Below are 67807 nucleotides of genomic sequence, written 5' to 3' on the forward strand. Positions count from 1 at the left end.
CGGTCCAGTGTCCACCGATGTCTGAAAACTGCACTTTTCTGACCTCTGACCTCACTGGACGGTCCGCCACACTTTTCTTTACACCTCTCGGGCTTATCCGAGAGTCTGGCGTTGTAGGGGAGGTGTCCCCGCACGCGTGCGTATGTCAGAAGTGTCGGCAGTAACCGCCGGCGCCGGTCCAGTGTCCACCGTTGTCTGAAAACTGCACTTTTCTGACCTCTGACCTCACTGGACGGTCCGCCACACTTTTCTTTACACCTCTCGGGCTTATCCGAGAGTGTGGCGTTGTAGGGGAGGTGTCCCCGCACGCGTGCGTATGTCAGAAGTGTCGGCAGTGTCCACCGGTGCCTGTCCAGTGTCCACTGTTGTCTGAAAACGGCACTTTTCTGACCTCTGACCTCACTGGACGGTCCGCCACACTTTTTTTTACACCTCTCGGGCTTATCCGAGAGTGTGGCGTTGTAGGGGAGGTGTCCCCGCACGCGTGCGTATGTCAGAAGTGTCGGCAGTGTCCGCCGGCGCCGGTCCAGTGTCCACCGTTGTCTGAAAACTGCACTTTTCTGACCTCTGACCTCACTGGACGGTCCGCCACACTTTTTTTTACATCTCTCGGGCTTATCCGAGAGTGTGGCGTTGTAGGGGAGGTATCCCCGCACACGTGCGTATGTCAGAAGTGTCGGCAGTGTCCGCCGGCACCGGTCCAGTGTCCACCGTTGTCTGAAAACTGCACTTTTCTGACCTCTGACCTCACTGGACGGTCCGCCACACTTTTCTTTACACCTCTCGGGCTGATCCGAGAGTCTGGCGTTGTAGGGGAGGTGTCCCCGCACGCGTGCGTATGTCAGAAGTGTCGGCAGTGTCCGCCGGCGCCGGTCCAGTGTCCACCGTTGTCTGAAAACTGCACTTTTCTGACCTCTGACCTCACTGGACGGTCCGCCACACTTTTCTTTACACCTCTCGGGCTTATCCGAGAGTGTGGCGTTGTAGGGGAGGTGTCCCCGCACGCGTGCGTATGTCAGAAGTGTCGGCAGTGTCCACCGGTGCCTGTCCAGTGTCCACTGTTGTCTGAAAACGGCACTTTTCTGACCTCTGACCTCACTGGACGGTCCGCCACACTTTTTTTAACACCTCTCGGGCTTATCCGAGAGTGTGGCGTTGTAGGGGAGGTGTCCCCGCACGCGTGCGTATGTCAGAAGTGTCGGCAGTGTCCGCCGGCGCCGGTCCAGTGTCCACCGTTGTCTGAAAACTGCACTTTTCTGACCTCTGACCTCACTGGACGGTCCGCCACACTTTTTTTTACATCTCTCGGGCTTATCCGAGAGTGTGGCGTTGTAGGGGAGGTGTCCCCGCACGCGTGCGTATGTCAGAAGTGTCGGCAGTGTCCGCCGGCGCCGGTCCAGTGTCCACCGATGTCTGAAAACTGCACTTTTCTGACCTCTGACCTCACTGGACGGTCCGCCACACTTTTTTTTACACCTCTCGGGCTTATCCGAGAGTGTGGCGTTGTAGGGGAGGTGTCCCCGCACGCGTGCGTATGTCAGAAGTGTCGGCAGTGTCCGCCGGCGCCGGTCCAGTGTCCACCGATGTCTGAAAACTGCACTTTTCTGACCTCTGACCTCACTGGACGGTCCGCCACACTTTTTTTTACATCTCTCGGGCTTATCCGAGAGTGTGGCGTTGTAGGGGAGGTGTCCCCGCACGCGTGCGTATGTCAGAAGTGTCGGCAGTGTCCGCCGGCGCCGGTCCAGTGTCCACCGTTGTCTGAAAACTGCACTTTTCTGACATCTGACCTCACTGGACGGTCCGCCACACTTTTTTTTACATCTCTCGGGCTTATCCGAGAGTGTGGCGTTGTAGGGGAGGTGTCCCCGCACGCGTGCGTATGTCAGAAGTGTCGGCAGTGTCCGCCGGCGCCGGTCCAGTGTCCACCGATGTCTGAAAACTGCACTTTTCTGACCTCTGACCTCACTGGACGGTCCGCCACACTTTTCTTTACACCTCTCGGGCTTATCCGAGAGTCTGGCGTTGTAGGGGAGGTGTCCCCGCACGCGTGCGTATGTCAGAAGTGTCGGCAGTAACCGCCGGCGCCGGTCCAGTGTCCACCGTTGTCTGAAAACTGCACTTTTCTGACCTCTGACCTCACTGGACGGTCCGCCACACTTTTCTTTACACCTCTCGGGCTTATCCGAGAGTGTGGCGTTGTAGGGGAGGTGTCCCCGCACGCGTGCGTATGTCAGAAGTGTCGGCAGTGTCCACCGGTGCCTGTCCAGTGTCCACTGTTGTCTGAAAACGGCACTTTTCTGACCTCTGACCTCACTGGACGGTCCGCCACACTTTTTTTTACACCTCTCGGGCTTATCCGAGAGTGTGGCGTTGTAGGGGAGGTGTCCCCGCACGCGTGCGTATGTCAGAAGTGTCGGCAGTGTCCGCCGGCGCCGGTCCAGTGTCCACCGTTGTCTGAAAACTGCACTTTTCTGACCTCTGACCTCACTGGACGGTCCGCCACACTTTTTTTTACATCTCTCGGGCTTATCCGAGAGTGTGGCGTTGTAGGGGAGGTATCCCCGCACACGTGCGTATGTCAGAAGTGTCGGCAGTGTCCGCCGGCACCGGTCCAGTGTCCACCGTTGTCTGAAAACTGCACTTTTCTGACCTCTGACCTCACTGGACGGTCCGCCACACTTTTCTTTACACCTCTCGGGCTGATCCGAGAGTCTGGCGTTGTAGGGGAGGTGTCCCCGCACGCGTGCGTATGTCAGAAGTGTCGGCAGTGTCCGCCGGCGCCGGTCCAGTGTCCACCGTTGTCTGAAAACTGCACTTTTCTGACCTCTGACCTCACTGGACGGTCCGCCACACTTTTCTTTACACCTCTCGGGCTTATCCGAGAGTGTGGCGTTGTAGGGGAGGTGTCCCCGCACGCGTGCGTATGTCAGAAGTGTCGGCAGTGTCCACCGGTGCCTGTCCAGTGTCCACTGTTGTCTGAAAACGGCACTTTTCTGACCTCTGACCTCACTGGACGGTCCGCCACACTTTTTTTAACACCTCTCGGGCTTATCCGAGAGTGTGGCGTTGTAGGGGAGGTGTCCCCGCACGCGTGCGTATGTCAGAAGTGTCGGCAGTGTCCGCCGGCGCCGGTCCAGTGTCCACCGTTGTCTGAAAACTGCACTTTTCTGACCTCTGACCTCACTGGACGGTCCGCCACACTTTTTTTTACATCTCTCGGGCTTATCCGAGAGTGTGGCGTTGTAGGGGAGGTGTCCCCGCACGCGTGCGTATGTCAGAAGTGTCGGCAGTGTCCGCCGGCGCCGGTCCAGTGTCCACCGTTGTCTGAAAACTGCACTTTTCTGACCTCTGACCTCACTGGACGGTCCGCCACACTTTTCTTTACACCTCTCGGGCTTATCCGAGAGTCTGGCGTTGTAGGGGAGGTGTCCCCGCACTCGTGCGTATGTCAGAAGTGTCGGCAGTGTCCGCCGGCGCCGGTCCAGTGTCCACCGTTGTCTGAAAACTGCACTTTTCTGACCTCTGACCTCACTGGACGGTCCGCCACACTTTTCTTTACACCTCTCGGGCTTATCCGAGAGTCTGGCGTTGTAGGGGAGGTGTCCCCGCACGCGTGCGTATGTCAGAAGTGTCGGCAGTGTCCGCCGGCGCCGGTCCAGTGTCCACCGTTGTCTGAAAACTGCACTTTTCTGACCTCTGACCTCACTGGACGGTCCGCCACACTTTTCTTTACACCTCTCAGGCTTATCCGAGAGTGTGGCGTTGTAGGGGAGGTGTCCCCGCACGCGTGCGTATGTCAGAAGTGTCGGCAGTGTCCGCCGGCGCCGGTCCAGTGTCCACCGTTGTCTGAAAACTGCACTTTTCTGACCTCTGATCTCACTGGACGGTCCGCCACACTTTTCTTTACACCTCTCGGGCTTATCCGAGAGTGTGGCGTTGTAGGGGAGGTGTCCCCGCACGCGTGCGTATGTCAGAAGTGTCGGCAGTGTCCGCCGGCGCCGGTCCAGTGTCCACCGTTGTCTGAAAACTGCACTTTTCTGACCTCTGACCTCACTGGACGGTCCGCCACACTTCTTTTTACATCTCTCGGGCTTATCCGAGAGTGTGGCGTTGTAGGGGAGGTGTCCCCGCACGCGTGCGTATGTCAGAAGTGTCGGCAGTGTCCGCCGGCGCCGGTCCAGTGTCCACCGTTGTCTGAAAACTGCACTTTTCTGACCTCTGACCTCACTGGACGGTCCGCCACACTTTTCTTTACACCTCTCGGGCTTATCCGAGAGTGTGGCGTTGTAGGGGAGGTGTCCCCGCACGCGTGCGTATGTCAGAAGTGTAGGCAGTGTCCGCCGGCGCCGGTCCAGTGTCCACCGTTGTCTGAAAACTGCACTTTTCTGACCTCTGACCTCACTGGACGGTCCGCCACACTTTTCTTTACACCTCTCGGGCTTATCCGAGAGTGTGGCGTTGTAGGGGAGGTGTCCCCGCACGCGTGCGTATGTCAGAAGTGTCGGCAGTGTCCACCGGTGCCTGTCCAGTGTCCACTGTTGTCTGAAAACGGCACTTTTCTGACCTCTGACCTCACTGGACGGTCCGCCACACTTTTTTTTACACCTCTCGGGCTTATCCGAGAGTGTGGCGTTGTAGGGGAGGTGTCCCCGCACGCGTGCGTATGTCAGAAGTGTCGGCAGTGTCCGCCGGCGCCGGTCCAGTGTCCACCGTTGTCTGAAAACTGCACTTTTCTGACCTCTGACCTCACTGGACGGTCCGCCACACTTTTTTTTACATCTCTCGGGCTTATCCGAGAGTGTGGCGTTGTAGGGGAGGTGTCCCCGCACGCGTGCGTATGTCAGAAGTGTCGGCAGTGTCCGCCGGCGCCGGTCCAGTGTCCACCGTTGTCTGAAAACTGCACTTTTCTGACCTCTGACCTCACTGGACGGTCCGCCACACTTTTTTTTACATCTCTCGGGCTTATCCGAGAGTGTGGCGTTGTAGGGGAGGTGTCCCCGCACGCGTGCGTATGTCAGAAGTGTCGGCAGTGTCCGCCGGCGCCGGTCCAGTGTCCACCGTTGTCTGAAAACTGCACTTTTCTGACCTCTGACCTCACTGGACGGTCCGCCACACTTTTCTTTACACCTCTCGGGCTTATCCGAGAGTCTGGCGTTGTAGGGGAGGTGTCCCCGCACGCGTGCGTATGTCAGAAGTGTCGGCAGTGTCCGCCGGCGCCGGTCCAGTGTCCACCGTTGTCTGAAAACTGCACTTTTCTGACCTCTGACCTCACTGGACGGTCCGCCACACTTTTTTTTACATCTCTCGGGCTTATCCGAGAGTGTGGCGTTGTAGGGGAGGTGTCCCCGCACGCGTGCGTATGTCAGAAGTGTCGGCAGTGTCCGCCGGCGCCGGTCCAGTGTCCACCGTTGTCTGAAAACTGCACTTTTCTGACCTCTGACCTCACTGGACGGTCCGCCACACTTTTCTTTACACCTCTCGGGCTTATCCGAGAGTCTGGCGTTGTAGGGGAGGTGTCCCCGCACGCGTGCGTATGTCAGAAGTGTCGGCAGTAACCGCCGGCGCCGGTCCAGTGTCCACCGTTGTCTGAAAACTGCACTTTTCTGACCTCTGACCTCACTGGACGGTCCGCCACACTTTTCTTTACACCTCTCGGGCTTATCCGAGAGTGTGGCGTTGTAGGGGAGGTGTCCCCGCACGCGTGCGTATGTCAGAAGTGTCGGCAGTGTCCACCGGTGCCTGTCCAGTGTCCACTGTTGTCTGAAAACGGCACTTTTCTGACCTCTGACCTCACTGGACGGTCCGCCACACTTTTTTTTACACCTCTCGGGCTTATCCGAGAGTGTGGCGTTGTAGGGGAGGTGTCCCCGCACGCGTGCGTATGTCAGAAGTGTCGGCAGTGTCCGCCGGCGCCGGTCCAGTGTCCACCGTTGTCTGAAAACTGCACTTTTCTGACCTCTGACCTCACTGGACGGTCCGCCACACTTTTTTTTACATCTCTCGGGCTTATCCGAGAGTGTGGCGTTGTAGGGGAGGTATCCCCGCACACGTGCGTATGTCAGAAGTGTCGGCAGTGTCCGCCGGCGCCGGTCCAGTGTCCACCGTTGTCTGAAAACTGCACTTTTCTGACCTCTGACCTCACTGGACGGTCCGCCACACTTTTTTTTACATCTCTCGGGCTTATCCGAGAGTGTGGCGTTGTAGGGGAGGTGTCCCCGCACGCGTGCGTATGTCAGAAGTGTCGGCAGTGTCCGCCGGCGCCGGTCCAGTGTCCACCGTTGTCTGAAAACTGCACTTTTCTGACCTCTGACCTCACTGGACGGTCCGCCACACATGTCTTTACACCTCTCGGGCTTATCCGAGAGTGTGGCGTTGTAGGGGAGGTGTCCCCGCACGCGTGCGTATGTCAGAAGTGTAGGCAGTGTCCGCCGGCGCCGGTCCAGTGTCCACCGTTGTCTGAAAACTGCACTTTTCTGACCTCTGACCTCACTGGACGGTCCGCCACACTTTTCTTTACACCTCTCGGGCTTATCCGAGAGTGTGGCGTTGTAGGGGAGGTGTCCCCGCACGCGTGCGTATGTCAGAAGTGTCGGCAGTGTCCACCGGTGCCTGTCCAGTGTCCACTGTTGTCTGAAAACGGCACTTTTCTGACCTCTGACCTCACTGGACGGTCCGCCACACTTTTTTTTACACCTCTCGGGCTTATCCGAGAGTGTGGCGTTGTAGGGGAGGTGTCCCCGCACGCGTGCGTATGTCAGAAGTGTCGGCAGTGTCCGCCGGCGCCGGTCCAGTGTCCACCGATGTCTGAAAACTGCACTTTTCTGACCTCTGACCTCACTGGACGGTCCGCCACACTTTTTTTTACATCTCTCGGGCTTATCCGAGAGTGTGGCGTTGTAGGGGAGGTGTCCCCGCACGCGTGCGTATGTCAGAAGTGTCGGCAGTGTCCGCCGGCGCCGGTCCAGTGTCCACCGTTGTCTGAAAACTGCACTTTTCTGACATCTGACCTCACTGGACGGTCCGCCACACTTTTTTTTACATCTCTCGGGCTTATCCGAGAGTGTGGCGTTGTAGGGGAGGTGTCCCCGCACGCGTGCGTATGTCAGAAGTGTCGGCAGTGTCCGCCGGCGCCGGTCCAGTGTCCACCGTTGTCTGAAAACTGCACTTTTCTGACCTCTGACCTCACTGGACGGTCCGCCACACTTTTCTTTACACCTCTCGGGCTTATCCGAGAGTCTGGCGTTGTAGGGGAGGTGTCCCCGCACGCGTGCGTATGTCAGAAGTGTCGGCAGTAACCGCCGGCGCCGGTCCAGTGTCCACCGTTGTCTGAAAACTGCACTTTTCTGACCTCTGACCTCACTGGACGGTCCGCCACACTTTTCTTTACACCTCTCGGGCTTATCCGAGAGTCTGGCGTTGTAGGGGAGGTGTCCCCGCACTCGTGCGTATGTCAGAAGTGTCGGCAGTGTCCGCCGGCGCCGGTCCAGTGTCCACCGTTGTCTGAAAACTGCACTTTTCTGACCTCTGACCTCACTGGACGGTCCGCCACACTTTTCTTTACACCTCTCGGGCTTATCCGAGAGTGTGGCGTTGTAGGGGAGGTGTCCCCGCACGCGTGCGTATGTCAGAAGTGTCGGCAGTGTCCACCGGTGGACACGCCACACAGGTGTTTCTGACCTCTGACCTCACTGGACGGTCCGCCACACTTTTCTTTACACCTCTCGGGCTTATCCGAGAGTGTGGCGTTGTAGGGGAGGTGTCCCCGCACGCGTGCGTATGTCAGAAGTGTAGGCAGTGTCCGCCGGCGCCGGTCCAGTGTCCACCGTTGTCTGAAAACTGCACTTTTCTGACCTCTGACCTCACTGGACGGTCCGCCACACTTTTCTTTACACCTCTCGGGCTTATCCGAGAGTGTGGCGTTGTAGGGGAGGTGTCCCCGCACGCGTGCGTATGTCAGAAGTGTCGGCAGTGTCCACCGGTGCCTGTCCAGTGTCCACTGTTGTCTGAAAACGGCACTTTTCTGACCTCTGACCTCACTGGACGGTCCGCCACACTTTTTTTTACACCTCTCGGGCTTATCCGAGAGTGTGGCGTTGTAGGGGAGGTGTCCCCGCACGCGTGCGTATGTCAGAAGTGTCGGCAGTGTCCGCCGGCGCCGGTCCAGTGTCCACCGTTGTCTGAAAACTGCACTTTTCTGACCTCTGACCTCACTGGACGGTCCGCCACACTTTTCTTTACACCTCTCGGGCTTATCCGAGAGTCTGGCGTTGTAGGGGAGGTGTCCCCGCACGCGTGCGTATGTCAGAAGTGTCGGCAGTGTCCGCCGGCGCCGGTCCAGTGTCCACCGTTGTCTGAAAACTGCACTTTTCTGACCTCTGACCTCACTGGACGGTCCGCCACACTTTTCTTTACACCTCTCAGGCTTATCCGAGAGTGTGGCGTTGTAGGGGAGGTGTCCCCGCACGCGTGCGTATGTCAGAAGTGTCGGCAGTGTCCGCCGGCGCCGGTCCAGTGTCCACCGTTGTCTGAAAACTGCACTTTTCTGACCTCTGATCTCACTGGACGGTCCGCCACACTTTTCTTTACACCTCTCGGGCTTATCCGAGAGTGTGGCGTTGTAGGGGAGGTGTCCCCGCACGCGTGCGTATGTCAGAAGTGTCGGCAGTGTCCGCCGGCGCCGGTCCAGTGTCCACCGTTGTCTGAAAACTGCACTTTTCTGACCTCTGACCTCACTGGACGGTCCGCCACACTTCTTTTTACATCTCTCGGGCTTATCCGAGAGTGTGGCGTTGTAGGGGAGGTGTCCCCGCACGCGTGCGTATGTCAGAAGTGTCGGCAGTGTCCGCCGGCGCCGGTCCAGTGTCCACCGTTGTCTGAAAACTGCACTTTTCTGACCTCTGACCTCACTGGACGGTCCGCCACACTTTTCTTTACACCTCTCGGGCTTATCCGAGAGTGTGGCGTTGTAGGGGAGGTGTCCCCGCACGCGTGCGTATGTCAGAAATGTAGGCAGTGTCCGCCGGCGCCGGTCCAGTGTCCACCGTTGTCTGAAAACTGCACTTTTCTGACCTCTGACCTCACTGGACGGTCCGCCACACTTTTCTTTACACCTCTCGGGCTTATCCGAGAGTGTGGCGTTGTAGGGGAGGTGTCCCCGCACGCGTGCGTATGTCAGAAGTGTCGGCAGTGTCCACCGGTGCCTGTCCAGTGTCCACTGTTGTCTGAAAACGGCACTTTTCTGACCTCTGACCTCACTGGACGGTCCGCCACACTTTTCTTTACACCTCTCGGGCTTATCCGAGAGTGTGGCGTTGTAGGGGAGGTGTCCCCGCACGCGTGCGTATGTCAGAAGTGTAGGCAGTGTCCGCCGGCGCCGGTCCAGTGTCCACCGTTGTCTGAAAACTGCACTTTTCTGACCTCTGACCTCACTGGACGGTCCGCCACACTTTTCTTTACACCTCTCGGGCTTATCCGAGAGTGTGGCGTTGTAGGGGAGGTGTCCCCGCACGCGTGCGTATGTCAGAAGTGTCGGCAGTGTCCACCGGTGCCTGTCCAGTGTCCACTGTTGTCTGAAAACGGCACTTTTCTGACCTCTGACCTCACTGGACGGTCCGCCACACTTTTTTTTACACCTCTCGGGCTTATCCGAGAGTGTGGCGTTGTAGGGGAGGTGTCCCCGCACGCGTGCGTATGTCAGAAGTGTCGGCAGTGTCCGCCGGCGCCGGTCCAGTGTCCACCGTTGTCTGAAAACTGCACTTTTCTGACCTCTGACCTCACTGGACGGTCCGCCACACTTTTCTTTACACCTCTCGGGCTTATCCGAGAGTCTGGCGTTGTAGGGGAGGTGTCCCCGCACGCGTGCGTATGTCAGAAGTGTCGGCAGTGTCCGCCGGCGCCGGTCCAGTGTCCACCGTTGTCTGAAAACTGCACTTTTCTGACCTCTGACCTCACTGGACGGTCCGCCACACTTTTCTTTACACCTCTCAGGCTTATCCGAGAGTGTGGCGTTGTAGGGGAGGTGTCCCCGCACGCGTGCGTATGTCAGAAGTGTCGGCAGTGTCCGCCGGCGCCGGTCCAGTGTCCACCGTTGTCTGAAAACTGCACTTTTCTGACCTCTGATCTCACTGGACGGTCCGCCACACTTTTCTTTACACCTCTCGGGCTTATCCGAGAGTGTGGCGTTGTAGGGGAGGTGTCCCCGCACGCGTGCGTATGTCAGAAGTGTCGGCAGTGTCCGCCGGCGCCGGTCCAGTGTCCACCGTTGTCTGAAAACTGCACTTTTCTGACCTCTGACCTCACTGGACGGTCCGCCACACTTCTTTTTACATCTCTCGGGCTTATCCGAGAGTGTGGCGTTGTAGGGGAGGTGTCCCCGCATGCGTGCGTATGTCAGAAGTGTCGGCAGTGTCCGCCGGCGCCGGTCCAGTGTCCACCGTTGTCTGAAAACTGCACTTTTCTGACCTCTGACCTCACTGGACGGTCCGCCACACTTTTCTTTACACCTCTCGGGCTTATCCGAGAGTGTGGCGTTGTAGGGGAGGTGTCCCCGCACGCGTGCGTATGTCAGAAGTGTAGAAAGTGTCCGCCGGCGCCGGTCCAGTGTCCACCGTTGTCTGAAAACTGCACTTTTCTGACCTCTGACCTCACTGGACGGTCCGCCACACTTTTCTTTACACCTCTCGGGCTTATCCGAGAGTGTGGCGTTGTAGGGGAGGTGTCCCCGCACGCGTGCGTATGTCAGAAGTGTCGGCAGTGTCCACCGGTGCCTGTCCAGTGTCCACTGTTGTCTGAAAACGGCACTTTTCTGACCTCTGACCTCACTGGACGGTCCGCCACACTTTTTTTTACACCTCTCGGGCTTATCCGAGAGTGTGGCGTTGTAGGGGAGGTGTCCCCGCACGCGTGCGTATGTCAGAAGTGTCGGCAGTGTCCGCCGGCGCCGGTCCAGTGTCCACCGTTGTCTGAAAACTGCACTTTTCTGACCTCTGACCTCACTGGACGGTCCGCCACACTTTTTTTTACATCTCTCGGGCTTATCCGAGAGTGTGGCGTTGTAGGGGAGGTATCCCCGCACGCGTGCGTATGTCAGAAGTGTCGGCAGTGTCCGCCGGCACCGGTCCAGTGTCCACCGTTGTCTGAAAACTGCACTTTTCTGACCTCTGACCTCACTGGACGGTCCGCCACACTTTTCTTTACACCTCTCGGGCTGATCCGAGAGTCTGGCGTTGTAGGGGAGGTGTCCCCGCACGCGTGCGTATGTCAGAAGTGTCGGCAGTGTCCGCCGGCGCCGGTCCAGTGTCCACCGTTGTCTGAAAACTGCACTTTTCTGACCTCTGACCTCACTGGACGGTCCGCCACACTTTTCTTTACACCTCTCGGGCTTATCCGAGAGTGTGGCGTTGTAGGGGAGGTGTCCCCGCACGCGTGCGTATGTCAGAAGTGTCGGCAGTGTCCACCGGTGCCTGTCCAGTGTCCACTGTTGTCTGAAAACGGCACTTTTCTGACCTCTGACCTCACTGGACGGTCCGCCACACTTTTTTTTACACCTCTCGGGCTTATCCGAGAGTGTGGCGTTGTAGGGGAGGTGTCCCCGCACGCGTGCGTATGTCAGAAGTGTCGGCAGTGTCCGCCGGCGCCGGTCCAGTGTCCACCGTTGTCTGAAAACTGCACTTTTCTGACCTCTGACCTCACTGGACGGTCCGCCACACTTTTTTTTACATCTCTCGGGCTTATCCGAGAGTGTGGCGTTGTAGGGGAGGTGTCCCCGCACGCGTGCGTATGTCAGAAGTGTCGGCAGTGTCCGCCGGCGCCGGTCCAGTGTCCACCGTTGTCTGAAAACTGCACTTTTCTGACCTCTGACCTCACTGGACGGTCCGCCACACTTTTTTTTACATCTCTCGGGCTTATCCGAGAGTGTGGCGTTGTAGGGGAGGTGTCCCCGCACGCGTGCGTATGTCAGAAGTGTCGGCAGTGTCCGCCGGCGCCGGTCCAGTGTCCACCGTTGTCTGAAAACTGCACTTTTCTGACCTCTGACCTCACTGGACGGTCCGCCACACTTTTCTTTACACCTCTCGGGTTTATCCGAGAGTCTGGCGTTGTAGGGGAGGTGTCCCCGCACGCGTGCGTATGTCAGAAGTGTCGGCAGTGTCCGCCGGCGCCGGTCCAGTGTCCACCGTTGTCTGAAAACTGCACTTTTCTGACCTCTGACCTCACTGGACGGTCCGCCACACTTTTCTTTACACCTCTCGGGCTTATCCGAGAGTCTGGCGTTGTAGGGGAGGTGTCCCCGCACGCGTGCGTATGTCAGAAGTGTCGGCAGTGTCCGCCGGCGCCGGTCCAGTGTCCACCGTTGTCTGAAAACTGCACTTTTCTGACCTCTGACCTCACTGGACGGTCCGCCACACTTTTTTTTACACCTCTCGGGCTTATCCGAGAGTGTGGCGTTGTAGGGGAGGTGTCCCCGCACGCGTGCGTATGTCAGAAGTGTCGGCAGTGTCCACCGGTGCCTGTCCAGTGTCCACTGTTGTCTGAAAACGGCACTTTTCTGACCTCTGACCTCACTGGACGGTCCGCCACACTTTTTTTTACACCTCTCGGGCTTATCCGAGAGTGTGGCGTTGTAGGGGAGGTGTCCCCGCACGCGTGCGTATGTCAGAAGTGTCGGCAGTGTCCGCCGGCGCCGGTCCAGTGTCCACCGTTGTCTGAAAACTGCACTTTTCTGACCTCTGACCTCACTGGACGGTCCGCCACACTTTTTTTTACATCTTTCGGGCTTATCCGAGAGTGTGGCGTTGTAGGGGAGGTATCCCCGCACGCGTGCGTATGTCAGAAGTGTCGGCAGTGTCCGCCGGCACCGGTCCAGTGTCCACCGTTGTCTGAAAACTGCACTTTTCTGACCTCTGACCTCACTGGACGGTCCGCCACACTTTTCTTTACACCTCTCGGGCTTATCCGAGAGTGTGGCGTTGTAGGGGAGGTGTCCCCGCACGCGTGCGTATGTCAGAAGTGTCGGCAGTGTCCACCGGTGCCTGTCCAGTGTCCACTGTTGTCTGAAAACGGCACTTTTCTGACCTCTGACCTCACTGGACGGTCCGCCACACTTTTTTTTACACCTCTCGGGCTTATCCGAGAGTGTGGCGTTGTAGGGGAGGTGTCCCCGCACGTGTGCGTATGTCAGAAGTGTCGGCAGTGTCCGCCGGCGCCGGTCCAGTGTCCACCGTTGTCTGAAAACTGCACTTTTCTGACCTCTGACCTCACTGGACGGTCCGCCACACTTTTTATTACATCTCTCGGGCTTATCCGAGAGTGTGGCGTTGTAGGGGAGGTATCCCCGCACGCGTGCGTATGTCAGAAGTGTCGGCAGTGTCCGCCGGCACCGGTCCAGTGTCCACCGTTGTCTGAAAACTGCACTTTTCTGACCTCTGACCTCACTGGACGGTCCGCCACACTTTTCTTTACACCTCTCGGGCTGATCCGAGAGTCTGGCGTTGTAGGGGAGGTGTCCCCGCACGCGTGCGTATGTCAGAAGTGTCGGCAGTGTCCGCCGGCGCCGGTCCAGTGTCCACCGTTGTCTGAAAACTGCACTTTTCTGACCTCTGACCTCACTGGACGGTCCGCCACACTTTTCTTTACACCTCTCGGGCTTATCCGAGAGTGTGGCGTTGTAGGGGAGGTGTCCCCGCACGCGTGCGTATGTCAGAAGTGTCGGCAGTGTCCACCGGTGCCTGTCCAGTGTCCACTGTTGTCTGAAAACGGCACTTTTCTGACCTCTGACCTCACTGGACGGTCCGCCACACTTTTTTTTACACCTCTCGGGCTTATCCGAGAGTGTGGCGTTGTAGGGGAGGTGTCCCCGCACGCGTGCGTATGTCAGAAGTGTCGGCAGTGTCCGCCGGCGCCGGTCCAGTGTCCACCGTTGTCTGAAAACTGCACTTTTCTGACCTCTGACCTCACTGGACGGTCCGCCACACTTTTTTTTACATCTCTCGGGCTTATCCGAGAGTGTGGCGTTGTAGGGGAGGTGTCCCCGCACGCGTGCGTATGTCAGAAGTGTCGGCAGTGTCCGCCGGCGCCGGTCCAGTGTCCACCGTTGTCTGAAAACTGCACTTTTCTGACCTCTGACCTCACTGGACGGTCCGCCACACTTTTTTTTACATCTCTCGGGCTTATCCGAGAGTGTGGCGTTGTAGGGGAGGTGTCCCCGCACGCGTGCGTATGTCAGAAGTGTCGGCAGTGTCCGCCGGCGCCGGTCCAGTGTCCACCGTTGTCTGAAAACTGCACTTTTCTGACCTCTGACCTCACTGGACGGTCCGCCACACTTTTCTTTACACCTCTCGGGTTTATCCGAGAGTCTGGCGTTGTAGGGGAGGTGTCCCCGCACGCGTGCGTATGTCAGAAGTGTCGGCAGTGTCCGCCGGCGCCGGTCCAGTGTCCACCGTTGTCTGAAAACTGCACTTTTCTGACCTCTGACCTCACTGGACGGTCCGCCACACTTTTCTTTACACCTCTCGGGCTTATCCGAGAGTCTGGCGTTGTAGGGGAGGTGTCCCCGCACGCGTGCGTATGTCAGAAGTGTCGGCAGTGTCCGCCGGCGCCGGTCCAGTGTCCACCGTTGTCTGAAAACTGCACTTTTCTGACCTCTGACCTCACTGGACGGTCCGCCACACTTTTTTTTACACCTCTCGGGCTTATCCGAGAGTGTGGCGTTGTAGGGGAGGTGTCCCCGCACGCGTGCGTATGTCAGAAGTGTCGGCAGTGTCCACCGGTGCCTGTCCAGTGTCCACTGTTGTCTGAAAACGGCACTTTTCTGACCTCTGACCTCACTGGACGGTCCGCCACACTTTTTTTTACACCTCTCGGGCTTATCCGAGAGTGTGGCGTTGTAGGGGAGGTGTCCCCGCACGCGTGCGTATGTCAGAAGTGTCGGCAGTGTCCGCCGGCGCCGGTCCAGTGTCCACCGTTGTCTGAAAACTGCACTTTTCTGACCTCTGACCTCACTGGACGGTCCGCCACACTTTTTTTTACATCTTTCGGGCTTATCCGAGAGTGTGGCGTTGTAGGGGAGGTATCCCCGCACGCGTGCGTATGTCAGAAGTGTCGGCAGTGTCCGCCGGCACCGGTCCAGTGTCCACCGTTGTCTGAAAACTGCACTTTTCTGACCTCTGACCTCACTGGACGGTCCGCCAAACTTTTCTTTACACCTCTCGGGCTGATCCGAGAGTCTGGCGTTGTAGGGGAGGTGTCCCCGCACGCGTGCGTATGTCAGAAGTGTCGGCAGTGTCCGCCGGCGCCGGTCCAGTGTCCACCGTTGTCTGAAAACTGCACTTTTCTGACCTCTGACCTCACTGGACGGTCCGCCACACTTTTCTTTACACCTCTCGGGCTTATCCGAGAGTGTGGCGTTGTAGGGGAGGTGTCCCCGCACGCGTGCGTATGTCAGAAGTGTCGGCAGTGTCCACCGGTGCCTGTCCAGTGTCCACTGTTGTCTGAAAACGGCACTTTTCTGACCTCTGACCTCACTGGACGGTCCGCCACACTTTTTTTTACACCTCTCGGGCTTATCCGAGAGTGTGGCGTTGTAGGGGAGGTGTCCCCGCACGCGTGCGTATGTCAGAAGTGTCGGCAGTGTCCGCCGGCGCCGGTCCAGTGTCCACCGTTGTCTGAAAACTGCACTTTTCTGACCTCTGACCTCACTGGACGGTCCGCCACACTTTTTTTTTACATCTTTCGGGCTTATCCGAGAGTGTGGCGTTGTAGGGGAGGTATCCCCGCACGCGTGCGTATGTCAGAAGTGTCGGCAGTGTCCGCCGGCACCGGTCCAGTGTCCACCGTTGTCTGAAAACTGCACTTTTCTGACCTCTGACCTCACTGGACGGTCCGCCACACTTTTCTTTACACCTCTCGGGCTGATCCGAGAGTCTGGCGTTGTAGGGGAGGTGTCCCCGCACGCGTGCGTATGTCAGAAGTGTCGGCAGTGTCCGCCGGCGCCGGTCCAGTGTCCACCGTTGTCTGAAAACTGCACTTTTCTGACCTCTGACCTCACTGGACGGTCCGCCACACTTTTCTTTACACCTCTCGGGCTTATCCGAGAGTGTGGCGTTGTAGGGGAGGTGTCCCCGCACGCGTGCGTATGTCAGAAGTGTCGGCAGTGTCCACCGGTGCCTGTCCAGTGTCCACTGTTGTCTGAAAACGGCACTTTTCTGACCTCTGACCTCACTGGACGGTCCGCCACACTTTTTTTTACACCTCTCGGGCTTATCCGAGAGTGTGGCGTTGTAGGGGAGGTGTCCCCGCACGCGTGCGTATGTCAGAAGTGTCGGCAGTGTCCGCCGGCGCCGGTCCAGTGTCCACCGTTGTCTGAAAACTGCACTTTTCTGACCTCTGACCTCACTGGACGGTCCGCCACACTTTTTTTTACATCTCTCGGGCTTATCCGAGAGTGTGGCGTTGTAGGGGAGGTGTCCCCGCACGCGTGCGTATGTCAGAAGTGTCGGCAGTGTCCGCCGGCGCCGGTCCAGTGTCCACCGTTGTCTGAAAACTGCACTTTTCTGACCTCTGACCTCACTGGACGGTCCCCCACACTTTTTTTTACATCTCTCGGGCTTATCCGAGAGTGTGGCGTTGTAGGGGAGGTGTCCCCGCACGCGTGCGTATGTCAGAAGTGTCGGCAGTGTCCGCCGGCGCCGGTCCAGTGTCCACCGTTGTCTGAAAACTGCACTTTTCTGACCTCTGACCTCACTGGACGGTCCGCCACACTTTTCTTTACACCTCTCGGGTTTATCCGAGAGTCTGGCGTTGTAGGGGAGGTGTCCCCGCACGCGTGCGTATGTCAGAAGTGTCGGCAGTGTCCGCCGGCGCCGGTCCAGTGTCCACCGTTGTCTGAAAACTGCACTTTTCTGACCTCTGACCTCACTGGACGGTCCGCCACACTTTTCTTTACACCTCTCGGGCTTATCCGAGAGTGTGGCGTTGTAGGGGAGGTGTCCCCGCACGCGTGCGTATGTCAGAAGTGTCGGCAGTGTCCACCGGTGCCTGTCCAGTGTCCACTGTTGTCTGAAAACGGCACTTTTCTGACCTCTGACCTCACTGGACGGTCCGCCACACTTTTTTTTACACCTCTCGGGCTTATCCGAGAGTGTGGCGTTGTAGGGGAGGTGTCCCCGCACACGTGCGTATGTCAGAAGTGTCGGCAGTGTCCACCGGTGCCTGTCCAGTGTCCACTGTTGTCTGAAAACGGCACTTTTCTGACCTCTGACCTCACTGGACGGTCCGCCACACTTTTTTTTACACCTCTCGGGCTTATCCGAGAGTGTGGCGTTGTAGGGGAGGTGTCCCCGCACGCGTGCGTATGTCAGAAGTGTCGGCAGTGTCCGCCGGCGCCGGTCCAGTGTCCACCGTTGTCTGAAAACTGCACTTTTCTGACCTCTGACCTCACTGGACGGTCCGCCACACTTTTCTTTACACCTCTCGGGCTTATCCGAGAGTGTGGCGTTGTAGGGGAGGTGTCCCCGCACGCGTGCGTATGTCAGAAGTGTCGGCAGTGTCCGCCGGCGCCGGTCCAGTGTCCACCGTTGTCTGAAAACTGCACTTTTCTGACCTCTGACCTCACTGGACGGTCCGCCACACTTTTTTTTACATCTCTCGGGCTTATCCGAGAGTGTGGCGTTGTAGGGGAGGTGTCCCCGCACGCGTGCGTATGTCAGAAGTGTCGGCAGTGTCCGCCGGCGCCGGTCCAGTGTCCACCGTTGTCTGAAAACCGCACTTTTCTGACCTCTGACCTCACTGGACGGTCCGCCACACTTTTCTTTACACCTCTCGGGCTTATCCGAGAGTCTGGCGTTGTAGGGGAGGTGTCCCCGCACGCGTGCGTATGTCAGAAGTGTCGGCAGTGTCCGCCGGCGCCGGTCCAGTGTCCACCGTTGTCTGAAAACTGCACTTTTCTGACCTCTGACCTCACTGGACGGTCCGCCACACTTTTTTTTACACCTCTCGGGCTTATCCGAGAGTGTGGCGTTGTAGGGGAGGTGTCCCCGCACGCGTGCGTATGTCAGAAGTGTCGGCAGTGTCCGCCGGCGCCGGTCCAGTGTCCACCGTTGTCTGAAAACTGCACTTTTCTGACCTCTGACCTCACTGGACGGTCCGCCACACTTTTTTTTACATCTCTCGGGCTTATCCGAGAGTTTGGCGTTGTAGGGGAGGTGTCCCCGCACGCGTGCGTATGTCAAAAGTGTCGGCAGTGTCCGCCGGCGCCGGTCCAGTGTCCACCGTTGTCTGAAAACTGCACTTTTCTGACCTCTGACCTCACTGGACGGTCCGCCACACTTTTTTTTACATCTCTCGGGCTTATCCGAGAGTGTGGCGTTGTAGGGGAGGTGTCCCCGCACGCGTGCGTATGTCAGAAGTGTCGGCAGTGTCCGCCGGCGCCGGTCCAGTGTCCACCGTTGTCTGAAAACTGCACTTTTCTGACCTCTGACCTCACTGGACGGTCCGCCACACTTTTCTTTACACCTCTCGGGCTTATCCGAGAGTGTGGCGTTGTAGGGGAGGTGTCCCCGCACGCGTGCGTATGTCAGAAGTGTCGGCAGTGTCCACCGGTGCCTGTCCAGTGTCCACTGTTGTCTGAAAACGGCACTTTTCTGACCTCTGACCTCACTGGACGGTCCGCCACACTTTTTTTCACACCTCTCGGGCTTATCCGAGAGTGTGGCGTTGTAGGGGAGGTGTCCCCGCACGCGTGCGTATGTCAGAAGTGTCGGCAGTGTCCGCCGGCGCCGGTCCAGTGTCCACCGTTGTCTGAAAACTGCACTTTTCTGACCTCTGACCTCACTGGACGGTCCGCCACACTTTTTTTTACACCTCTCGGGCTTATCCGAGAGTGTGGCGTTGTAGGGGAGGTGTCCCCGCACGCGTGCGTATGTCAGAAGTGTCGGCAGTGTCCGCCGGCGCCGGTCCAGTGTCCACCGTTGTCTGAAAACTGCACTTTTCTGACCTCTGACCTCACTGGACGGTCCGCCACACTTTTTTTTACATCTCTCGGGCTTATCCGAGAGTGTGGCGTTGTAGGGGAGGTGTCCCCGCACGCGTGCGTATGTCAGAAGTGTCGGCAGTGTCCGCCGGCGCCGGTCCAGTGTCCACCGTTGTCTGAAAACTGCACTTTTCTGACCTCTGACCTCACTGGACGGTCCGCCACACTTTTTTTTACACCTCTCGGGCTTATCCGAGAGTGTGGTGTTGTAGGGGAGGTGTCCCTGCACGCGTGCGTATGTCAGAAGCGTCGGCAGTGTCCGCCGGCGCCTGTCCAGTGTCCACTGTTGTCTGAAAACGGCACTTTTCTGACCTCTGACCTCACTGGACGGTCCGCCACACTTTTTTTTTACACCTCTCGGGCTTATCCGAGAGTGTGGCGTTGTAGGGGAGGTGTCCCCGCACGCGTGCGTATGTCAGAAGTGTCGGCAGTGTCCGCCGGCGCCTGTCCAGTGTCCACTGTTGTCTGAAAACGGCACTTTTCTGACCTCTGACCTCACACTTTTTTTTACACCTCTCGGGCTTATCCGAGAGTGTGGCGTTGTAGGGGAGGTGTCCCCGCATGCGTGAGTATGTCAGAAGTGTCGGCAGTGTCCGCCGGCGCCTGTCCAGTGTCCACTGTTGTCTGAAAATGTCACTTTTCTGACCTCTGACCTCACTGGACGGTCCGCCACACTTTTTTTTACACCTCTCAGGCTTATCCGAGAGTGTGGCGTTGTAGGGGAGGTGTCCCCGCACGCGTGCGTATGTCAGAAGTGTCGGCAGTGTCCGCCGGCGCCTGTCCAGTGTCCACTGTTGTCTGAAAACGTCACTTTTCTGACCTCTGACCTCACTGGACGGTCCGCCACACTTTTTTTTACACCTCTCGGGCTTATCCGAGAGTGTGGCGTTGTAGGGGAGGTGTCCCCGCACGCGTGCGTATGTCAGAAGTGTCGGCAGTGTCCGCCGGCGCCTGTCCAGTGTCCACTGTTGTCTGAAAACGGCACTTTTCTGACCTCTGACCTCACTGGACGGTCCGCCACACTTTTTTATACACCTCTCGGGCTTATCCGAGAGTGTGGCGTTGTAGGGGAGGTGTCCCCGCACGCGTGCGTATGTCAGAAGTGTCGGCAGTGTCCGCCGGCGCCTGTCCAGTGTCCACTGTTGTCTGAAAACGTCACTTTTCTGACCTCTGACCTCACTGGACGGTCCGCCACACTTTTTTTTACACCTCTCGGGCTTATCCGAGAGTGTGGTGTTGTAGGGGAGGTGTCCCTGCACGCGTGCGTATGTCAGAAGTGTCGGCAGTGTCCGCCGGCGCCTGTCCAGTGTCCACTGTTGTCTGAAAACGGCACTTTTCTGACCTCTGACCTCACTGGACGGTCCGCCACACTTTTTTTTTACACCTCTCGGGCTTATCCGAGAGTGTGGCGTTGTAGGGGAGGTGTCCCCGCACGCGTGCGTATGTCAGAAGTGTCGGCAGTGTCCGCCGGCGCCTGTCCAGTGTCCACTGTTGTCTGAAAACGGCACTTTTCTGACCTCTGACCTCACTGGACGGTCCGCCACACTTTTTTTTACACCTCTCGGGCTTATCCGAGAGTGTGGCGTTGTAGGGGAGGTGTCCCCGCACGTGTGCGTATGTCAGAAGTGTCGGCAGTGTCCGCCGGCGCCTGTCCAGTGTCCACTGTTGTCTGAAAACGGCACTTTTCTGACCTCTGACCTCACTGGACGGTCCGCCACACTTTTTTTTACACCTCTCGGGCTTATCCGAGATTGTGGCGTTGTAGGGGAGGTGTCCCCGCACGCGTGCGTATGTCAGAAGTGTCGGCAGTGTCCGCCGGCGCCTGTCCAGTGTCCACTGTTGTCTGAAAACGGCACTTTTCTGACCTCTGACCTCACTGGACGGTCCGCCACACTTTTTTTTACACCTCTCGGGCTTATCCGAGAGTTTGGCGTTGTAGGGGAGGTGTCCCCGCACGCGTGCGTTTGTCAGAAGTGTCGGCAGTGTCCGCCGGCGCCTGTCCAGTGTCCACTGTTGTCTGAAAACAGCACTTTTCTGACCTTTTTTGACCATTTATCCATTTAGATAAATTATTAATGTTTTAAAAACCGTTTTTGTTACACAGAAACATAATATGTGTTGTATAGAAACATAATATGTCGTTTAAATGCTTAATTTATAGTTTTAATGTGCAAATTAACCGTTTTTCAATGGCTCCTTTTTGCTCTAGAGGGTACTCTTATTCTGAAGAGATCGTCCACCGGAACACTGCTCAATGTCAGAGCAGGCTGAGTTATGAGCAGGCGCACTAGGGTTTCACACGGTAGACGCACGCGCAGTAGCATTTTAAATGCGGAAATGTTGCTATCCCAGATTTGAACACCAGGCGACGGCCTCTTCACTGTTTTACTGTGGTTCTTGGGGTTTGGTCCGCAGCAGCAGCTCTGTGTGTCTACTGTCTGCAAACTGCATTGATTCAGTTTATTTCCTCCTTTCAGGTACAGTATTGTGTACCAGGCTTTATTGGGGTAAATGTGGGAATGTATTGTCAGGTTTTTTGTATTGATGAATACATGTTTTCATGAATACTATAGATTCACAACGTGGCTTTGAGAGTGTAAACAATGAAATGCGGTCATGCTAAGCTAATGAAGCTAACTAACGTCCAGTGAGCTACATCAGTAGTAGTTCATTTACTTAAGAGTTAACGTTAAGCCTACTGGGAGATATTGAGTGTTCCATTCATTCTACAAGGATTATTACTGCTAGCCAAAGAGACATTATCATCATCAACAACAACAACAACAGAACAGTCTCTTCTCTCTGCTTGTTGTGTCAGTTCTATTTCATCCTTTCTGACTGCCCGAGGCAGTGCTTAACACTGGATTATATCCGTCTCACGCACGTGCAGTCGAGTAATTAATATCAACAAAGTCCCTCACAGCTGTGACATAATGACGGTGGGCGTGGAACGCAGTAGTCAGCGTACATAAGCCCACAGCCGTCATTAATGACTTCCCTTTTGATCTTCTCGCAGGCTACCGTTGCAGTTTTGAGGTTCTAAAGAAACAAACTAAACTATCGTTTTTTTTGCAGGGAGCCCTGTAACCTACAGTAGGTTGGAGCTTCGCGTTTCGCGTCCTCCAAGGGCTGCGATTAAGACACACTATTGTGTTTTTCCGAAGACCAACATAGCTCCCTGGCAGAGCAGTGTTTGCGCGGCCACGCTGTGGGAGACGCACAGGTTGACCTCACTGGACGGTCCGCCACACTTTTTTTTTACACCTCTCGGGCTTATCCGAGAGTGTGGCGTTGTAGGGGAGGTGTCCCCGCACGCGTGCGTATGTCAGAAGTGTCGGCAGTGTCCGCCGGCGCCTGTCCAGTGTCCACTGTTGTCTGAAAACTGCACTTTTCTGACCTCTGACCTCACTGGACGGTCCGCCACACTTTTTTTTACACCTCTCGGGCTTATCCGAGAGTGTGGCGTTGTAGGGGAGGTGTCCCCGCACGCGTGCGTATGTCAGAAGTGTCGGCAGTGTCCGCCGGCGCCTGTCCAGTGTCCACTGTTGTCTGAAAACGTCACTTTTCTGACCTCTGACCTCACTGGACGGTCCGCCACACTTTTTTTTACACCTCTCGGGCTTATCCGAGAGTGTGGTGTTGTAGGGGAGGTGTCCCTGCACGCGTGCGTATGTCAGAAGTGTCGGCAGTGTCCGCCGGCGCCTGTCCAGTGTCCACTGTTGTCTGAAAACGGCACTTTTCTGACCTCTGACCTCACTGGACGGTCCGCCACACTTTTTTTTACACCTCTCGGGCTTATCCGAGAGTGTGGCGTTGTAGGGGAGGTGTCCCCGCACGCGTGCGTATGTCAGAAGTGTCGGCAGTGTCCGCCGGCGCCTGTCCAGTGTCCACTGTTGTCTGAAAACGGCACTTTTCTGACCTCTGACCTCACTGGACGGTCCGCCACACTATTTTTTACACCTCTCGGGCTTATCCGAGAGTTTGGCGTTGTAGGGGAGGTGTCCCCGCACGCGTGCGTTTGTCAGAAGTGTCGGCAGTGTCCGCCGGCGCCTGTCCAGTGTCCACTGTTGTCTGAAAACAGCACTTTTCTGACCTTTTTTGACCATTTATCCATTTAGATAAATTATTAATGTTTTAAAAACCGTTTTTGTTACACAGAAACATAATATGTGTTGTATAGAAACATAATATGTCGTTTAAATGCTTAATTTATAGTTTTAATGTGCAAATTAACCGTTTTTCAATGGCTCCTTTTTGCTCTAGAGGGTACTCTTATTCTGAAGAGATCGTCCACCGGAACACTGCTCAATGTCAGAGCAGGCTGAGTTATGAGCAGGCGCACTAGGGTTTCACACGGTAGACGCACGCGCAGTAGCATTTTAAATGCGGAAATGTTGCTATCCCAGATTTGAACACCAGGCGACGGCCTCTTCACTGTTTTACTGTGGTTCTTGGGGTTTGGTCCGCAGCAGCAGCTCTGTGTGTCTACTGTCTGCAAACTGCATTGATTCAGTTTATTTCCTCCTTTCAGGTACAGTATTGTGTACCAGGCTTTATTGGGGTAAATGTGGGAATGTATTGTCAGGTTTTTTGTATTGATGAATACATGTTTTCATGAATACTATAGATTCACAACGTGGCTTTGAGAGTGTAAACAATGAAATGCGGTCATGCTAAGCTAATGAAGCTAACTAACGTCCAGTGAGCTACATCAGTAGTAGTTCATTTACTTAAGAGTTAACGTTAAGCCTACTGGGAGATATTGAGTGTTCCATTCATTCTACAAGGATTATTACTGCTAGCCAAAGAGACATTATCATCATCAACAACAACAACAACAGAACAGTCTCTTCTCTCTGCTTGTTGTGTCAGTTCTATTTCATCCTTTCTGACTGCCCGAGGCAGTGCTTAACACTGGATTATATCCGTCTCACGCACGTGCAGTCGAGTAATTAATATCAACAAAGTCCCTCACAGCTGTGACATAATGACGGTGGGCGTGGAACGCAGTAGTCAGCGTACATAAGCCCACAGCCGTCATTAATGACTTCCCTTTTGATCTTCTCGCAGGCTACCGTTGCAGTTTTGAGGTTCTAAAGAAACAAACTAAACTATCGTTTTTTTTGCAGGGAGCCCTGTAACCTACAGTAGGTTGGAGCTTCGCGTTTCGCGTCCTCCAAGGGCTGCGATTAAGACACACTATTGTGTTTTTCCGAAGACCAACATAGCTCCCTGGCAGAGCAGTGTTTGCGCGGCCACGCTGTGGGAGACGCACAGGTTGACCTCACTGGACGGTCCGCCACACTTTTTTTTTACACCTCTCGGGCTTATCCGAGAGTGTGGCGTTGTAGGGGAGGTGTCCCCGCACGCGTGCGTATGTCAGAAGTGTCGGCAGTGTCCGCCGGCGCCTGTCCAGTGTCCACTGTTGTCTGAAAACTGCACTTTTCTGACCTCTGACCTCACTGGACGGTCCGCCACACTTTTTTTTACACCTCTCGGGCTTATCCGAGAGTGTGGCGTTGTAGGGGAGGTGTCCCCGCACGCGTGCGTATGTCAGAAGTGTCGGCAGTGTCCGCCGGCGCCTGTCCAGTGTCCACTGTTGTCTGAAAACGTCACTTTTCTGACCTCTGACCTCACTGGACGGTCCGCCACACTTTTTTTTACACCTCTCGGGCTTATCCGAGAGTGTGGTGTTGTAGGGGAGGTGTCCCTGCACGCGTGCGTATGTCAGAAGTGTCGGCAGTGTCCGCCGGCGCCTGTCCAGTGTCCACTGTTGTCTGAAAACGGCACTTTTCTGACCTCTGACCTCACTGGACGGTCCGCCACACTTTGTTTTTACACCTCTCGGGCTTATCCGAGAGTGTGGCGTTGTAGGGGAGGTGTCCCCGCACGCGTGCGTATGTCAGAAGTGTCGGCAGTGTCCGCCGGCGCCTGTCCAGTGTCCACTGTTGTCTGAAAACGGCACTTTTCTGACCTCTGACCTCACTGGACGGTCCGCCACACTTTTTTTTACACCTCTCGGGCTTATCCGAGAGTGTGGCGTTGTAGGGGAGGTGTCCCCGCACGCGTGCGTATGTCAGAAGTGTCGGCAGTGTCCGCCGGCGCCTGTCCAGTGTCCACTGTTGTCTGAAAACGGCACTTTTCTGACCTCTGACCTCACTGGACGGTCCGCCACACTTTTTTTTACACCTCTCGGGCTTATCCGAGAGTGTGGCGTTGTAGGGGAGGTGTCCCCGCACGCGTGCGTATGTCAGAAGTGTCGGCAGTGTCCGCCGGCGCCTGTCCAGTGTCCACTGTTGTCTGAAAACGTCACTTTTCTGACCTCTGACCTCACTGGACGGTCCGCCACACTTTTTTTTACACCTCTCGGGCTTATCCGAGAGTGTGGTGTTGTAGGGGAGGTGTCCCTGCACGCGTGCGTATGTCAGAAGTGTCGGCAGTGTCCGCCGGCGCCTGTCCAGTGTCCACTGTTGTCTGAAAACGGCACTTTTCTGACCTCTGACCTCACTGGACGGTCCGCCACACTTTGTTTTTACACCTCTCGGGCTTATCCGAGAGTGTGGCGTTGTAGGGGAGGTGTCCCCGCACGCGTGCGTATGTCAGAAGTGTCGGCAGTGTCCGCCGGCGCCTGTCCAGTGTCCACTGTTGTCTGAAAACGGCACTTTTCTGACCTCTGACCTCACTGGACGGTCCGCCACACTTTTTTTTACACCTCTCGGGCTTATCCGAGAGTGTGGCGTTGTAGGGGAGGTGTCCCCGCACGCGTGCGTATGTCAGAAGTGTCGGCAGTGTCCGCCGGCGCCTGTCCAGTGTCCACTGTTGTCTGAAAACGTCACTTTTCTGACCTCTGACCTCACTGGACGGTCCGCCACACTTTTTTTTACACCTCTCGGGCTTATCCGAGAGTGTGGTGTTGTAGGGGAGGTGTCCCTGCACGCGTGCGTATGTCAGAAGTGTCGGCAGTGTCCGCCGGCGCCTGTCCAGTGTCCACTGTTGTCTGAAAACGGCACTTTTCTGACCTCTGACCTCACTGGACGGTCCGCCACACTTTGTTTTTACACCTCTCGGGCTTATCCGAGAGTGTGGCGTTGTAGGGGAGGTGTCCCCGCACGCGTGCGTATGTCAGAAGTGTCGGCAGTGTCCGCCGGCGCCTGTCCAGTGTCCACTGTTGTCTGAAAACGGCACTTTTCTGACCTCTGACCTCACTGGACGGTCCGCCACACTTTTTTTTACACCTCTCGGGCTTATCCGAGAGTGTGGCGTTGTAGGGGAGGTGTCCCCGCACGCGTGCGTATGTCAGAAGTGTCGGCAGTGTCCGCCGGCGCCTGTCCAGTGTCCACTGTTGTCTGAAAACGTCACTTTTCTGACCTCTGACCTCACTGGACGGTCCGCCACACTTTTTTTTACACCTCTCGGGCTTATCCGAGAGTGTGGTGTTGTAGGGGAGGTGTCCCTGCACGCGTGCGTATGTCAGAAGTGTCGGCAGTGTCCGCCGGCGCCTGTCCAGTGTCCACTGTTGTCTGAAAACGGCACTTTTCTGACCTCTGACCTCACTGGACGGTCCGCCACACTTTGTTTTTACACCTCTCGGGCTTATCCGAGAGTGTGGCGTTGTAGGGGAGGTGTCCCCGCACGCGTGCGTATGTCAGAAGTGTCGGCAGTGTCCGCCGGCGCCTGTCCAGTGTCCACTGTTGTCTGAAAACGGCACTTTTCTGACCTCTGACCTCACTGGACGGTCCGCCACACTTTTTTTTACACCTCTCGGGCTTATCCGAGAGTGTGGCGTTGTAGGGGAGGTGTCCCCGCACGCGTGCGTATGTCAGAAGTGTCGGCAGTGTCCGCCGGCGCCTGTCCAGTGTCCACTGTTGTCTGAAAACGTCACTTTTCTGACCTCTGACCTCACTGGACGGTCCGCCACACTTTTTTTTACACCTCTCGGGCTTATCCGAGAGTGTGGTGTTGTAGGGGAGGTGTCCCTGCACGCGTGCGTATGTCAGAAGTGTCGGCAGTGTCCGCCGGCGCCTGTCCAGTGTCCACTGTTGTCTGAAAACGGCACTTTTCTGACCTCTGACCTCACTGGACGGTCCGCCACACTTTGTTTTTACACCTCTCGGGCTTATCCGAGAGTGTGGCGTTGTAGGGGAGGTGTCCCCGCACGCGTGCGTATGTCAGAAGTGTCGGCAGTGTCCGCCGGCGCCTGTCCAGTGTCCACTGTTGTCTGAAAACGGCACTTTTCTGACCTCTGACCTCACTGGACGGTCCGCCACACTTTTTTTTACACCTCTCGGGCTTATCCGAGAGTGTGGCGTTGTAGGGGAGGTGTCCCCGCACGCGTGCGTATGTCAGAAGTGTCGGCAGTGTCCGCCGGCGCCTGTCCAGTGTCCACTGTTGTCTGAAAACGGCACTTTTCTGACCTCTGACCTCACTGGACGGTCCGCCACACTTTTTTTTACACCTCTCGGGCTTATCCGAGAGTGTGGCGTTGTAGGGGAGGTGTCCCCGCACGCGTGCGTATGTCAGAAGTGTCGGCAGTGTCCGCCGGCGCCTGTCCAGTGTCCACTGTTGTCTGAAAATGGTACTTTTCTGACCTCTGACCTCACTGGACGGACGCCACACTTTTTTTTACACATCTCGGGCTTATCCGAGAGTGTGGCGTTGTAGGGGAGGTGTCCCTGCACGCGTGCGTATGTCAGAAGTGTCGGCAGTGTCCGCCGGCGCCTGTCCAGTGTCCACTGTTGTCTGAAAACGGCACTTTTCTGACCTCTGACCTCACTGGACGGTCCGCCACACTTTTTTTTACACCTCTCGGGCTTATCCGAGAGTGTGGCGTTGTAGGGGAGGTGTCCCCGCACGCGTGCGTATGTCAGAAGTGTCGGCAGTGTCCGCCGGCGCCTGTCCAGTGTCCACTGTTGTCTGAAAACGGCACTTTTCTGACCTCTGACCTCACTGGACGGTCCGCCACACTTTTTTTTACACCTCTCGGGCTTATCCGAGAGTTTGGCGTTGTAGGGGAGGTGTCCCCGCACGCGTGCGTTTGTCAGAAGTGTCGGCAGTGTCCGCCGGCGCCTGTCCAGTGTCCACTGTTGTCTGAAAACGGCACTTTTCTGACCTTTTTTGACCATTTATCCATTTAGATAAATTATTAATGTTTTAAAAACCGTTTTTGTTACACAGAAACATAATATGTGTTGTATAGAAACATAATATGTCGTTTAAATGCTTAATTTATAGTTTTGATGTGCAAATTAACCGTTTTTCAATGGCTCCTTTTTGCTCTAGAGGGTACTCTTATTCTGAAGAGATCGTCCACCGGAACACTGCTCAATGTCAGAGCAGGCTGAGTTATGAGCAGGCGCACTAGGGTTTCACACGGTAGACGCACGCGCAGTAGCATTTTAAATGCGGAAATGTTGCTATCCCAGATTTGAACACCAGGCGACGGCCTCTTCACTGTTTTACTGTGGTTCTGGGGGTTTGGTCCGCAGCAGCAGCTCTGTGTGTCTACTGTCTGCAAACTGCATTGATTCAGTTTATTTCCTCCTTTCAGGTACAGTATTGTGTACCAGGCTTTATTGGGGTAAATGTGGGAATGTATTGTCAGGTTTTTTGTATTGATTAATACATGTTTTCATGAATACTATAGATTCACAACGTGGCTTTGAGAGTGTAAACAATGAAATGCGGTCATGCTAAGCTAATGAAGCTAACTAACGTCCAGTGAGCTACATCAGTAGTAGTTCATTTACTTAAGAGTTAACGTTAAGCCTACTGGGAGATATTGAGTGTTCCATTCATTCTACAAGGATTATTACTGCTAGCCAAAGAGACATTATCATCATCAACAACAACAACAACAGAACAGTCTCTTCTCTCTGCTTGTTGTGTCAGTTCTATTTCATCCTTTCTGACTGCCCGAGGCAGTGCTTAACACTGGATTATATCCGTCTCACGCACGTGCAGTCGAGTAATTAATATCAACAAAGTCCCTCACAGCTGTGACATAATGACGGTGGGCGTGGAACGCAGTAGTCAGCGTACATAAGCCCACAGCCGTCATTAATGACTTCCCTTTTGATCTTCTCGCAGGCTACCGTTGCAGTTTTGAGGTTCTAAAGAAACAAACTAAACTATCGTTTTTTTTGCAGGGAGCCCTGTAACCTACAGTAGGTTGGAGCTTCGCGTTTCGCGTCCTCCAAGGGCTGCGATTAAGACACACTATTGTGTTTTTCCGAAGACCAACATAGCTCCCTGGCAGAGCAGTGTTTGCGCGGCCACGCTGTGGGAGACGCACAGGTTGGTGTGGGTTATCAAGAGTCTGTTTTCGGTATCTGTCTCTTTATAAGTTGTGGAAAGACACCATATATATATATTTATTTTGCATTTTTTGTTAAATTGCCTGTTCTCAGTGGCGTCAGTTCAGTAAAAGCTAGGGTATGGCAGGGTTAACTATCTGGGGCGCGCGGCCCCAAATAAACATTTTTGGGGGCCCCTTTTTGGGGGGGCCCTTTTTCGGCCGCACGGCTTGTCTGCTGCGGGGGTTGCTGTGTCAGTCTTTTTACCAAAAAATGCATGCAGAGAGGTCTGCTTCCTTTTCATTTTAACTCACTGTTCACAAGTAAATAAAACAGCCTGTCTGCTATTGAAAAAACGCGCCTCTGCTGCTTGCTAATTAACAATAATGCATTGCACCTGTGTTGAACCTGGGATTCCCAGGCTGGGCCTGGGAATATACCATTTGACAAGATAGGGGAGAATAGGGGAGATACAAGCAGTTGTGAAGAATGAAATACCCTGTGAAAGCAATCATTTTGCATTGGTAGTTATTTTACTGAAATTTAATAACAGAATAATCAACGCAGATAGACAGAGACATTCATGGATTTATTTTGTATTAAAAAAATAAATAAAAAAATTATAATATATATATATATATTTTTTTTCCTGGAGCCAGGGTATGGCAGCTGCCATAGCCTGCCATACCCAATTGACGCTTCTGCCTGTTCTAGTAAACTGAACAACCTAAGTTATCCAATTTTGATTGCCTGCTGAGTGTTTCCGCTCTTTAAGGTGCTTATTTGAGTTGATATTATAACTGTTTCCCAATAGTGGGTGATTTTCTGTTTATCACTGAGGGTGCCTTCACCCCTTAGTTACTGTATTACTGTTCCCCAGTACAGCGTGTACGTTGGTGGGTGATTTTTCTCGTATTATAATACTTATTTTAGCTTTATAGCTGTTTCCCAATTTTGGGCGATTTTCTGTTTGTTACTAGGGGTGCTTTCGCTCCACAGTAACTGTATTGAGTTTCCCAGGTAAAGCGTGCACGCTTAGTGGGTGTTTTGTTTTTTCTTGCGTGCTTTCGCTCCATTACATACTGGCCATGGCACATGCGTGCTGTGCCTGCGCGGTGCCTTTGTTGCCCGACGATGGCCATGATGAATGCCACAGGTGCCTGGGTGTGGCACACCTAAGGCAGGGGCTGACGGAGGAGCAGTGCGCAAACTGCAGTTTCATGCCACATGACCTGAAGCTGGCCAGACTGGCTGAAGTGGAGCAGCAGCCAGAAGACCAGATGCGCCCATCTGGTGTCCCTCCACAGGCAGGCAGGCGGCGGAAAGGGTCGCCGCACCGGGATGCCCGGCACAGCAAGAAAAGGAAGAAGGACCCTCTGGCTGTTAAGGTAGACACCTTGGCATCCCAGTTCGCGGAGTTGAAGGAGCTGCTCCTTAACATCCGACCGGACAGGCCTATTCCCCGGGCCGACAGTCCACCGGCAGCCACCCCTGCCCCAGTATGGGATGTTGATTCTCTGTCGACAATGGCTTCCTGTACCGACTTCCATGATGGTCCAGAGGAGGCAGAAGAGGCCACCCACACGTCATACCCCGGCTCTCAACGGTCGGGAAGTGAGTCCAGAGCGGGCTCGGGGCCTGCCTCGGCTTCAATTAAGCCTGTGATTCGGAAGGCGCTGGCACGCCTGGGCCCAGACAAGGCCCCGGCAGCAGCAAGGCCTACAAACGTATTTTTTAGACGCGCTCAACCTCAGGCTGCTTTCACTGTGCCTCCCGCTGAGCAGTATTACATCCAGGAGCTCCAAAAGTGCTGGAAAGACCCCAAGTCCCAGACCCATCGGGTCTCCGACGCTAGGGCCTTGGCATCTATGCGGGATGCTGACAGGTATGGGTTGGGCAGCATGCCATCGGTGGAGCTATCCATCGCCTCCCTGATCTGCTCACCCGATGAGGTCCTGCGGCCGGTTGCCCCAGGCCCCAGTGCCGTATCACAGATGACCTGCTGGTCAAAAGCTATGACGCAGCGGCCCGTGTCGGCCGCATAGGCAACTCTTTGTCGCATATCCTATTGGCCTTGTCCCAGTCCCTGCAGCCCCTGGGCACGGGGGCTCCCTCAGGTGCGGATGCTGCGTCTGCCGCAGATGTTAACCCAGGCATGGATGCTTCCGTCCAGAGCCTGAGCGATGCTTCTCTGGAAGCTTTTGCGTATATGACAACGGAGCTTGGCAGACTACTGTCGACATTGACTCTCACTCGCCGACAGGTGTGGCTGGCTCAGTCCCCACTGCCGGAGCCATGCCGGAGGGTCCTCTGTGCACTCCCCGTGATTCCGGGGCAGCTGTTTGGCCCTGCAGGACAGCAGGCCTTGGAGCGTGGTCTACAGGCTAATCAGACACGGCAGCAGAACACCAGTCTTCAGGGGCCTTCCCCTGCAGTGAGACAACGGCCTGCGCCAGGTTATGGCACCGGTCGCCCCCGGCCACAGCCGCGGCAGGACAGCTACCCAAGGTCTTCGGCACCTCAAACGCAGAGGGCTCGGGGGTCTGGGTTTCGCCCCTCAAGGGGCCAGAGGGGTAGGCAATGAACGCATGGGGCCGGCGGTGGGACGCTTCTCCCAGCAGCAACTCAGCTACTGGGAAAGCTGCGCTTCAGACCCTTGGGTGGTGGCCACGCTCTCCCAAGGGTACAATATCCAGTTCCGCCGCCGCCCCCCCACTTACAGCGGGATCGAGGATGACCATCGTCAACGATCCCACAAAATCCGAGGCACTCTGGCAGGAGGTGGCCACCCTCCTGGAGAAGAATGCCATCGAGGAACTAGATCTACACACACAGCAAGGTGGGTTCTACTCCATGTATTTTCTGGTTACAAAAAAAGACGGAGGTTCTGGCCTCTCCCACTCCTCAACGGGTGGAAGCCATCCTACAGCTTCTTCTCTGGTTTCGGGGGAACAAGAAGTTGAGGTTCAGCATTTTTCTCAGGCTGTTAAGAATGCTGACATCGGTGACAGCAGTAGTGCCACTGGGTCTCCTTCGCTTGCGGCCATTCCAGGTCTGGGTCAATGGCCTACATCTAGACCCAAAATTCCACAGGTCCAGGAGAGTCAGGGTATCCGGCAGCTGCCTCCTCACACTACAGCCCTGGAGAGACAGGGCATTTCTGTCCAGATGTGTCTCCTTGGGTTCGATCCCCTCGTGTCGCGAGGTGGTGGTGACAGATGCCTCGCCATCCGGGTGGGGAGCAGTATGTTAACACAGGGCTGTGAGGGGGCTCTGGACGAGACAAGAAATGACACAGCACATAAATGTGCTCGAGCTTCATGCTATATTTCTAGCACTACAACACTTTGTACCGCAGTTGGAGGGCCGGCATGTGCTCGTGCGGTCCGACAGCAGGTCAGCTGTCTACCACGTAAACCGGCAAGGGGGCACCAGATCAACCCTGTCGTTACAGGTGGCACGGCGACTCCTCATGTGGGCTTTCCCTCATTTTCCCAGCCTGAGGGCTATGTATCTGCCAGGGCCACAGAATGTGGTGGCGGATTTTCTGTCACGCCAGAAACCTCCTTCGGGGAGTGGAGGCTCCACCCGGAGGTAGTGGAGGATATTTGGCACGCGAACGGCCTTTTTGCATGTAGTTGAAGCGCAAGGGGGCGGGTGGGGAGAGAGTCAGCGCACTGAAGTCAAGGCACAGACTACTGTGTTGTTGACAGACAACGGATGCACGCTTATGAGAAACAACACAAATAAAACCTGGCAAAACAGTTGCGTGCATTAGCGCAAGATGAGGGTAAAGGAAACATTCAGTCTAAATGTCCAGTAATTCGCACGCGAAAAGGAAACATTAATGTCCAGTTTGCTAATCCACAACTACTGTGCCAGATAATCACCAAGAGAGTTAAAAAAGAAAAAAACGTTTCAGTCATTCAGTCCGACTTCACTGTAGCCTATAGTAGCCTTTTCATAAATTATATTTGTATTAGGCTGTCCTGAGAGTTTATAATATTTAGAGAAATGTAAAGTTTCAAATACAAAAGTATTGGTAGTAGTTGCTGGACATTTAGACTGAATGTTTCATTTATCCTCATCTTGCGCTAATGCACGCAACTGTTTTGCCAGGTTTTATTTGTGTTGTTTCTCATAAGCGTGTATCCGTTGTCCGTCAACAACACAGTAGTCTGTGCCTTGACTTCAGTGCGCTGACTATCTCCCCACCCGCCCCCCGCCCCCTTGCGCTTCAACTACATGCAAAAAGGCCGTTTGCATTTGGCACAGATACGGCGCTGCAGAGGTGGACCTGTTTGCCTCAGAGTCCACAACACACTGCCCTCTTTGGTTCTCCCTGATGGAGACATCGAGTCCATTGGGACAGGATGCTCTGGCACACCCATGGCCAGATCACCTCCTCTATGCTTTCCCACCTTTCCCTCTGATAGCATTAACGCTACACAGGGTTCATTAAGACAACCACAGACTCCTGCTGGTTGCTCCGGCATGGCCGGGGAGGACGTGGTTCTCGATGCTGCACAATCTCTGCTGCAGCTCTCCATCGCACCTCCCCAACAGGAAGGATCTCCTGTCCCAATTGGATGGCCGCATTTGGCATCCGTGCCCGGAACGCCTGCAGCTGTGTGTGTGGCCCCTGAGGGGCCGGACCCACTCCTGAGTCTGTGTGACCAGGCTGTGATCCAGACCGTGTTGTACGCAAGAGCACCCTCCACCAGGGAAATGTTGTGTGGTGTTAACAGAGAGGTCCCTGAGAGTTGCTCGGTGCCAATAATATTGCGTTTTTTACAATCGCTATCGGAAAAGAAGCTGTCAGCGTCGACACTCAAGGTCTATGTGGCTGCAATCTCGGCTAGCCATAGCAGGGTAGACAACCAGACTGTGGGGTCTCACACTCTGGTGACCCGGTTTCTTCGTGGAGCCCAGCGGTGGAACCCCCTGCGGGCTGTGAAACACCCCTCATGGGACTTAACCCTGGTCCTCTTCGTCTCCCCCCCTTCGAGCCCCTAGAGCAATCAGGGCTGAAGTGGGCTTCAGCCAAATTGGCCTTTCTTCTGGCAATGGCATCGGCGAAGCGTGTGAGTAAGCTTCATGCCCTATCGACGAGTGACGCGTGTATGCGCTGGAACTCTGATGGCACGGGGGTGGCACTTTGGCCTAACCCCTCATTCTCGCCAAAGAGGTTGGCTTCAGACCACACTAACCAGGTCATAAGACTGGCAGCTTATGACCCCTCAGGTCTGCAGGGTGATGCTGCTTTGGCAAGGCAGCTCTGCCCGGTAAGGGCTTTGAGGCATTACATACAGGTGACTGCTGGGTTCCGTCGCTCTGATAGCCTGTTCGTCTGTTATGGTGGGCATAGAAAGGGGCCTACCCTGTCCAAGCAGAGACTCTAAATGGGTTGTCCTGGCGATAGAGAAGGCATACAGATCAAGAGGCCTGCCACTGCCTCATAATATCAGAGGCCACTCCACCAGAAGCGTTTCCACGTCCTGGGCGGCCCTACGAGGGGTTCCTCTGAGCGAAATTTGTGTGGCAGCCACGTGGGCTGCACCATGCACCTTTGCCCGGTTCTATAGGGTTAATGTAGCTGCAACCAATGCGGTTGCGACTGCTGTTCTGGGGGTTCCTTAGGCCGTTCCCGGCAAGGTAAAATTCCTCGTGACTTTGTTGATACTAGTCATCCAGTGTTAACCACTGCCTCAGGAAGGATGAAATAGAACGTAAGTTACGTATATAACTATGGTTCTATGAATCCCGGATGACTGCCAGAGTTCCCTGTCATTCGGAATCTCGCGAGAAGATTCCGCAGGGAAGTCATTAATGACGGCTGTGGGCTTATGTACGCTGACTACTGTGTTCCACGCCCACCGTCATTATGTCACAGCTGTGACTTTGTTGATATTAGCCTTCAAAGGCTCCAGTATATCCAAAACAGCGCGGCTAGGATCCTGATGAGAGTGCGTAAACATGAACACATCACACCCATCCTCCGTTCACTCCACTGGCTTCCCGTCTCCTTCAGAACCGAATACAAGGCATCCCTTCTGACACATCAGTGCATCCACGGCAACGCTCCTTCCTACCTCAAGGAATTAGTCCCCCTACAACCCTCAACCCGCAACACCCGCTCTTCAAACACATACCTCCTCAAAACCCACAAGGCAAATCTTCGTACCATGGGCGACCGGGCTTTCTGCTCGACCGGCCCCGAACTGTGGAACGCCCTCCCTGTCCACCTGAGAGCTCCACAGTCAGTTGATTGTTTTAAGAGAGGACTAAAGACCTACCTTTTTAGCAAAGCATTTCTTTAGCTGGTTTTACCTGTAGGCTTTATGCCCCCATGTTTTAATAGTTTTCTTCTAGTTTCCTAGTTATTGTTTTCTTTTATTGGTGTGATGCCTCTGTTTTTATGCAATTGCCGCTGTAGCACTTTGAGATTTCTTGTAAATGTAAGGTGCGTTATAAATAAAATCCATTATTATTATTATTATTATTAATTACTCGACTGCACGTGCGTGAGACGGATATCATCCACTGTTAAGCACTGCCTCTGGCAGTCATCCAGGATTCATAGAACCATAGTTACATACGTAACTTACGTATTCCTCTAGCTGTTTTCAATCTACGACAGTTGTAGACACTCCTCCCCATTGTCACCGGGACTTTCAGCTCCTAGCCTGTCCGGGGCTCCAAGCATGTACAAATGCAAAAATAAAGGTGCTTACCCCCAAGCCCCAAATGTTAACTAACTGTCCGGAGTTCTAGTGCAATGTAATAATCCATATCTTTCAATAAAGAAGTGTTTTAATCCCGTCTGTGGCCTATTCTGTCGGAAGTTCCCAATGGGCTGTAGTGACGCGCCGCATCTGGTGAAACCCGGAATTACACTCAATGTAAACAGGAAGTAAATGAGGGTGAAAAAATGGCGTCTTTCTACAGACGGGATTAAAACACTTCTTTATTGAAAGATATGGATTATTACATTGCACTAGAACTCCTGACAGTTAGTTAACATTTGGGGCTTGGGGGTAAGCACCTTAATTTTTTTGCATTTGTACATGTTTGGAGCCCTGGACAGGCTATGAGCTGAAAGTCCCGGTGACAATGGGGAGGAGTGTCTACAACTCTCGTAGATTGAAAACGTCAGAATCATAAATACGTCTACGAGAGTTGTATTCTACAGCTATTATTCCTCCATCACGTAGGAGTAGGACGTCTCTCTGGCTCAAATAAATAGGGAAGCCATCGTATTCAAATGCTAATTCCTCGTCTATGCTCCAACTCGGGTGAATAATCTGACTGAGTGTAAATGTAAATAGTGGTAAATGCTAATGTTTACATAGTGCCAGTGCTAAACCAGTGATCTTCCACCTTTTTTTTAAAGATCCCCAGCTTGATATCGTTGCTGTCGGGCATTCAGCTCTTTGTACTGTTCTGTTTTGTCAACTGTTTGTGTTTTTTCGTAAATTAACGCCCTACTACCTCAGACTATACCCCCCCCCCCCGAAAACTTTGAATAGAGTAGATCAGGGGTCCTCAACGTTTTCAGGCCAAGGACCCCCTAGCTGAGAGAGAGATGAAGCAGGGACCCCCTCCTCTATATTGTGTTTCAGATTAAACTTTTTTTGTTCTCTTAGTCTGCTCTTTTTTCCCTCTACACCTCTTTGCCAAAAATAGCCGATGTACAAGCTCACAAAGTCTCGCAGCGCGAGGCGTTGTGAGCTTGTAGATCTGCTATTTTTGTCTCAAGTTCTCCTCAGAAAAGGGATATTAGGGTTCAAGTGGTTAAGGTAAAAAAAAAAATCATAACACAAATATTTGTAGTAACTCTGAGGATCCCCTAGGGGTCCCGGACCCCCTGTTGAAGACCCCTGGAGTAGATGTTATTTCCAGTATTCTGGTGCATTTTGGGAGTGTGATACTTTTATCAGGCTTTACTAACATGGTATCCATTAAAAAGCTAAACAGAACTTGATTTGATGACTGAAGCAATAAAAGAGCCATATTTAATAATAACCACTTATTACTTAAAATGACTATCTCTTTATGATTGTATTCAATTACAATTCATTACTTAGATACATGGAGTGTGTGTGTACACTGTATGTGGGACTACTGGAGTTTATCCAGACATAATATACATAAAGTGATAGTAAAGGAGTAGCATTCCCGCTCTCTCATTAGAGAGAGACAGAGAGACAACAAAAACAAATCCAATACTGGCATGGGGCTTTGCATATCAAAAAGCCAAGGAACTACGCAAATTAACATTAATGGCCGTGGCTGCATATCAGTGTAGTGTGTACCGGTATACTGAGCGGAGGGGGGGTCTTTACGTGGCCCTTTGACACATGGGTTGCCACGCAAAAAGGCTGGGAGAAAAACAGGAGAAAAAAAAGAGAAATGGCCGTCAAGGAGGAATGTTCAAATAAAAGGAGTCTCCTTGAGGATGCAGGAGAGTTGGCAGATCTGCAAGCTCGAAACACGACACGTTTTGAGCTTGTAGATCTGCTACTTTTGATGCTTTCTGGGGAAAGATCAGAGAGTAAACATAATTTTTTATAAAATGTGTACAGACCAGAGCCTCCTTTTTAAATCCCGGCCAGACATGACATGGTACCAGATAAGACGGCAACAATATGATCTTGACATTTCTGGGTCCATGTCTAATGTCTCTTATCAGTCAGCAGATACTGAGGACCAGGGTGAGAGTGAACTCCTGGTTGAGAAGGTGGAGGGGCCTGCAAGGATGCATCGTGGGGCTGCGGTGACCAGAGAGACTGGCCGGGAGGCCTTCACAGGAGAAGATATTGCCTCCCTGGAGGATCACAGTGACAGTAAAGTGGCTGCTCATGCCAGTGAAACAGAGGTTAGTGGGTTCAATGCTATCTCCTTCCTTTTGAAAATGCCTCTATTGACAGTTTCTGACCTTAAGGTTTTTAAGGCCAAGTATATCTCATATCTACTTGCCCTGTTTGCATTTCTACTTGCCCTGCCTAGGGCTAGGGGGTACCGTTGCCGGCAGTGATTCGTCAGTGATGTCACTGTCAAGCGACAGTGAGCTCGACCATGGACGTAGTGTACGCAATACGCTCGAGGCTGGTTGTAAAGATGCCAAGGATGTGTCAGTGATGTCACTGTCATATTTGTGCAATACATAAACTAGAAATTCCCATCCGCCTTCTCCCAGGGACCCGGGGTTGGGAACCTTTGTATAACACACAGGGGAAGGCGAAGGGGGGGGACGGGAACGTGCATTCGCAGCGCGCACACACGGAGAGACACAGCGAGTGTGTGCAGCAGCCTGCAGAGAGAGAGAGGGAGAGAGCATGCGCGCAGCCGCACACAGGGAAAGATGAACACATCCTGCCGTTTTGATCTTCAATTATCAGTATTTGCAACACCTGGGTGTGATTTGCTTCAAGTGGCGCTGGGAAATGAAGGGACAGGGATTTAGCATTCCAGCAACATTTTCCAGCGGAAGAGAGAGAATGTGTGTGTGTGTGTGTGTGTGTGTGTGTGTGTGTGTGTGTGTGTGTGTGTGTGTGTGTGTGTGTGTGTGTGTGTGTGTGTGTGTGTGTGTGTGTGTGTGTGTGTGTGTGTGTGTGTGTGTGTCTCATGCCTGTGTACAACAAATTCAAAGAATTGAATATATATTCTACTGTATATATTTTTTAACAAACACAATCTTATCTCAACGTAAAATGAGGTTCTTATTTAGACTAAAAGCAAAAATAAATAAATAAGGTTTTCCCATTCAGACACATAGCAGTACATACAGTGGATGTCTGCATTTCATTGGATTCAAGGCAAAAATATTACCTTATGTCACTGCTAGGCTGTCAATGAATATTCCATATTCAAATATAAAAAATAAAGGAATGTCCGACTATAAAAAAAATTAAGGTTCAAATAAAAAATAAAATAACTCTTCCGCCAGACTTAGGCGCATGTAACCTTAAACGGCAGCTGTTCTCGCGCGATCACAGAGCCGTCAGTCTGAGAGGCAGAAGGGAGGCTTTATTTCATCGTACGACGGTGTCACACGCGAACGTGTTCCCGATATACAAGTCTACAATGCGTCGCTGATTCAACTTGTTGTGGGCTTGTAGATTAGCTGTTTGCCACGCGACACCGTCACACGAAGAAGGATAAATCAGCTGCCTCGCTGTATGCTGTAAACAGAGACCAACACACACACAAAGTAACACACGTTTAATCACACAACGTCACTTTAATTCTAAATCGTAACAGGTCAAGCTGAAACAGGCGATTCATTTGGTAGTGAAGTTAGACAGTTTACACAAGACTCGACCGAAAAAGCGATGTATGTAAAAACTGTATGGATTTTCCCTCAATGTAAAGCTCCCTCCATGTCACATTTCTCTACCTTAATTAGATTTTAACCAAAGACAAATAGATTGTTTTGTTTATAATTTCCAATTTCATGTGGAGGTAAAGATTGTTCCAACCCATCACAGCACAATGAGCACAAATCCTTGGAGCGATGTGTGTCCGTTCTCCAGAAAAGTCCTGGCTTGTATCTAAACCATTACAGCTTTATTAAAACGAGTCAAATGATGTATTATGAATCGAGAATTTGAACTTGCAAGAAACCATGTTTCTCAGCACCAACCACGACCGGCGTATATAGAGAAAGAAAGAAACTTCTGCTGTGTTTGAATTAAGCTTTACTGCATGCAATATTTTATATTCAAAATAATAATATACATCCAAAATTTGATAGGTTCGAATGGATGAAATCCACGTGGTGTTTAAAAAGGAATATTCAAAAGTCATTTTTAGCCAGCCATTTTCCAATCTGGGAACCCATCGCCAAATAAAAAGGAAATACAGCGCCCTCTGCTGTTTTTTACTTATTCACTTGGCTCTGGGACAAGCTCAACGGAGCACCTGTGCGCAAGGAAACCGGGGTTTTTGGTCTGCCTTCAGCGCTCCACTTCCAGTGGTGCGACTATGTTTTCATTCCCACTAACAATATTTCTCCACGGAACACTAACACCAATTCTACCAAAGAACATGGATCGTTTTGTTTATAAGCCCACTTGTTTCTATGATGAAAGAGCAATTTAAAATGTTACTAACTTTCCGTGGTCTTGTCGGCTCCGAGGACGCTATTGTTAAATGAGTTTCGGCTTGTTTCTAGTGGGGAAGGAACGACACACACGTAAATCCCGCCCACTACATTTGATTGGGTAAAGCGTGGCCTGCTTCCTGATCTGATAGCACGCCCACTTGTAACCAATGTGCACGGGTTGTCAACACGGCTACCGACAGATTCAAACGCAGAGCAAAATCTGTTCTTGAGAGATTAGCCATTTTCTGACAGCTCTGTGCTTAGTGCCCATGCAGTATCAATTTGACACAAAACCGGCACAAAATAGTGATGGGAAATATCGTTCATTTCAGTGAACCGGATCATTCAGGGTAGTTCAGTAAAAAGATTTGTTCATTTCGTTCGTTTTGTTCGTTCAGTACTTCCGGAAGCTGGGATCTCCCCCTGTGTATGGACCTGGTCGGTCGGCCGTGTCACTCGAGTCTGTTGCCGTTCGTTCACGTTCACAGACTCAACAGCGGAACACCACGTGACGTACCTTGAAATCTATTCGGCCAATTCGGCCAATTCTATTGGCCAACCGTCGCTCCAGGCATGTGGTTGTTGTTGCTGGCCCTCCCAGGCATGGGATGGGATGTTACGATCCTTATTCCATAATGTGAACTATGATAATATCTGCCATGCAGTTGCTCAACATTCCTTCATTTAACATTTATAACGTCTTATTTTATTTTTAATAATGATAAAGAATCAGTAGGACTATTTAAAATGAGGGCCTGTCAGTCAAAGTAGTTCTCCCCCAGGTCCTGTGAAGAAAGAGACAAGTGAAGTCTGGTATCCCAACCATAACTATTATGATCCCGAGATTCCCAACCCTCACCATTCCCTCACAATCCATGTAATTTACAATTATAGTAGGAATAACCAAAAAAAAAAAATCAGGGTTTTAATAGTTTTTATTATTTTTTTGTGGTGAATTAAAAACAAGAATAAAACGTACAAAATGTCAATAACAGACAGTGCAAATGCGTATTAAACATACAAATAAAATAATTGAAATGTGCAATAAAAAAAGATAATAGTAAACATAATGTAAATGTAAAAAGCTTAAATAAAAACGAATATAAGATATTATAAAAATATCTAGAAAATATTAAATGTGCAATAGAAAAAAAATACTCAACTTCAGTGCAAACAAATATGAAATTAAAATATTTAGATAAATGTGCATTGAAAAAATTAAGAATATAGCCTAAATGAAAAACAAATATGAAATATAATTACAAATATCCTGAGAATATGAAATGTGTAATCAAAAAAGAAAATTGTCAACTTCAGTTTTAACAAATTGTGCATTCAAAAATAAAGACTTTAGCCCAAATAAAAACAAAAAAATACAATTACAAATATTAAGAAAATATGAAGTAGTGTAAACAAATATGAAATAAAATATTAAGACAATGTTTACATACATGTGCAAGTAAACAATTAGCCTAAATATAAAACAAATCTGAAATACAAGTACAAATACAAAGTATCAGGAAAATATGAATCATAAGAGAAAATACTCCACATCAGTGCATTGAGTGCAAACCAACTGTAAAGTCAAGACAAGCTATGCAAACTGCATAGCTACAGTTAGCATGCCCGCATATATCCCTTTACTTTACTTTAAGTTACAATTGAGGAACACTGCTGCCTGATTTTGGCTGTACTGAGCCGATTTCTTCTCTCGGATATCAGCTGCCCTGTCTTGTTAAAGACCCCTTCTGATGGAACTGATGTGGCCACAATGCAGAGTCTAGTCTTCATCACTTGACACAGCCTGGGATAGGAGTTATGTTGACAGGCCCACCACGTGAGAGGGTTTGAGGACCTGTGCATCCGAGCCTCCGCCCTAAATGCACGGACCTCCATCATAGCATCGGCTGTTGGGTTCCTACTGCTCTGAAGCCCAGTGTTGTCCTCATCAAACTCTCCCCAGACACTGCTGTCCTGTGTGGAGCTCCCTTGTGCCTGTTCACCCTCTTCTTCCCCAGCCTGCTGGTTGGGGAATGTCACCCTAGCTGCCATATTGCAGAGGTGCCTAAAGGTCCTATCAGCATCCTCTTCCTGCTTGAAGGCCTTCTGTTTGAACCTGGGGTCCAATGCTGCTGCCTGGCAGTGCATTTTTTCAATTTTGTGGAACCTGTAGTCCATTTCCTTGACCATTTTTCTTGTGTCCATCAGTATCTTCACTGGATCTCTTAGGTCCACACCACGGTAGTTTGCAGTGAGCTTCTGCAGACCTCATCAGAAGAAGCACCTTTGACATAGTCACATAACAAAGAGAAAGAAAGATTAGGCCTCTTATTTTTTTTTTAAATAAATAATAATAATAACAATAACACTATTCATAATGTTATTATTAGTAGCAGTAGTTGTTGTTGTTGTTGTTGTTGTACAATAAGCAACTAGTCACTCAGTCAATCTGCCTGTGTATCTTAGCTGTCTATCTACAGTAAAGTATTTGAAGCCCAGATCCCATGGCAAGTAACAAGGGATAGGTCAAGCCAGACAAGCAGGAGCCTAAAGCTTGATTAACAGGCTTTGTTTATGTGCAAGTGAAAATTAGGCCTTCAACATCACAGTATTAGAACATTACAATACAATAATATTTAAAAATGCATACCTTTCAGCACTAAGCTCAACTGTGACTTCTTCAAAGGGCTTCAGGATGTCACAGACTATTTGCATGTCCTCCCACTCCTCTGGTGATGGGATGGGCAGCTCTGCATTCAACAAGGCCATGGTGACGATCACTGGTTCTCTGGTTTTAAGCATCCTTCTCAACATGTGGAAAGTGGAATTCCACGAGTTGGACACCCCTGCTTGAGACACAGTTCTGTAATCCCTGAGCTCTTTTGTTGCTCCTTCAGTTTATTTGTTGCCTTGTTGCTTTTGTGGAAATATTGCACAATGGCTTTGACCTTGTCCACTGTATTTTTTAACATATCAATGCCTTTGCGTACAATGAGGTTCAGTATGTGGGCAAAGCAAATTGCATGGTTCCATCCTGTGCCCCATGGCTTGGACTTGGACTTTCTCAAATGTCCTCCTGTACAAATCAGCAACAGCAGCTGCAGTGGTGCTGGTACTGCTTGCTGGAGCAGCAGAACTGCTGGCTGAAGTAGCAGCAGTGCTGGGACCAGGACCACTACTGCTGCTGGTTTCTCCATCTTCCTCCTGCCTGACCTCTTCCAACCACACATAGTTTGCATTTTGCTTCTGTTTCGGAAAGTTGGTCAAATGGGGTCCAGACAGCACTTCTGTTCCTTGATACATCCATTGTCTTAAGTTGCAACTCTCTAATGACTCATCACTGGGGGCTGGGTGTTAAGGGCCATCAAGGGCCAGGTTAACCAGGGGACAGTGGAACATACCAAGTAAAAAGGGGGCTACCCAAGCTGTTACTATGAGTAGGGACTGACTTGTGTATGTGTATGCTGATGCTCACACACCTCCCTAAATAATAACGGTTGAGTCGTCCTGTCCATGTTACTTCAAGGTAAGAAAACACAACTCAAGAGATAAGTTATAGATGTGTCATTTAATTGTAAACCAAGTATACAATTGCAGTACAGTAAAGAAAGAAACCAATCCACGTAATATAAAATCATCAATCAGCCCATTTATAAAAGCTTCACACACATATATATATCTCTGCTGTCCGGCCAGAACCAGCTAACTCCAAAATGGTAATTGTTCAGGAAATGAAAAACTAAATATAATTTTTTCAGAAAATGAAGAAAACCTTATATTTTTTAAACAAAGCAATACTGCCTCATCAAACTTGGTATTGTGACTTTATATATTATCAGATACTTGCATGTGTCATTATATTATCACCACTTTACCCAAATCCAGCTCAAGTGGAGTTAGGAGGTTTTGTCCATCATCGATAAGAACAGCTGACAATGAATCTCAAAGCTCACAACACATCACAACGCATTGTGAGCTTGGAGATCAGCTATTTATGGTGTGCGCCATCCTCATATACTAAGTATAGATCAAGCTGAATGCTGTACTTAAACAACTTTTATTTTAACATGCATTGGAAAAATCCATGGATCTAACTGTTGAGTGCAACAAACAAAACAATTCTGCCTCAATACTCAATCATGTATATAACAAAAGCAATCATGGCACACCAACAATAAATAAATGGCATATCAATAAAAAATACATTCATGAATAATAGAATCTGTAGCCTATCAAATCTGTAGCCTACTGCACTAACAATAACAACCACAGTTGCATTTACCTATCCATCAACATTTTATTATTACACTGTTGTGTGTTGTGTGTTGTGTGTTGCGTGTGTGTGGTGGGTGTTTCTTAGTGCTTTAGATTGTCATAAAAGCTGTGAAAGTCTTTTGGCATGATCTCCTTGAGCTCTTGGAGATGTTTGTATTTCATCGGCTTGATCTTCTGCCTGTCTGTGTACAGGGGTGTGACTGCTGTCGTGTCTGAGGTGGTGTGTCGGAGGCCCAGCTTTGGAAATGCAGTCCAGTTATCAGAGTGGTGGATCTTGAAGTCCATCGTCCCATCAATGTTGTACCTGATAACATATAAAAAAGAAAAAATATAATTATTTACATTTAACAGCATTTATACGTGCAACATCATGACTTTTGACCTGGACTAGTCAGATAGACACGTGTTAGAGTGATAGTTACCTGATGGCTCTGATGTCATGAACAGTGGGGTCACCAGGTTTGTTCCCTGGACGGATAGACGTGCAGAGCCTCAGTTTCGTGAAGTCTTGGAAGAAGGTATGGTCCACATATTTGACTTCATATGGGTGAGGCTTGGACCGCGCTGTCTTCATCAGGGCAGCGTATTCAGCTGGGACAAATATGTCCTGGTTTCTCAGGCGCCTCTCAATGACACTGTGCACTGAGTCACACTCCATCTGTGTGTGCCCCTTCTCCAGGAATTTCTGGGTGACGACCTTCTTCATTTCTGTGGAAAACTTTAGGAGAGCACAGCCGAGCACTGAATTGCGGTTTTGGTACCCACAACCATCACTCCACAAAATGTACTCTTCATACTCCTTATGCTCAGTGAGGAAATGGGTGACACAGGATGCTCCCTCACCTTCATGCCAGACATAGCAAGTGGCATTGTGTGTAGACATTTCATAAACTGTAAAGTTGTGGATGGCAAGTTTTGTCCTGTAGTACAGAGCCGATGCCTTCAATCTGGGGCAGAGGAGAAGGCCTTGCAGATCCATACAGACAACCATGGTCTTGTCATTTGCATCATTTTTGTCCTGCACTTTTTCTGCGCGGGCCTCTTCCTTTTTAAGAAGGTGGTCTTGCCATTCAATATCTGACAAGTTACCAGCCGTGTAGGAGCAGCAGGTGTTACACTGGACCTTCTTTGGATGGTAAAGACCTATATTCTGCCTCTTAAATTCTCTTGAGAACACCTGCCTTGAAAACGGCCTCAGCATCTTCGCCTCAGCTGCACGATGGTACACTTTATGCAGGGCAGTCATTGTCTGAAAGACAGGCTCCAGGTACTGTTTGGATGTTGATGCCCTACAGTAGTGGGAGGGCATCTTAGGGAGATCCTGTAGAAAATTCCTCATGAACTCACGATCCTCATCTCTGTCGCATGATGCTGCATTCTTCTGTGCATTTTCTGTGTCCATGGTCTGCCCCCAGTTAAAGGACGACCATGCCTTTATTCCAAGCGTTGACAAAAACAAACTCCTGCACACCCTCATTCTCTGTCCATTCACATTTAAAAAGAAAACACGAGCAGATGACCTTTGTGAAGACCCCCTTCTCCTCTTTACTGGGGTGACATCTATCAAACCTTGCACATACATTCTCTTCTCTTCCCAGTTCATGTTCTCCCAAAAGCATTGAAAAATCTTCTCCCTGTCTGCCTCATCAATTTCACTGCAGTGATGCTTGGAGGACTTGACACACGCAGCAGACTGGCATCTCGGTCCCATCACCCGAGGCTCGTTGTTAACCTCTTCTCCCTTCCTCTTGCTAATGTAGGACTGTCCCATCATTCTTCTCCTTTTCCGAACAATCTTCTTCCTTTCTTTCTTGCGCTTTCTTCCTCCAGCTGCGTCTTCCTCAGCCCCATCATGGGAATCTAAAAACACAACAAAAAACAGTGTGTGTGTGTACCAGAGATGGGGACTCGAGTTAGGGACTCGGACTCGAGTCGCACTCGAGTGGCCAAAAACGAGACTCTCGACTCGACTCTGACTCGCCCCTCAAAGACTTGAGACTTGACTCGACTCGAGCCTCAAAGACTTGAGACTTGACTCGACTCGAGCCTCAAAGACTCGTGGACAATCTTTATTTTATGTTTATTTTTTGGACAAATAAATGAATGAAATGCCCAAAAAACTTCCACTCCCCTGTCCCCCCCCCGCAAAGAAACCTCCGCTCCAGTGCGCGCTGCGCGGAGCCGGCTTCAGTCAAGCTGTTTCATGCTGCTCATTAACGTAAACATGGAGAGGCGAGCGCAACAGCTGCTATGTGTGTGGCCGCCGCGGCCTTTCATCATAAAGTTTAAATATAAATATAACTTCGAAATTAAACAAATATTTTTAGCTCAGAATCAGCTATATAACCTCAGTTATCTTGGCATATGCTTACATTTTTTATAAGATGGTCGGATCATCTGTGACAGCACGTTTAGGAAACATCGGATTTTCATTTCGTTAAACCCAGCTGGGTGAATATTCAACACTTCACCACGGTAAACGCTACGCTCATGTAATGTTCACTGCATAAAAGCTGTGGTTCTCAAACCTTTTCAGGCCGTGACCCCCCAAAAGAATCATATTTGAACTGGGGATCCACATTTAGACAGTTTTTTGGTGCGCAACACAGCCCTCGTTTAAGTGAATTGCTTTCACCTGCTCTGCTGTTGGACTGCTGTGCGGAGTCGAGTGTGCGCAACAGGGCATATCTCCGCCAAGCCAGGGTGACCTACCCAGGCCCATGAAATTCATATGCAGGCATAGTAGCCAATTAGAATGAAATCTGCAAAAACTGACTCATATACTGATACAGAACCATATTGGCTATATATTATCGCTGTCGGGTGGAAATCTTGTATGTTCCTTTTTTATTATTATTTAAAAACAATTAAAAATCATGAAAATAGCCAATCTACAAGCTGTAATTATTAATAATTAAGAAATACTATATTTTAAAGAGTGAAAAATCAACTAAAGTCATTATTAGTGCAAGTTCAATCACATTTCATTTGAATGAAAATAAATTGTGGGGAAAATACATAAAATCTCTAATCTGTGAATCTAATGTGATTTATTATGACCTGTCTATACTTTTACATCTATGCCCCCCCCCATTTTTTTTTTTTTTTTAAAAGACTTTAAAAAGACTCGAGACTTGACTCGGACTCGACCCTCAAAGACTTGACTCGGACTCGACTCGACTCAACCCTCAAAGACTTGAGACTCGACTCGACTCGTGCCTCAAAGACTTGAGACTCGACTCGACTCGAGCCTCAAAGACCCGAGACTTGACTCGGACTCGACTCGACTCAACCCTCAAAGACTTGAGACTTGACTCGACTCGTGCCTCAAAGACTTGAGACTTGACTCGGACTCGTGCTCAGAGACTCGTGGACATCTCTGGTGTGTACATCTATTCACTCAACACTCATACATTGTGATGTCAATGTCAATACAACTCATCAATCATGAACACATTATTCAGTATTATACCTGGGACCACTTCAAGTTCCTCTCCCTCTACACTTCTAGAGAGAGACAGTTCTGTCTCCTCCTCCTCTGAGCTTGGCCAGTCCATTCCCCATGCCTTCCCATACACCACCTGGACCATTGCACAGCCACACATTTCCTCCAGCAGGGACATGCTGTAAAAAAAAAAAAAAATACAAACTGCTGATGAACAACTTATTGAATGATAGGCAATAACAGTCTGATAAGTTATTGTTATATAGCTTGTTAACTAGACTTAGAGCTATATTACTATTACAATAATGGTCAACATTTGCATGACTTATTAATTAATGCCCTGATGACACTGCTTATATAGGTCTACAATAATGAGCAGGACTTTAAAATATTACAATAATGTCATCAAAGAGGGGCTCACAGAGTTTAAGTTTCAGTAGAGCTAGCAAGAACAGAGAGAAATGCTCTCCTCAGAAAACAGTACTATAGATTTTAGAAATATAATTAATTGTTTTCATAACATTAGCGTTGGTGCTTAGTTACTTTTAACAGACTTATTTATAAACATTGAGCTTACCTTAGACGGGGGAGAACCCAGCCTCGTTAAAGTTTGTTTATCTTCCGTAGCGCAGCAGACAGAGCAGAGCTTCTCTGGCTAGCTGCGTCATGCAGCAGTGGAGAGTATGAGAGGAGGGGGGAGTTGTTTGTTTTTGACGGACAGTTTGAGGATCCAATGGAGTTAGGAGTTTCCGTCCGAGGCGCTTTTTAATACTTTTCATAGGTTATTATAAAAAAAAAAATTACACAGATGTAAAGGGGGTTCAATAGCATTGATTTATGAAAAAAATTAAAAAAAAGCTGAAAATGGAGTTAGCTGGTCCCTGCTGGACACCGACGATATATATATATCTCTCTCTCTCTAACCCCCACCCACCCCACAGAGCGAGCATGCACAGACACAGTCCCGCCCTGCACACGTTGTTCAGTCCAATCAGGAAAGCTGCCTGTTTCTGAGGGAGAGCGCGCCCCTCAGCTCGCCCAATGAGGAAAGCGGAACGGTGAACCTCTCAGCCAATCCAAAAATAGCATTTGCAACTGAACGGACTGAACAGATCTTTTCGGGAAGAGACCTACTGTAGTTCACCAAAAAGAACTAGTTCATTTGATTTGTTCGTTCATGACCGACACATCACTGGCACAAAACCTGAATCGGCATAAAGGGGGAGACATTTTTTCCCCCCTTTGAATCTCTAAATGCACCGCTTACTTAGTTCACACTGGGTATGATTAGTATAATATTTTGGCACACGACTACTAGGGCTGCAACTAACAATTATTTCCATAATCAAATTATTGGGTGACTATTTAAAGTTTAAGCGTATTATGGCACTTATTTAGCAGTTGCCTTATAATTACAACTTTAGTTTTTTTAAGGCATGTTCTAACTAACAATAACAATAAAGACAAAGATTAATAATTAATTAAAACGTACATTTTTGCTCAGCTGCTGATCAGGCTACTACTCATAAAATACATAGATACAAATCAAAATCAATAAAAGCCACCTATGGTACCTTTTCTCTTCTCCTGACTGCATGATTTGATTTAAAAAGAACACATTTGTCAGGCTAAAGGTTAACAGTATAATCCTGGATGCAGCATGTATATAGTTGTCTTGTGTTTAATGTTAATGTACAGTAGACTAGGTTCAATTGCCGTTTGCAGATCCTGTATAAATACTGTAGTTTAATGCAGTGGTTCTCATTATTTTACTTATGATATAATATAGCTCTTGTTGAAATGGAATAATAACATGATCCTTTATTTGTTTTACTGTGTGTGTGTGTGTGTGTGTGTGTGTGTGTGTGTGTGTGTGTGTGTGTGTGTGTGTGTGTGTGTGTGTGTGTGTGTGTGTGTGTGTGTGTGTGTGTGTGTGTGTGTGCGCGCTGTATAAAGCAGATGCCTACCAGTGATGGTCATCTATCCAGTCACAGCATGTGGCCTCAGCAGCACATGTCCTACAACTCAGCAGACCTGAGTCAGGACCTGAGCTCTGCTGCCCCCTGGAGGACTGCTGCCTGCACGACTTCCATCTCCACCCTTGAGGACAACAACTACTGCACTGACACTGAAACAAGCTGTGAGTAACACACACACACACACACACACACGCTTTTTCAGGGCTCATACATTTTAATCCGGACTTTGTCAAGAGTACATACGAGGGAGATATGCACTCAACTTCAAGTCTGTAAAATATATATATAAAAGTCAAAGATTTTTACTACAGTCAAAGAGTACCCCCAAAGAGTTGACTCTTTTTATAATTCCATTTATAATTTGAGAACAGACATGTTTTTAGGTCAGTTTCTAAATGTGGATAGGGAATCGAGATATTTCGTGACTGTTGGTAGGTTAGGTTGTGTCGAATTTAGGGGGGACAAGGTCAGAGGAGCTCCCTCTGGTGTTGTGCCCATGGGTGTCTCTCACTCTAAAGAAGTGGTTAGACGGTACATGGCCACTGTTCCTCTAATTATCTTAAAGACCAGACCCGTTGCAATTTATTGCACTCTGTCTTCCACCATAAGCCATCCAAGCCTATTAAAGTGAGCTGGGGTTAGGTGAGTCCTGGGGTTGAGGTTTTATAGTTGTCTTATCAGTTTGTTGTGACAGGTTTGTCGTTTTGTTTTTAGTGACATGGAGGGGATCCACTCCAGCTAGAGACCTCATTGCACTCGTGTTGATAAACGAGGAGATCCTGCCCAAAAATGCTGTTTCATGTTCACTTTTGTTGCCATTTCTTTCCACTGGAACGTTTTTATCCCAAAATACAACTCAAATAGGCAACCTCATCTTTACTTGTGATTACGTCACCAACTCGGACCATAAAGCCCGGTGATTTACAGAGGTTGTTTTTGGACCCAAAAAGTATGGATTCTATTTTTCCTAGGTGTAATGACAGTGTTTCTTGTCGAAAAACCAAGTAGTGCAGATATTGTTGAGCTCTATGCGCTGAGATGCAGGTTGGAGACCTCTGTTTAAATCTGGCAGGTGCAGTGCATAAATCAGCCCGAGACAGAAAGCCTCATTCATCACCACACTCCCTTCCAAGATGATCCCTACTCTGGATGGGTTAAACTGAGGATGTTATTTTATCCATGTCTGGATTCCCTTCCCACTGGAGTTTGAATGTACAGGTCCTTGTCAGTTACATGCTAACACAGAAATAAACAATTTGACAAGGAGAGGACAAAGAAACAACAGTTAGATAACGCTGCACATAAAGTACCTCTGACTGTTTATAATGGAAATCATTGTGAAGTATGACTTGCACTGAAAGTAATTGTTTGCAATGTGGCAGCTAACGAGCAGATATATATAAATAAAATAAAAATGGTTAGGCCATAACTGTAGATGTCAAAGGCTTGGGAACACTGAATGCAGATTTAATGATTCTATAAATTGGTGGCAGTTCTAATTAATGGCTTAACATGAACACATACAAATAGAATAACTATGCACCTGCAACATTTACAACAAATAAAGATACTTATGGAGCAGGTATTGAAAAAGGCAGAAGGATCATTCCCCAAGATGACCCCGAAGACAAAGGCACCTGATGTCTGTTGGCTCTGTGGTCTGGAAGATAATGGTATAGCCATTATCCATTATCTTACACTTGAGTAATGGATATCAACATGTATAACTCTGTCAAATACATTTCAGACAAAGCCTTGTTTTTAATGCTCAGTGCTCGCATCCAATCTGTATCTGGTAATATCCACAACACGTATACATGCACGAACACGGATTGTTTCCATATCCATAATAAACCGGATGGCTAGAAAGGGTCCTGCTAGTCATGAGTGTGAAAATAATGAAATGAAATAAGCAACGTTCAAACTTTTTAGTATATATTTTTTTATTTAGATAACCATTAACTCTTTAACCATTATTATTTATTTTTTTTATTTTTTTTATCTCAAAGGAACTAGGAGATAACGCTATCCAAAAAATTGCTGCTCCATTCACTTCAATGTTAAAAAACAAACGGAGGAAAAATGCACTTTTTTCCTGGCACTGGGACGACAGTCTGAAATAAGTGTGGCAATGAAAGAGTTAAAGGGATATTTCACTTTCAAAAAAACTTTTGGTCATTTTATCATCTACTCAGGCCTTTGTGAGCCCCCCAGACAGTTTTTAAGTTGCTCGATTCAGTATTTATATATTTGATATTCATTTTTATCAGACACGCCCCCTTCCTATACAAACCCATTGTAACTTCAAACTCCATATTAACCATGTTTGATTCGTCAAAAAGACCCGTCCTTGGTTCTGGTGACTCACCCTGCCCTCCTAATGCGTGAGGGGGCCGTGTTTTTCCGATATTTTTTTTTAATTTATTTTATTTTATTTTTTTAATTTAAAATAAATAAATATTTAAAATAAATTATAAAATTAATTGAAAAAACACGGCCCCCTCGCGTATTAGGGGGGCAGGGTGAGTCACCAGAACCAAGGACGGGTGTTTTTGATGAATCTAACATGGTTTAAATGGAGTTTGAAGTTACAATGGGTTTGTATAGGAAGGGGGCGTGTCTGATAAAATGAATATCAAATGTCTAAATACTGAATCGAGCAACTTAAAAACTGTCGGGGGGGGCTCACAAAGGCCTGGAGAGACGATAAAACGACCAAAAGTTTTTTTGAAATTGAAATACCCCTTTAAATCTTTTACCTCCTTTTTCCCCCCTATTAGTCGTTACTCCAATTAATTCCTCCCCACACACAATTCTGTGTTGTCATTGCTGTTGTATGCCAGTGAGGAGCCCCCACTGGGAGGACGTAGGGCCTTTGTCCTACTCCTCCCGCCCAACACTCCCTGCTGACAGGTACTGCCCCAGCCCATAGGAGTACATGCAATGACCAATTTTTGGCCTAAATGCATACCAAACTGGATGTTCTTGAAATAAATAAATAAAATGAATCACTGCAATAAACTCTGTATATTTGGAAACATTGGTCACTGATATGTTGGCCAGTACAGTTGAATAGTACATGTAAACACAAATTCATACTTTATTATTCGCATTTTGAAGTGTCGCTGGACAAAAGTTGAAAAAAATATGAAATATAATATTAATTAGAAAACAAATCAGTAAGTAGGAGACTGCATTGTGTCATATCAAAACACATTCAATTACGTCACTCTAGTCTAGTCTGTTGCCTTTCAATTATTTCAAAGGCAAAAATATGACCTTATGTCACTGCTAGGCTGTCAACGAATATTCCATATTCAAACATTAAAAATAAAATAATGTTCGACTATTAAAAAAATCAAGGTTAGAAAAAAACAACAAAGAACTCTTCCATATCAAAACACATTGAATTACTCTCTCTGAAGTTACCTCCTTTCTCCTCCTTCTAGATCTCCAATTCCTTCCTGTGTGTAAAGAGGAGTTTTCCCCTGAACACCAGTCCCAGAGTCTCAGTCTAGTCCAGGTGAAACTAGAACCTCCACAGATTAAAGAGGAGCAGCAGGAGATGGTTCCCAGTCTGGTCCAGGTGAAACTAGAACCGCCACAGATTAAAGAAGAACAGAAGGAGGTACTTCTAAGACCAGAGGAGGCTAGCGGATCAACGTTGACATTACTTGCAGTGAAGAGTGAAGATGATGATGAAAACAGAGACAAAGAGCCTCCAGCCAGCACCTCAACTGAACATATGAAGACACAAGCTTATATAGAGTACTGGGTACCAACTAGAGATGACCAGCTCCTTTCTTCACACTGTTCTGAATCTGACACTGAAGACAGTGATGAGTGGGAGACCAGGGATGATGAATCATTTTCAAACACACTGAAATCACACAGGACAGTACATGTGGAAGGACAAACATTGTCCAACAAGCTGTCTCAGGACATGAAGTCATCAAAACGAACATCGTTGAGTCAAACAGTTAAGAAAGGCTTTAGTTGTACAGAGTGTGGCAAAGTCTTTGAGCGCAAAGGTGTTCTGAACAGACACATGAGGATTCATTTAGGGGAAAAGTCAGTTGCCTGTACCGTTTGTAGTAAAACCTTTTCCCAAACTGTACATCTGAAAACACACATGATGATCCATACAGGGGAAAACCCCTTTGCTTGTACAATTTGTAGCAAAAGCTTTAACCAATCTCAAAATCTGAAAGCACACATGAGGATACATACAGAGGAAAACCCATTTGCTTGTACAATTTGTAGCACAAGCTTTGCTCAGAAAGGAAATCTGACAAAACACATGAGGATTCATACTAAGGAAAAGCCCTTTGCTTGTACAATGTGTAGCAAAAGCTTTGCTCACAATGGAAATCTGACAAAACACATGAGGATTCATACGGGGGAAAAGCCCTTTACTTGCACAATTTGTAGCAAAAGCTTTAACCAAAATCCACATTTGAAAGCACATATGAGGCTTCATACAGGGGAAACCCCATTTGCTTGTACAGTCTGTGAAAAACGTTTCAATCGAAATTCTGCTCTAAAGGTGCACATGGAGACTCACACGGGATAAGCCCATTACTAGTACAGTTTGAGAAAGACGCTTCAATCAAATATGTTTTCTTTGCACATGGTGACTCATACAGGATAATACCTAGTTTGTGGCAAATGCCTTGGTCAAAATACAACTCTTAAAAGGATCCCTGGATAAGAAGCCTTATATGCCTTAATACATTAGAATTCCACCCTATAACTAATTAAAAACACCTTAAATATTTTCTTTATTTTAGAAATAGTTCATTTTTTACTCAAGGGGGGGAAGCCTGTCGTTGAATGTATTAATTTCTTTATTAAGTAGCTGTGTAATAAGCGGGATAATCAATGGGGAGCAGGTCATTGGTAAGAAATAATGAAGACCCCTCCACTACCTGTCAGGGTCTAATCACCCTTTCGGGTTTTATCTCTTACATAATTATGGTTTATTCATGTTTGTTGATAATGTATCTGACCTTTTAATGTCACTGCCAGCTGCTATCCCTGAACTATCCCAGGTGTTTTTTGTGGTTTTAACCTCTATAGGAATCCATAGACTACTTTGGCTGAGCTATTATTTATGTTTTTAATGACGCAAAGTTGCAAGCCCTGTGTAGCCTACAAAGAGGGCACGTCATGTAAAGTAGGATTCACTTTTCATCATCATTATGAAAGTTCTCTCTCTCTCTCTCGCTCTCATTAAATGCTACTTTTTTACTTACGATATGTTAACCCCAGTGCATGGTTTGCACATGTTCTTTTGAGAGTCACTATACCAGAGATCTACCAGTATTGAATGCATTGTCTGTTAGTAACCATTAGCATAATAATACAAAATAAATGTACAATGCTTTGTGTTGTTATAGACCTTTGTGTGACCACCCACTTTTAGAACGATGTAGTTTCAGAAAATGTATTTCCCATCCATTTCCTCAATACACGTTTAAACAAATGTCCATGGTAGCGTGTGCTCCACCAATCAGAGACGTCGATGTGAAATCATAAATTAAACATAGTTTTATTAAAACCAGCTAACTTATTACTATACATGCAGGAGCATAGAGCATCATTATACAACCAGGATCCTAGTGGTATGTCTACATTGGATTGTATGACATAGCTGATAATAAAATCCTCTACGGAGGCAATTTGTTTCGTTTTTTTTACTTCCGGGATCTTGCTGCAAAGCCATATTGCATATGTTTAATGATATTTTCCCCCTTTACTTAAAGCACTCCATGTCCATTTATTAAAGTTATAATCCCACTATTATGCATTACAACAGTGATTATAATGCATTTTAATTGCTACAATGAATTACTGCTATGACAATTTAAACACTCATTGATCCTTAAAACAATAATCCATGAGTGCTTATAAGCAGATGTGTTTATAACGCATTATATACATGGAATGCACAGCAAGGGTTTAATTCTTTTGCAGGGTAACATCATTGATTTGGGATAACATTGTAGATCTGCTATTCTCGTGCGATGGAGCTTAAAGGCATTAGTCAATTAAATTAAATTCAAATGGGCTTTATTGGCATGAGAAAACATATGTTTAGTCAGTGAGCATGGAAGGCCCATGACCTTGCAACAGTATTGATGATTTCTGTCTCTATATGTCTTGATTAATTGAATACATAGGACCACAATGGAAACAAGCCCCCAGTGCTTTTCAAACTTTCTGTGCCCAAGCCACACCATTGGGTAAGTCAAACTCTCAAGACTGACCTGTATTCACAGTGAAATAGACAATCTACAAGCTTGTGAGCTTGTAGATGAGCTATTATTGCTATTTTTGAAAAAATATATGAATAATGAATAATATACTACAAATGTTAAAATGTTCGCATATAATGACATAAAATAGGGATGCCAAAATGAAAGTGTAAAAAATAAATGAATGAATGAAAACTTTGGGTATGGAATCACTAAACAACGCAGTGCCGAAAGTGATTTCACTTCCACCGGGTGCCACACTTGCTAAAAATGCCACTATTTGTTGCAACAACAAAGGTTGGTGCAAATGGTCTCCCGAGTAATGTGACAATGAAAACAGGGTTTTTATACTTCATACGGCTGCCTGTAACTGCCTTAAAAATGTGTGGGTGGGACAAATGTGTTACAAGGCATATGATCATGAGCACAACATCCAATATATCTAATTGCAAATGCATGTTGAGGGGACTAGAGTGCTGGACTGTGGCTCTGCCGTTTCAACAGAATGGAAACCCATTTCAATATGTCAACCTGAATATGGAGTCACATGCCTATATATGGGCGTATCGGGTTTGTTCATGCTTATGTCTGACGTGGCCGTGGTCTTACCTATATATGGGCGTGTCAGGTTTGTTTATGGTTTTGTCTGAGTCAGAGTGACTTGGCCGTGGTCCTGCCTCTATGGGCGTATCGGGTTGGTTTATGGTTATGTCTGAGTCAGAGTAACGTGGCCGTGACGTGGTCCTGGCTATATACTGTATGGCTGTATCGAGTTTGTTTGTGGTTTTGAGTCAGATTGACGTGGCGGTGTTCCACCCACCCACCCTCCTATTAGCCAATTTGAGATTTGGTCTATTTAGGGAGCCTGGAACTAACCTTTTTAATGAGAAGATTCAAACTGTGTATAAAAAACAACTATTTACAAAGTCCCGACATGAAGTATATAGTGATATAGTGTAGGACTGGGACACAAATGTATATGTACGCACGTGTGCTTGCGCGCACACACACACACACACACACACACACACACACACACACACACACACACACACACACACACACACACACACACACACACACACACACCCACACCCACACCGTTTGTCTCTGTGTTATCTGTACAACTATGACAGAAAACTCTCAGTGTCTGTTTTGTAATAACGGCTATTATATTTTTTCTGTTAACTGAACATGACCTTTGGGCAAGTGAACAGGACCTTTTGGGCAAGTAGATGTTGACCTTTGGGCAAGCAGAACATTACCTTTGGGCAAGTAGAACATGACTGTTGGGGATCAAACTGGGGAGACAGACGCTCTACCTCCTGAGCCACTGCCAGTGGAAGTGTCTGTGTGACTCATTTTGAGCTCTTTTTTTTTCTAACCCTAACTCTATTTGCATGTTTTCATTCGTCAGTTTTTTATATATGGCATCGTTGTATCCAAAATGATTTTGAACTAATAAAGCGGTTTCTCTCTCTTTCTCTTCAGAGTCTGTGAGGTTGGTGAATGGGACTAGTTTGTGTTCAGGCAGAGTGGAGGTGAAGTCGAATGAGTCGTGGGTCTCAGTGTGTGTAAGTGATTTTGACCAGAAGGATGCAGAGGTAGTCCAGAGGCGTCAATTGGGTATGGCAGGCTATGGCAGCTGCCATACCCTGGCTCCAGGGAAAAAATATATATATATATATTATAATTTTTTTTTTTTTTTAATACAAAATAAATCCATGAATGTCTCTGTCTATCTGCGTTGATTATTCTGTTATTAAATTTCAGTAAAATAACTACCAATGCAAAATGATTGCTTTCACAGGGTATTTCATTCTTCACAACTGCTTGTATCTCCCCTATTCTCCCCTATCTTGTCAAATGGTATATTCCCAGGCCCAGCCTGGGAATCCCAGGTTCAACACAGGTGCAATGCATTATTGTTAATTAGCAAGCAGCAGAGGCGCGTTTTTTCAATAGCAGACAGGCTGTTTTATTTACTTGTGAACAGTGAGTTAAAATGAAAAGGAAGCAGACCTCTCTGCATGCATTTTTTGGTAAAAAGACTGACACAGCAACCCCCGCAGCAGACAAGCCGTGCGGCCGAAAAAGGGCCCCCCCAAAAAGGGGCCCCCAAAAATGTTTATTTGGGGCCGCGCGCCCCAGATAGTTAACCCTGCCATACCCTAGCTTTTACTGAACTGACGCCACTGAGGTAGTCTGTAGGCAGGTAGGCTGTGGGCCTCATTCAGTCCTCCAGGAGGCACTCTATGGAGAAGTGAATGCTCCAATTTGGACCAAAGAGTTCCAGTGTGAAGGCAGCGAGTCTGTACTCACAGCACGGACAGTGGAGATCAGTGGAACCTGAAGTCATCATCTGTAGTGTGTAGACAGCTGGGCTGTGGCTCTGCTGTTTCAACAAAAAGTAGATTTGATTTCGCAGATCAATCTGTTGGGGTTTATTACATCTTCCTGTGTTGGATCTGAATCTTCACTGAGGGAATGTGGACAAAATAAGTCTAGTACTTCCTCTTCCAAAGTGGAGGTGATCTGTACGTCATCCTTGGCAGCGAATGAGTTAAGGTAAAAATGTCATCTTATATGAATTCGGGGTGTGCCAATATATATCGCGCTACGTTTTCGTGACGATATGTATCATTTTGGCTGTTTTGTTTTTGCAATAATAATGCAAAAATCACACCCTGTGTGAAGTGGGCGGTGTCTTGCTAGCTAATCACAATACTGAATGGAGTCAACCAATCATGTACAAAAAATAAATACATTTATTGAAACACTCTTTATGATGGAAGAAACCATAACTTAAAAAAAACAAATGTATGTTTTTTTTAAAGTTATGGTTTCTTATATAGAGCTATGCACATGTGTCATGTGACACTGGCCAATCACAGTCCTGAATAGACTGTGATTGGCCAATCACGGTGCAGGGTTAGGCGGGGTACATTTTTGGCCAATCACAGCGCAGGATTTGTTGTACAAATATCCAAACCTCACTTATAGGGGTGGTTTCACCGCCAAACAGAAGTTTTTGTTTGCATCTGCCCCCCCCCCCATATATTTTCATAATAAAAAAGTGCCATATATCATATGTATCAATATCGATTAGTTGCAGCTGACTCCAGGTTGTTGGGCTAGATGTTGTACCTATTTAGAGTCTGTTTCTGCTGGTATTTATACCGTATCTTTGGACACACACACACACACACACACACACACACACACACACACACACACACACTTCCTCATTACAATCTAATGAGGATGAGTGTTCATGGAATTACTCTTTTTTTACGGCCAACACCAACAAATACATCAACTCAAACTCAATGGGAAAAGAGAGAGGGGCGATCAAATCAAACATGGTATATAAGAAACATATCACTGTCGGGTGGAAACCTTGTACATGTACAACCGTAACTTTTCAGGTAATGGAAAAAAGGACCCATGTACAATGAATCCAATGTGGTTTACTGTTTAGTCACAAGCTCTTGTTAATAATTTTCATTGGTTCATTATTCATAAAAGCCACAGACAGACTTAACCACTTTCAACCTGGCTTCCCGATAATGGACATGTCACTGCAGGTCAAACGTCTAAAACATGTTCAAAATGTTTCAGAATAAGTGAAAATAGACTAGATCTACTAATTCACAATGCATTGAACGGTGAGCTTGTTGATCGGCTATTTTTTGTGACTTTTGCACAATACTTGTTATAGAAGAGTTTATTTTATAAAGGTCTCAATCGTTCAGAAATAGTGTTTGTTCATAAGCTGTCCAGCCGGCTCTCATAGACTCCAATGTTATCTGATGTTATTAACCGAACTTCTGGTGAGAGCTAGTCTGCCACCCAGTACAACGAATCTGCCGGCTGGAATAAATTGCAGGGTAGAGAAAATGACGTCGGCGTCCCTTCCTTAAAAAATACATTCCTTGTCGGTAGTCAAGTGTTGCATGATGGGTAATGATAGAGCGACGTTTCCAGTCGGGGAACACAGCTTACCTAAGCTTACACAAAATAACACATGGTGAGCAACAAAGATCGTGGTGAAAATAAACGTCTCAATAACGTTAGGAAGGAGGTAAAATGCGTCAGATGGAGTCTGTACGGCTGAAGATAAATGAACACATGACGTCGGTGGGAGAGGAGATAGTGTGTGTTCTGGAGAAACACACAACAACAACAACAACAACAACAACAACACACATTAGTGTGTGAGAGTGTGAGCAGTGTTCCATCAGCAAATATAACGGAGCAAATATAAGACTTCCGGTGGACGATCTCTTCAGAATAAGAGTACACTCTAGAGCAAAAAGGAGCCATTGAAAAACGGTTAATTTGCACATTAAAACTATAAATTAAGCATTTAAACGACATATTATGTTTCTACACAACACATATTATGTTTCTGTGTAAAAAAAACGGTTTTTTAAACATTAATAATTTATCTAAATGGATAAATGGTCAGAAAAGGGCCGTTTTCAGACAATAGTGTCTACAAATTGGACACTGGACAGGAGACGGTGCTTGGCGCCGGAACTTCGGAGGTACGCACGCGTTCGGGGAGAGCCCCTCTACACTGCCACACTCTCCGCTAAGCGGGAGAGGTGTATTTGGAAAAGTGGCGGGCCGTCCAGTGAGGTCAGGGGTCAGAAAAGGTCCGTTTTCAGACAATAGTGTATACAAATTGGACACTGGACAGGAAACGGTGCTTGGCGCCGGAACTTCGGAGGTACGCACGCGTTCGGGGAGAGCCCCTCTACACTGCCACACTCTCCGCTAAGCGGGAGAGGTGTATTTGGAAAAGTGGCGGGCCGTCCAGTGAGGTCAGGGGTCAGAAAAGGTCCGTTTTCAGACAATAGTGTATACAAATTGGACACTGGACAGGAAACGGTGCTTGGCGCCGGAACTTCGGAGGTACGCACGCGTTCGGGGAGAGCCCCTCTACACCGCCACACTCTCCGCTAAGCGGGAGAGCTGTATTTGGAAAAGTGGCGGGCCGTCCAGTGAGGTCAGGGGTCAGAAAAGGTCCGTTTTCAGACAATAGTGTATACAAATTGGACACTGGACAGGAAACGGTGCTTGGCGCCGGAACTTCGGAGGTACGCACGCGTTCGGGGAGAGCCCCTCTACACTGCCACACTCTCCGCTAAGCGGGAGAGGTGTATTTGGAAAAGTGGCGGGCCGTCCAGTGAGGTCAGGGGTCAGAAAAGGTCCGTTTTCAGACAATAGTGTATACAAATTGGACACTGGACAGGAAACGGTGCTTGGCGCCGGAACTTCGGAGGTACGCACGCGTTCGGGGAGAGCCCCTCTACACCGCCACACTCTCCGCTAAGCGGGAGAGCTGTATTTGGAAAAGTGGCGGGCCGTCCAGTGAGGTCAGGGGTCAGAAAAGGTCCGTTTTCAGACAATAGTGTATACAAATTGGACACTGGACAGGAGACGGTGCTTGGCGCCGGAACTTCGGAGGTACGCACGCGTTCGGGGAGAGCCCCTCTACACCGCCACACTCTCCGCTAAGCGGGAGAGCTGTATTTGGAAAAGTGGCGGGCCGTCCAGTGAGGTCAGGGGTCAGAAAAGGTCCGTTTTCAGACAATAGTGTATACAAATTGGACACTGGACAGGAGACGGTGCTTGGCGCCGGAACTTCGGAGGTACGCACGCGTTCGGGGAGAGCCCCTCTACACTGCCACACTCTCCGCTAAGCGGGAGAGGTGTATTTGGAAAAGTGGCGGGCCGTCCAGTGAGGTCAGGGGTCAGAAAAGGTCCGTTTTCAGACAATAGTGTATACAAATTGGACACTGGACAGGAGACGGTGCTTGGCGCCGGAACTTCGGAGGTACGCACGCGTTCGGGGAGAGCCCCTCTACACTGCCACACTCTCCGCTAAGCGGGAGAGGTGTATTTGGAAAAGTGGCGGGCCGTCCAGTGAGGTCAGGGGTCAGAAAAGGTCAGTTTTCAGACAATAGTGTATACAAATTGGACACTGGACAGGAGACGGTGCTTGGCGCCGGAACTTCGGAGGTACGCACGCGTTCGGGGAGAGCCCCTCTACACTGCCACACTCTCCGCTAAGCGGGAGAGGTGTATTTGGAAAAGTGGCGGGCCGTCCAGTGAGGTCAGGGGTCAGAAAAGGTCCGTTTTCAGACAATAGTGTATACAAATTGGACACTGGACAGGAGACGGTGCTTGGCGCCGGAACTTCGGAGGTACGCACGCGTTCGGGGAGAGCCCCTCTACACTGCCACACTCTCCGCTAAGCGGGAGAGGTGTATTTGGAAAAGTGGCGGGCCGTCCAGTGAGGTCAGGGGTCAGAAAAGGTCCGTTTTCAGACAATAGTGTATACAAATTGGACACTGGACAGGAGACGGTGCTTGGCGCCGGAACTTCGGAGGTACGCACGCGTTCGGGGAGAGCCCCTCTACACTGCCACACTCTCCGCTAAGCGGGAGAGGTGTATTTGGAAAAGTGGCGGGCCGTCCAGTGAGGTCAGGGGTCAGAAAAGGTCCGTTTTCAGACAATAGTGTATACAAATTGGACACTGGACACTGGACAGGAGACGGTGCTTGGCGCCGGAACTTCGGAGGTACGCACGTGTTCGGGGAGAGCCCCTCTACACTGCCACACTCTCCGCTAAGCGGGAGAGGTGTATTTGGAAAAGTGGCGGGCCGTCCAGTGAGGTCAGGGGTCAGAAAAGGTCCGTTTTCAGACAATAGTGTATACAAATTGGACACTGGACAGGAGACGGTGCTTGGCGCCGGAACTTCGGAGGTACGCACGCGTTCGGGGAGAGCCCCTCTACACCGCCACACTCTCCGCTAAGCGGGAGAGCTGTATTTGGAAAAGTGGCGGGCCGTCCAGTGAGGTCAGGGGTCAGAAAAGGTCCGTTTTCAGACAATAGTGTATACAAATTGGACACTGGACAGGAGACGGTGCTTGGCGCCGGAACTTCGGAGGTACGCACGCGTTCGGGGAGAGCCCCTCTACACTGCCACACTCTCCGCTAAGCGGGAGAGGTGTATTTGGAAAAGTGGCGGGCCGTCCAGTGAGGTCAGGGGTCAGAAAAGGTCCGTTTTCAGACAATAGTGTATACAAATTGGACACTGGACAGGAGACGGTGCTTGGCGCCGGAACTTCGGAGGTACGCACGCGTTCGGGGAGAGCCCCTCTACACCGCCACACTCTCCGCTAAGCGGGAGAGCTGTATTTGGAAAAGTGGCGGGCCGTCCAGTGAGGTCAGGGGTCAGAAAAGGTCCATTTTCAGACAATAGTGTATACAAATTGGACACTGGACAGGAGACGGTGCTTGGCGCCGGAACTTCGGAGGTACGCACGCGTTCGGGGAGAGCCCCTCTACACTGCCACACTCTCCGCTAAGCGGGAGAGGTGTATTTGGAAAAGTGGCGGGCCGTCCAGTGAGGTCAGGGGTCAGAAAAGGGCCGTTTTCAGACAATAGTGTATACAAGTGGCCATACCCTAACCCAATAGTGTATACAAGTGGCCACACAACCCCACACCATAAAAGAATACAGACAGGCTTTGAAAGTTTAAAAAAAGACCTTTTAATTACTCTTTACTAATAAAACAGTGTACAAATTATCAAAAACAGAATATATATAAATACATTTTCCAATATTTGTTTTTAAACATTGCCAATTGTCTTAAGGTGGACTGAGAGGCTACTTTAGTAGTTTAGTAGTCACAGATTTGATCAATTTACTATATGTGTGTGTGTTAATAACAGCAAACATTATTCAAACACAATCATCATGCAAAACTGTAAAAATGTGGAAGTTCTAGGAAGTGCAAACCACACTCAAAAGTATAAAATGGTACTGCGTGCAACGTACCTAAGTGCAAAGATCACTCAAATGTATAATAAACGGGTACAACATGCAATGTACCAACGTGCAAACATCACTCAAATGTATAAAAAAGTATAACATGCAATATACTGAAGTGCAAACATCACTCAAAAGTGCAACACAGCAAACTTAAAGTGCAAACATTGTACACACACACACACACACAAATTGATCAATAGATAGATGTACGTATATAAAGCAGAACCAGCTCAGTCCAAACATTGCATAGTCCTGTGCTCTAATGTTTGTTTTTAGATGATCACAGTAAGCACAAAGACAAAAGAAAAAAAGAAGAAAACATTTGATTAAATCAAAACCTAAAGGAAAAAAAGGAAGACCAAAATGACGTTCCCTCCTGGTGTCTTGGGAACATGTCAGTTCTGGTCCCTCGCATCCTCCATTTGTGACGTTCTCCTACAACAGACACAACAGAGCCTTTTAGGTAGTTTGTCCAAGATACAGTAAATCACAGTACATGCTTTAACTTTGTACTCAGATAAATATCTTTTTGCCTGACAACTCATGCATAACACAATCTCGCTTTTCACGGTGGCTTTTGAAAGTGTTGAGGCTCACATCAAACAGAACAGCTTTGGAAAACAAACAAGTGAAAATACCACAGCTGCTGCCGTCAGTTTGTTCTATGAAATTGGGACAACTGTGATAACACTCATATCTAAATGTAATACCCATACCTCTACCATACAATGCAAAGTACTGTAATGCTAAGTACCTTTGCAGTGGAAAAAATGCCTTAACCAGGTCTTGCTCATGCACACGTAGTGAATCCATTATCACAACATCTAATACTATAACATCACCATTCACTGTCTTTTTGGTGAAATCTACCGCGATGGCTCCCCAATGGGACTTATTTGCGTTGACGGGCAATATCACCAACTCGTAGTTCCACCAATTGCGTGATGCTCGTGGTACATCTGGGAGGACACTGATGTCATCACACCAAAAACTCTGTAACTGTTGGCTTACAAAAGTGCTGGGACAAATAAATGCATTTTTTTTTCTTTCAACACTCGAAAGCAAGAGCTTATGGTACTCATCGATCATCTTATCACTCAGCCACTCGTTATTCTCCACAGCTGCCGTTGGAATGGATCTCCCTTTTCTAGCCCTTGTCTGCTTGTGTTGTTTGCATCTGTCTGTGCATTTATGTTTTTGTTCGACCTGCTGAAAGTTGATTAGTTTCACACTATTAGTTTTCTCGTATGACACGACAAAGCAACTAGCTGTGGTCAGTATTTTTAGCATCAGCTCAAAGGTATAGCCTGCTGTGTCAATGGATGCTTTTGTCATGATATGCCATTGCTGGTCTTTACACGTGTACAATGACACATATGGTGACTTGTCAAAAAATGCACAAATGCTGGACACAGCATAATCATTTTGGTGGTACAGACAGGAGAGAGTGAACGTTTTGGGAATTTCTGCACCAGATCTTAGCAGGAGAAGTAAAGTCTGTGGGCTGTGAATTACTTGATAGGTTGATAAGCTTAAGTCCTGCTTACATGTTTCACATTGGTCAAGTTGAGCAGAACATATTTTGGCAACTGTGTCCAAGATGCCTTTTTGTGACACTTCAAGTGGCTGCACTATGAGTTCTGATATGTTCTTTCTAGATGGTACGGCCTGGTCACCACATTGAGTACAAATATAGCGACCAAGACTTTTAAGGCAAAGCAGGTCATTTCCAAGGAAAGGAGCCCCAAGTGTGTCATTCACAAAGCTGTTTAATATGTGGTACACGTCTGTCATAGAAAATTGCCGAGACACTAATGACACCACCTGAGTGTTGGCAAGTTTCTCAAGCGCTCTTTTAAACAATGCTGGGGACTGCGCTGCTGCTGCTGCTGCTGCAAGCCGTGTGTGACATTTTTGGAAAGCAGATGTCTGTTTTAGAAATGTTAGTATTGGTAATGGTATGGCTTCACACATATTGTGATTTGGTCTTTCATTGCAAAAAAACACATCCACACCATGGCCAATATCTTCCAAATTGTCCTCTATTGTGATAACAGCATTAAGTGATGCATCATTACATTTCACATAGAAATAAATGTACCCATGTGGTTTTGCCATTTGCAATGCATTTGCTGGTTGAAGGATGTTTATATTTGTATCATCTGCTCTAATTACAACATTGTCATAAAGCAAATGTGCCCAGAAGTGTCCGGCTTTGGCCACTGAGCCTACATGACAAATGATTGAGCCCAACTTATACTTAATTTTACTGCTGTCACGAATGGGAATTTCGATTATATCAGATGGGACTACAGGCGTGTGGAGCACCGTCCCACCATTATCAACACGGGACACAGAAAGAGTAATGACATCAGGAGCATCAATCCAACATATTTGTCTCTTCATTTCTGAACCACATGCTGTACATCTCTGTTGACCTTCACCTTCCATGATTGTGTGTTCGAAAAGAGAATTGAGGGACTCACATTTCTGTGTCAGCGGTAATGCAAAAACAGTAGGCGCGCATGAAATGCTTTCAACTTTCGATGCACATTTTTTACAGATGTCTGTATGTTTTGCCATAGCAGTTGTTTGGACACTACAATCATGCAACCAGATTAATAATTTGTGTATCAAATCTAGTGGGTCATTGTGCATTGACAAGGACAACGCTGGGATGCTCTTGACTAATTCTTGAGTGACACCATGGATTGTTTTAGCATCAAATGTGTGCCCTGGATTTTGAAAAAACGCTTGGATGAGAGCTGCTAAATTCCCTGGCATTGATGACATCGCAACCATATAAGTAGGTGTCAACTGTTTCAATTTATCTTGTACTACTTGCAGATGCAGTATCGATTGTAGGGTTGCATTTAGCCAACAATTACTCTCATTATTTGCAAACCTGCATATACTATTGCATATTTCCTCATTTGTGCCTCTGTTTTGTGCCTTTGTTTTGTCTGGCACACTTGCTGAGCTGTCATTTTGTAAGAAAATCTTTGAATTTGCTTGTGGCTTATTTTGATAAGAGCGTCTCAGCTGTGGCGGCAGAGTTCTCCTTTTGTTCCACTCTTCTACAGGTGGTGGGTGTGGACGCTGTGATGCCTGTGATATCCTGTAGCCTACTTTGGCAATGAAATCTATGGCTGACTGCTTGTATAGTGAGCGTATGCGCTGTATACATTCGTCAATTCTGTGTTTCTCATTTCGTAAAAGCAACACTTTTGTGTTTTTGAACATGGCCTCACTAATAGCTGTGCTTTTCTTACCATGGTTTATTTGTGCAGCATAGGCTCCAGAGAATCGCTGCAAATCACCTGAGAGTAGATCTGACCATATTGGAATAGTTGGGAGGAAGTTTGAGAACAGTTTGTTTAAAATAGTTTCTCCATGGTATTGATTTTCACCTGTGTCATTGCTGGTTTTAATTGTATTATTGGCTGTAGCCCTTAGTTGTTCAAAATAGTCTTTGAAGGGAGATGTACCTTCACAAACATCAGCAGTCAAGTCAAATATATCATCAACCGCAGTGTCATATGAATTGTCTTGTCGATCATGCTCTTTATCAATAA

General features: G+C 49.1%; 1 protein-coding gene across 1 annotated transcript; it reads left to right on the forward strand.

Annotated features, from left to right (window-relative positions):
• The first annotated feature begins 29252 nt into the window (after window positions 1-29252).
• Window positions 29253-55684, forward strand: LOC308089398 (uncharacterized protein). Its single transcript, XM_080434092.1, has 4 exons — window positions 29253-29320; window positions 38012-38197; window positions 50103-50286; window positions 53575-55684. The coding sequence occupies exons 2-4, from the start codon at window positions 38078-38080 to the stop codon at window positions 54696-54698; spliced, it is 1428 nt and encodes a 475-aa protein (XP_080290218.1). The 5' UTR covers window positions 29253-29320; window positions 38012-38077; the 3' UTR covers window positions 54699-55684.
• Window positions 55685-67807: the final 12123 nt, after the last annotated feature.

The sequence above is a fragment of the Gymnoscopelus braueri genome (assembly GCF_963280865.1).
Source record: "Gymnoscopelus braueri genome assembly, chromosome: 7".
NCBI classification, from domain to species: domain Eukaryota; kingdom Metazoa; phylum Chordata; class Actinopteri; order Myctophiformes; family Myctophidae; genus Gymnoscopelus; species Gymnoscopelus braueri.

What these genes read in the sequence shown, in the direction of transcription:
- LOC308089398 (XM_080434092.1), top strand. Translation starts at nt 38,078, where the DNA reads ATGCATCGTGGGGCTGCGGTGACCAGAGAGACTGGCCGGGAGGCCTTC. An exon ending in CTCATGCCAGTGAAACAGAG is followed by an intron (nt 38,198 to 50,102) that starts GTTAGTGGGTTC and finishes CGCTGTATAAAG; the next exon opens with CAGATGCCTACCAGTGATGG. An exon ending in CACTGACACTGAAACAAGCT is followed by an intron (nt 50,287 to 53,574) that starts GTGAGTAACACA and finishes TCCTCCTTCTAG; the next exon opens with ATCTCCAATTCCTTCCTGTG.